The sequence below is a fragment of the Heptranchias perlo genome, chromosome 20 (assembly GCF_035084215.1).
Source record: "Heptranchias perlo isolate sHepPer1 chromosome 20, sHepPer1.hap1, whole genome shotgun sequence".
NCBI lineage: Eukaryota > Metazoa > Chordata > Chondrichthyes > Hexanchiformes > Hexanchidae > Heptranchias > Heptranchias perlo.
This window is the reverse complement of record NC_090344.1, coordinates 12,704,091-12,776,179: the sequence shown is the minus strand read 5'-3', so window position 1 is coordinate 12,776,179 and position 72,089 is coordinate 12,704,091. Positions and strand designations below refer to the sequence as shown.

General features: G+C 43.2%; 1 protein-coding gene and 1 long non-coding RNA gene across 2 annotated transcripts; both read right to left on the bottom strand.

Moving 5' to 3' along the window:
• Positions 1 to 12,485: 12,485 nt before the first annotated feature.
• Positions 12,486 to 48,548, bottom strand: LOC137335922 (deleted in malignant brain tumors 1 protein-like). The gene is given in 12 exon segments (XM_068001437.1): positions 12,486 to 13,076; positions 13,734 to 13,893; positions 14,204 to 14,317; positions 19,719 to 19,826; positions 26,542 to 26,658; positions 31,220 to 31,261; positions 31,399 to 31,716; positions 31,799 to 31,876; positions 31,960 to 32,358; positions 32,457 to 32,771; positions 33,931 to 34,245; positions 48,503 to 48,548. Coding segments are annotated over 12 exon segments (2,016 nt in total). The 3' UTR covers positions 12,486 to 13,072.
• A 2,464-nt stretch (positions 48,549 to 51,012) lies between these two features.
• LOC137335628 (uncharacterized) lies at positions 51,013 to 67,543 on the bottom strand. The gene is made up of 3 exons (XR_010966462.1): positions 67,161 to 67,543; positions 51,767 to 51,799; positions 51,013 to 51,069 (listed from the first exon to the last, which is right to left on the bottom strand). It is a non-coding gene; the product is annotated as an uncharacterized lncRNA (long non-coding RNA).
• Positions 67,544 to 72,089: the final 4,546 nt, after the last annotated feature.

The following is a 72,089-nucleotide window of genomic DNA, read 5'->3' as shown; positions in this document are numbered from 1 at the left end:
ATAATAGGATTCGATAGAGTAGAAACGGAGAGGATATTTCCTCTAGTGGGGATTCCCGAACAATGAGGCACAATCATAAAACCAGAGCAAGGGCATTCAGGAGTGAAATCAGGAAGCACTTTTTCTCTCGTGGAAATCTGGAACTCTCTTCCCAAAAGGCAGTGGAGGCTGGGTCAATTGATATTTTTAAAAATGATAGACAGATTTTTATGAGATAAGTATCTCAAAGATTATGAATCAAATGCGGCTAAATTGAGTTGAGTTCCAGATCAGCCGTGATCGAATGAAATGATGGAACAGGCTCGAAGGGCTGAATGGCCTCCTCCTGTTCATGTATTCCCTCTGCTGGTGAATACTGCACGGTGCAGCAGTTAGCCTGAAAGAATAAAGGACGCCCTCTGTTGGTGAATAACTGCGGTATTCAGCTTTTAAAATTAAAGTCCAAAAACATTGGCCCTGAAATTCTGATCAGATTCTCCTGATCTCCGGCCACACTCTGGAATCCCCAGGTATAGGTGTAGGGCAGTGAAACAACATTGTGGTGTGTCTGGGAACCGGTCGTAGGGAAGTGTAGAGTGGTGTTCCCCAGAGTTCGGTATTAGGACCACTGCTCTTTTATATATATATTAATGATCTGGACTTGGGTATAGAGGCTAATTTCAAAATTTGCTGATGAAATGAAACTCGGAAATGTAGTAAACAATGTAGAGGATAGTAACAGACCTCAGAAGGCCATAGACAGACTGGTGAAAGGGGCAGTCACATGGCAGATGAAATTTAGTGCAGAGAAGTGTGAAGTGATACATTTTGGTAGGAAGAACGAGGAGAGGCAATATCAACTAAATGGTACAATTTTAAAGGGGGATGCAGGAACAGAGAGACCTGGCGGTATACATACACACTTTTTTAAGGTGACAGGGCAAGTTGAGAGGGCTGTTAAAAAAGCATATAGGATCCTTAGCTTTATTAATAGAGGCATGGATAGAATATGCCAAACCTTAATAAAACACTGTTTCGGCCTCAGCTGGAGGGTTGTGTTCAATTCTGGGCATCAGAGTTTAGGAAGGATGTCAAGGCCTCAGAGAGGGTGTAGAAGAGATTTACTAGAATGTTACTAGGGATGAGGGACTTCAGTTATGTGGAGAGACTGGAGAAGCTGGCGTTGTTCTCCTTGGAACAGAAAAGGTTAAGGGGAGATTTGTTAGAGGTGTTCAAAATCATGATCATTTTTGAAAGAGTAAATAAGGAGAAACTTTTTCCAGTGGCAGAAGGGTCGGTAACCAGAAGGCACAGATTTAGGGTGATTAGCAAAAGAACCAGAGGCGACATGAGGAAACATTTTTAGGCAGCAATTTGTGATGACCTGGAATGCACAGCCTGAAAGGGTGGTGGAAGCAGATTCAATCGTAACTCTCAAAAGGGAACTCCAACTGGGGCCTAACCAGTGTTTTATAAATGTTTACCATAACTTCCTTGCTTTTATACTCGAATCCTCAATTAATAAACCCCAGGAGCCCATATGCTTTTTTTAATGGCTTTTTGAACTTGTCAGTGTCCCGGGATCCGGGTCGGGGAGGGGTTGGCGTGGCGTGGGAGTGAGAGGGGGCCTCCAATCACGTAGTCAGGAAGTAGGCTGCCTGTACCTTCCCATTGGCACTCTTGGTGGATTAACCCTAAATCAAAACACCAGGGTTGTTCGGATTCACGGCTTGAGACTAACGCAGATTAACAGGAACAGGGATTTAAACTTACATGTGGCCGAGGAGGCTCGATGGTCTGTAGCAATGTCGCCCATGAGGACAGAAAGTTGGTACATTTCTGCTTTGGGTACATGAAGTCCATGACTTTGAAGCGACCAGCAAGAGAGTTGGAGGATGAATGGGAACAGAGGAACATAAGGAACAGGAGGAGGCCATTCAGCCCCTCGAGCCTGCCCCGCCATTCAATTAGATCATGACTGATCTGTACCTAAACTCCACTTACACGCCTTTGCTCCATATCCCTTGATACCTTTGCCAAACAAAAATCGATCGAATTCAGTCTTGAAAGCTACAATTATCCCCCACCTCCACAGCCTTATCAATATCAACCAGGACTGGACACTGCCCCAGCACTGGGATATCAGGGATAAAAACAACTGCAGCCCTTGGTTAATATGTGTAATAATCTATATCACCCGGGACTAGACACTCCCCCAGCACTATGATATCAGGGAGAGAAACAACTGCAGCCCTTGGTTAATATGTGCAATGATCAATGTCACCCGGGACTGGACATTCCCCCAGCACTGGGATATCAGAGATAGAAACAACTGCAGCACTTGGTTGATATGTGCAATGATCAATGTCACCCGGGACTGGACATTCCCACAGCACTGGGATATCAGGGAGAGAAGCAACTGCAGCCCTTGGTTGATATGTGCAATGATCAATATCACCCGGGACTGGACATTCCCCCAGCACTAGGATATCAGAGAGAGAAACAACTGCAGCCCTTGGTTGATATGTGCAATGATCAATGTCACCCGGGACTGGACATTCCCACAGCACTGGGATATCAGAGATAGAAACAACTGCAGCCCTTGGTTAATATGTGTAATAATCAATATCACCCGGGACTGAACACTCCCCCAGCACTAGGATATCAGGGAGAGAAACAACTGCAGCCCTTGGTTAAAATGTGCAATGATCAATGTCACCCGGGACTGGACATTCCCCCAGCACTGGGATATCAGAGATAGAAACAACTGCAGCACTTGGTTGATATGTGTAATGATCAATGTCACCCGGGACTGGACATTCCCACAGCACTGGGATATCAGGGAGAGAAGCAACTGCAGCCCTTGGTTGATATGTGCAATGATCAGTGTCACCCGGGACTGGACATTCCCCCAGCACTAGGATATCAGAGAGAGAAACAACTGCAGCCCTTGGTTGATTTGTGCAATGATCAATGTCACCCGGGACTGGACATTCCCACAGCACTGGGATATCAGAGATAGAAACAACTGCAGCCCTTGGTTAATATGTGTAATAATCAATATCACCCGGGACTGGACACTCCCCCAGCACTAGGATATCAGGGAGAGAAACAACTGCAGCCCTTGGTTAATATGTGCAATGATCAATGTCACCCGGGACTGGACATTCCCCCAGCACTGGGATATCAGAGATAGAAACAACTGCAGCACTTGGTTGATATGTGCAATGATCAATGTCACCCGGGACTGGACATTCCCACAGCACTGGGATATCAGGGAGAGAAACAACTGCAGCCCTTGGTTGATATGTGCAATGATCAATATCACCCGGGACTGGACATTCCCCCAGCACTAGGATATCAGAGAGAGAAACAACTGCAGCCCTTGGTTGATATGTGCAATGATCAATGTCACCCGGGACTGGACATTCCCACAGCACTGGGATATCAGAGATAGAAACAACTGCAGCCCTTGGTTAATATGTGTAATAATCAATATCACCCGGCACTGGACACTCCCCCAACACTGGGATATCGGGGAGAGAAACAACTGCAGCACTTGGTTAATATGTATAATGATCAATATCACCCAGGACTGGACACTGATCCAGAAATCAGCCTAAACTTCTTCTGGATTCTTCTCCTTCACTTTAAGACCACGGCGAGAATCGCTGCTCCCGCTCTACCTGAATTTCCTGATTGATTTAGACACAGAAATATTCCACTTAGCCGGACCTATGGATATTTGTTGTTGTACATTTGGGAAAGTTTCCACAGATTACTGTCTTCTTGTACTGGGACTCATTCTTTGCGATAAGGGTTAAGTTTGTTTGCAGACACTAAGCTGTCATGTGTTTTCAGTGAATTAATGATATTACCCAGATATACTTCCCTCTGATACATTGACCTGCTGGATGTTATGCCGCCTATGTTCAAATCACAAGGGGAAAGTTCCAGCAGCATTATGTCAATATTTCATGTGAGCAGACAACAAAACTCGACCACAGAAATCCCCACAACGCCAGGTGCTTCCTGTCAGTTCAACAGAACAGCAAAACACACAGCGACTGGTCTGAGACACTGCAGACTGTGAGCGGCTTTTCACACACTGGGGTTCTGGAAAGTCATCCTCGATTCCAAGTGATCACCTTCTAGAAATCACTTCCCTTTTTGTTTACAGGGAACACACCGTACATTTCATCGATGGTGATAATGTGCAACTTCTGATTCCCAGTAAACGTGTCCGTCGGCTCTGCTTCTCTGTGAGAGTCTCACTGAGGGATCACAACACATTTCCTCTAATCTTTGGCAAGTTGCCATAAAAAGTTACAAGCTCATTTGTCGATTGTGACTGTTAAACTGCACAGTTCAGTCACGGTCTATCCCTGGACAGTGAATAAATACACGAAAATTGGGCGATAAACAATCGGATTTCTGTACAGTGGGTAAATGCAGTGTCACTACAGTCAGTGATAATAGTCAGAGCAGGATCGGCTCCAATACAAAACTGTTCAATAAACAATGGGAGTCGCTGTACATTGGGTAAATGCAGAAATACTTGACAATAAATAATAAGGATCCAGTTACAGTGGGTAAATGCAGAATCTGCACAGTCAGTGATAATAGTCAGAACAGGATTCAGCTCAAACACAGCACTGGGCGATAAACAAGAACAATATCTTGCATTTATACAGCGTCTTTAATATAGTAAAACGTCCCAATTCTCTTCACAGGAGCGTTATCAAACAAAATATTGACACTGTGGCACATAAGGCGATATTAGAACAGGGGATCAAAACCTTGGTCAAAGAGGTAGGTTTTAAGGAGGGTAGAGAGGCAGAGAGGTTTAGAGAGGGAATTCCAGAGCTTTGGGCCTGGGCAGCTGTAGGCACGGCCGCCAATGGTGGAGTGATGAAAATCGGGCATGTGCAAGGGACCAGGATTGGAGGAGCACAGAGGTCTCGGAGGGTTGTCGGGCTGTAGCACGTCACAGAGTTAGGGAGGGTCGAGGGCCATGGAGCAATTTTAATACAAAGGTGAAAATTTTAACACCGATAAGTTGCCGGACTGGGAGCCAATGCAAGTCAGTCAGCACAGGGATGATGAGTGATTGGGACTTGGTGCGAGTTAGGATACGGGCAGCAGAGTTTTGAATGAGCTCAAGTTTACGGAGGCGGGGCAGGAGAGCATTAGAATAGTCGAGTCTAGAAGTAACAAAGTCAAGGATGAAGGTTTCAGCAGCAGATGAGCTGAAGCAGGGGCGGAGACGCACGATGCTACAGAGGTGGAAGTCGGCGGTCTTGGTGATGGAGAGGATGGGGGGGGGGGGCGGGGGCGGCGGTCAGAAGCTCAGCTCAGGGTCAAATAGGGAGGAAGAGAGGTGCTCGAGGAGGATGCTGTGGTCAACTGTGTCAAAAGCTGCAGACAGGTCGAGAAGGATAAGGAGGGTTGGTTTACCACGGACAATGGGAGTCTCTGTACAGTGGGGAGATGCAGCAAAACTGGGCAGTAAACAATGGGGGTCACTGTATAATGGATAAATGCAGATTCACTATAGTCAGTGATAATATTCATTGCAGGGCCAGCTCCAATACAAAACTGTTCAATAAACAGTGGGGGTCCTGTACAGTGGGGAGATGCAGCAAAACTGGACGGTAAACAATGGGAGGCCCCTGTATAATGGATAAATGCAGCATCACTACAGTCAGTGATAATATTCAGAGCATTGTCAGCTCCAATACAAAACTGTTCAATAAAAAATGGGGGTCCTGTACAGTGGGGAGATGCAGCAAAACTGGACGGTAAACAATGGGAGGCCCCTGTATAATGAATAAATGCAACATCACTACAGTCAGTGATAATATTCAGAGCATTGTCAGCTCCAATACAAAACTGTTCAAGAAAACATGGGGGTCCTGTACAGTAGGTAAATGCAACGATAAACAAGGGGATTCCTGCACATTGGTGAAATGCAGCGAGACTTAACAATGGGGAAATGCAGCAAAACTGAGCAATAAACAACGCGGTCCCTGAACAGTGGGGAAACGCAGCAAGACTTGACAATAAAGATCCCCTTACAGTGGGTAAATGCAGCATCACTACAGTCAGTAATAATAGTCAAAGCAGGGTCATTTCCAATACAAAACTGTTGAATAAAGAATGGGCGTCCCTTTACAGTGGGTAAATGCAGCAAAACTCTTCAATATACAATGGGGTCCCTGTACAGTGGGTGTACGCAGCAAACGGACCGATAAACAATGGGGTCCCTTTACAGTGGGTCAGTGCAGCAAACTGACCGATAAACAATGGGGTCCCGTTACAGTGAGTCCATGCAGCAAACTGAGCGATAAACAATGGGAGTCCCTGTACAGTGGGTCAATGCAGCAAACTGAGCGATAAACAATGGGGTCTCTGTAGAGTGTGGAAATGCAGCAAACTGAGCGATACACAATGGGGTCACTGTACAGTGGGTCAAGGCAGCAAACTGAGCGATACACAATGGGGTCTCTGTACAGTGGGGAAATGCAGCAAACTGAGCAATAAACAATGGGGTACCTGTACAGTGGGTCAATGCAGCAAACTGAGCGATAAACAATGGGAGTCCCTGTACAGTGGGTCAATGCAGCAAACTGAGCGATAAACAATGGGAGTCCCTGTACAGTGGGTCAATGCAGCAAATTGAGCGATGAACAATGGGTTCCCTGTAGAGTGGGTAAATGCAGCGAGAATTAACAATAAATAATAAGGTTCCATGTGCAGTGAGTAAAGGCAGAAAGACTTGACAATGAACAATAAAGATCTCCTTAGAGTGGGTGAATGCAGAATCTCCTCAGTCAGTGATAACAGTCAGAGCAGGATCAGCTCTAATAGAAAACAGTTCAATTAGCAATGGGATCGCCGTACAGTGGGGAAATGCAGCATCTACACATGGAGGCAGAGGGCATGGCTGAGGTACTAAATGAATATTTTGCATCTGCCTTCACCAGGGAAGAAGATGCTGGCAAAGTCACAGTAAACGGGAGGTAGATGGGATACTGGATGGGGTGAGAATTGAAAAAGAGGCAGTACTGGAAAGGCTGGCTGTATTTAAAGTCGATCCGTCACCCGATCCGAATGGGATGCAACCTTGGTTGTTGGGGGAAGTAAGGATGGAAATTGCAGAGGTACTGGCCATAATCTTCCAATCCTCCTTAGAGACGGGGGTGGTGCCAGAGGACCGAAGAATTGCAAATGTTACACCCTTGTTCAAAAAAGGGTGTAAGGATTAACCTTATCTCATGAGGAGGGTAGTAATAGATTTCAAGAGGGCATAGACAGGCTGATGGAATGGACGGACATGTGGCAGATGAAATTTAATGCAGAGAAGAGCAAAATTATACATTTTGGTAGGAAGAACGAGGAGAGGCAAAATAAACTAAATGGCACCATTCTAAAGTCGGTGCAGGAACAGAGAGACCTGAGGGTACATGTGCACAAATCTTTGAAGGTGGCAGGGCAGGTTGAGAAAGCGGTTAAACAAGCATACGGGATCCTGTGCTTTACAAATAGAGGCATAGAGTACAAAAGCAAGAAAGTTATATTGCACGTTTATAAAGCACTTGTTCGGCCACAACTGGAGTATTGTGTCCAATTGTGGGCATCGCACTTTCTCGGAAGGTTGTGTAGGCCTTAGAGACTGTGCAGAAAATATTTCCCAGAATGGTTCGACGGATGAGGGACTTCAGTTGCATGGATAGACTGGAGAAGCTGGGGCTTTTCTCCTTAGAGCAGAGGAGATTAGATCGAGTTGTTCAAAATCATGAGGGGTTTAGATAAAGTAAAGAAAGAGACACTGTTCCCATTGGTAGAAGGATCTAAATCCAGAGACCACAGATTTAAGGTGATTGGCAAAAGAGCCAAAGGCGACATGAAATACATGTTTTACACAGCGTGTAGTTATAACCGGGAAGGTGCTGCCTGAAAGGATGATGACCATAAGAGCATAAGATCATAAAAGATACGAGCAGGAGTTTTCCATTCGGCCCCGCGAGCCTGCTCCGCCATTGAATGAGATCATGGGTGATCTGATTTTTACCTGAACTCCACTTTCCCGCCTTTTCCTCATATCCTTTGACACCCTTGCTGATCAAAAATTTGTCTAACTCAGCCTTGAATGTATTCAATGACTCAGCCTCCACAGCTTTTTGGGGTAAAGAATTCCAAAGATTCACGACCCTCTGGGAGAAGAAATTCCTCCTCATTTCCGTCTTAAACGGGCGACCCCTTATTTTGAGACTATGCCCCCTAGTTTTAGATTGCCCCATGAGGGGTAACATCCTCTCAGCATCGACCCTATCGAGAGCGCTCAGAATCTTATATGTTTCAATAAGATCTCCTCTCATTCTTCTAAACTCCAATGACTATCGACCCAACCTGTTCAATCTTTCCTCATAAGACAAGCCTTCCATACCCGGAATCAATCTAGTGAACCTTCTCCGAACTGCCTCAAATGCAAGTATGTCCTTCCGTAAATAAGGTCACCGGAACTGTGCACAGTACTCCAGATGTGGTCTCACCAGCACCCTGTACAGTTGTAGCATGACTTCCCTGCTTTAATATTCCATCCCCCTAGAAATAAAGGCCAATATTCTGTTTGCCTTCTGGATTACATGCTGCACCTGTATGTTGACTTTTTGTATTTCATGTACGAGGACACCCAGATCCCTCTGTAACTGAACATTTTGTAGTATTTCTCCATTCAAATAATATTTTGCTTTTTTATTTTTCCTCCCAAAGTGGATGACTTCATATTTTCCCACATTATATTCCATCTGCCAAATTTTTGCCCATTCGCTTAACTTGTCAATAACCCTTTGCACACACTTTGTGTCCTCATCGCTACTTGCTTTTCCACCTATCTTTGTATCATCAGCAAATTTGGCCACAAGACATTCTGTTCCTTCATCCAAGTCATTGATGTATATTGTAAATAGTCGAAGCCCCAACACTGAGCTCTGCGGCACTCCACTAGTTACAGATTGCCATTTTGAAAATGACCCTTTTATCCCGATTCTTTGTTTTCTGTTAGTTAGCCAATCCTCTATCCGTGCCTGTATATTACCCCCAACACCATGAGCTCTTATCTTGTGCAGTAATCTTTTATGTGGCACTTTATCGAATACCTTTTGGAAATCCAAATATACTGCATCCATTGGTTCAACTTTATCCACCCTGCCTGTTACTTCCTCAAAGAACTCTAATAAATTTGTCAGACACGATTTCCCCTTCACAAAACCACGTTGACTCTCCTTGAGTGTATTATGAGTCTCCAAGTGTCCTGTTACTACTTCCTTAATAATGGATTCTAGCATTTTTCCAATGACAGGTGTTAGGCTAACTGGTCTATAGTTACCTGCTTTCTGTCTCACTCCCTTCTTGAATAGGGGTGTTACGTTTGCGGTTTTCCAATCCGCTGGGACTTTTCCTGAAACTCGTGAATTCTCGAAGATTACAACCAATGCATCCACTATCTCTGTAGCCACTTCCTTTAAGACCCTCGGATGCAAGCCATCAGGTCCAGGGGACTTGTCAGCCTTTGGACCCATTAGGTTACCTAGTACTTTTTCTCTAGTGATAGTGATTGTTTTTAGTTCCTCTCTCCCCTTTGCCCCTTGATTTTCTACTATAATTGTTATATTATTAGTGTCTTCTACTGTGAAGACAGATACAAAATATCTCTGCCATTTCCATGTTTTCCATTATTGTTTCCCTGTCTCATCCTCTAAGGGACAAATGTTTACTTTAGCTACCCTCTTACTTTTCATATAATTGTAGAAGCTTTTACTGTCAGTTTTTATATTTCTTTCTAGTTTACTCTCATAATTGATTTTCTCCCTCTTTATTATTCTTATGGTCATCCTTTGCTGGTTTTTAAAGTTTTCCCAATCTTCGGGCATACCAGTAATCTTTGCCATGTTGTATGCTTTTTCATTTAACCTGATACCATCCTTGACTTCCTTAGTTAGCCATGGTTGGTTCACCCATTTTGTAGAGTCTTTCCTCCTCACAGGGATATATTTTTGTTGCGATTGATAACATATATTTTTTAATGTTTGCCACTGCTTATCCACCATCATACCATCTAATCTTTTACCGAGTCCACTTTAGCCAATTCCGTCCTAAGTCATTTATATTTGCCCTTATTTAAGTTTAATGCAGTAGTTTCAGACTCAAGATCCTCGCTCTCAAACTGGATGTGACGTTCTATCATGTTAAGATCACTGCTTCCAAGGGATCCTTTACTTTGAGATCATTAATTAATTCTGTTTCGTAACCCATTACCAGATCCAAAATGGTCTGTTCCCTGGTTGGTTCCCCGACGTATTGGTCTAAGAAACATCCCCTAATACACTTTATGAACTCCTCCTCAGGGCTATTTTTTGCCAATTTGATTTGTCCAATCTATGTGAAAGTTAAAACCGCCCATGATTATTGCATTATCATTTTAACGAGCCCCCCTTATATCCTGATTAATATTTTGCCCTACATTGTAGCTACTGTTTGGGGGCCTAAGTGCTACTCCCATCAGTGATTTCTTTCCCCTGCTATTACTTATCGCCACCCAAATTGATTCGACATCTTGATCTTCTGAGCCAGGATCATTTCTGACTATTGTACCAATTTCATCCTTTAATAACAGAGCTACCCCTGCACCTTTACCTTTTTTCCTATCCTTCCGAAATGTTAAATCACCCTGAATATTTAGCTCCCAACCTTGGTCACCTTGCAACCACGTCTCTGTAATGGCCAAGAGATCATACCCATTTATTTCTATCTTATTATGAATGCTGCATGCATTCAGATAAAAAAACCTTTAATTTTGTCTTTTTTCCATTCTTTCCTACCCCGGTCCCATTTGCTAGTGTACTCTTATGTTTGAATGCTCTGTCCCTTCCTGAAACACTCTGTTTATCCATTACCCCCATCACTTTCCTGTACTACTTCCTTGTCTTTTCTCTTTATCAATCTAAACTTCGCCCCACCTGAGCCCTCCCCTCCTCCATTTAGTTTAAAGCCTTCTCTACCGCCCGAGTTATTCGGTTTGCCAGGACACTGGTCCCAGCATGGATCAGGTGAAGCCTATCCCAAAGGAACAGCTCCATCTTTCCCCAGTACTGGAGTCAGTGCCCCATGAATCGAAACCCACTTCTCCCACGCCAATCTTCATTCATCTCTCTGATCTGATTTACCCTGTGCCAATTTGCTCGTGGCTCAGGTAATAATCCGGAGATTATCACCTTTGTGGTTCTGCTTTTTAATTTAGCCCCGAGCTGCTCAACTCCCTCAGCAGAACATTTTTCTTAGTCCTACCTATGTTGTTGGTACCTCCATGGACCACGACAACTGGATCCTCCCCCTCCCACTCCAAATTTCTCTCCAGCCTTGGGGAGATGTCCTTAAGCCTGGCACCTGGTCTCTCGCTCGGGACTCTCGCTCTTGGCTGCAGAGAAAAGTATCTATCCCTCTAACAATACTGCTGCCTACGACAACCACGTTCCTTTTTACTCCCCCGACTTGAATGGCCCCCTGAACCATGGAGCCGGAGCCATTTTGCTCATCCTCCCTGCAGTCCCTGCACTCGTCCACAAGGGCTGCAAGAACCTCCTAACGATTGGACAAGTGCAGAGGCTGAGGCTCCTGCAATGCTACCTCCTGGATCCCCGTACCTGCCTCACTCACAGTCACACCCTCCTGTCCCTGACCACGTGCCAATTCTACAGTATTTAGTCCAAGGGGAGTGACTGCCTCCTGGATCAAAGTGACCAGGTAACTTTCTCCCTCCCTGATGCCTCGCAATGTCTGCAGCTCGGACTCCAGCTCCTCAACTCGGAGCCGAAGTTCCTCGAGATGCAGACACTTACCGCAGATGTAGTCGCCCTGGACAAAACTGGCCAGTAGCTCCCACATATTGGTGGTGGAAGCAGATTCAATCATGGCTTTCAAAAAAGAATTGGATAAGTACTTGAAGGGAAAAAAATCAGGGCTACGGGGAAGAAGCGGGGGAATGGGACTAACAGGATTGCTCTTACAAAGAGCCGACATAGGCTCGAGGGGACGAATGGCCTCCTTCTGTGCTGTAACGATTCTATGATTCTATCTGCACAGTCAGTAATAATAGTCAGAGCAGGATCAGCTCTAATTCAAAACTGTTCAATAAACAATGGGGGTCCCTGTACTGTGGGTAAATGCAGCATCACTACAGTCAGTGATAAGAGTCAGAGTAGGGTCAGCAACAATAAAAAACTGGGTGATAAACAATGGGGGTTCATGTACAGTGGGGAATGCAGCATCACTACAGTCAGTGATAATAGAGGCGACATGAGGATTTTTTTTTACGCAGAGAGTTGTTATGCTCTGGAAAGCAGTGCCTGAAAGGATGGTAGAAACAATCAATGGTAACTTAATAGCGATAAAGGCACAAATTCCAACTAAAATATGTAATAAATGTATTTTTTTATTGTTGAACGCTGTTTACGCTGTACATCACCACATTACACTATGTGACTGCAGCAGTCTCTGTACATCGAGTATAAGATGGGAAAATTTCTGTTGTTTCAGCTTTTGTGTTGGTGGAGGGACCAGTTACAATAAATGGATATAAAACAGACAGACGATTCTTTGGACCCCCTGCGGTTTCTAAACCTCCTTTAATGATGAGATATGAAAATGTGAGGCGATCAGAAAATGAAGTTCCTCTAAACCTAGTGTTAGGAAACACAGGTCTTCTATTACAGAGTTGGTTCATGCATGTGAATCAGCGTATATACAGAATTAACACAGACTGGAAATTATCGGAAATACATTGTTCCGTTTTACATTTGTTAATTACACAGAACACAGACACTTTCAGACAGAGTATGGAGAAAAGCCACATCTTGTAATTTCAACACAAAGTAATATGGTGATCGATTCAGATACAGTGATGTTTATATATTAAAGAACAGCACATTCAGCATGTTCACACTTTAGGACATTTTCTCAGATTTAACACAGAAAATTCCCGCCAGTCTCTGATACGTCTCGGGACATCACATCCTGCATTTTATGTTGACATTTACCTGGAAGGAAAACAAAGACCGTGAGAGAGAGAGAGGGAGAGAGAGAGAGGGAGAGAGAGAGAGCGGTGAAAACAATTCCCCACAACATACCATAGATTCAAATATAGGAACTTTTAATTTAATAATAACGATAGAGCATGTTCTCTTTTGTAGTTTTAGAATCATAAACTGTAGGGAACACACTCCCCACAATCAGATAATATAATTAAATACAGCCAGTATTAAAGGGGCCTTTTATTTAAATAGTAAATACACAGCATGTTCTCCCTGATACTTTCAGTATCACAAACCGCAGAACACACTCTCCATTATAACACAATAGATATCACCCGGGACTGGACACTTCCCAGCACTGGGATATCAAGGATAGAAACAACTACAGCCCTTGGTTAATATGTGTAATAATCAATATCACCCGGGACTAACTATTCCCCCAGGACTGGGATATCAGGGAGAGAAACAACTGCAGCCCTTGGTTAATATGTGTAATAATCAATATCACCCGGGACTGAATATTCCCCCAGGACTGGGATATTAGAGATAGAAGCAACTGAAGCCCTTGGTTAATATGTGTAATAATCAATATCACCCGGGACTGGACACTCCACGAACATTGGGACACAAACAATTGAACAGATAATAAAACGCTGCTCTTACCGATTTGATGTAGAATTGTGAATATTTTGAGCCACAATCTCACTGCCCATCGGTGGCCAAATGTCCGGAGTTGTGCCCGAGTCATGGATTACATCGTCATTGTTACCGTGAGTGGAAGCAACAGGGAAACCGGGCTCAGTGCGGGTCTGAGAGCTGTATACTTTGGGGTGAGACAGATTATGGATTAATGATGGGATTGAAACCGGGCTCAGTGCGGGTCTGAGAGCTGTATACTGTGGGGTGAGACAGATTATGGATTAATGATGGGATTGAAACCGGGCTCAGTGCGGGTCCGAGAGCTGTATACTGTGGGGAGAGAGAGATTATGGGTTAATGTTACGATCGAAACAGGAATGTATATCTATATATTATGTGTGTGTCACCGACGATTGAAATGGAATTTAAAAAAACGCCAGTACATTCCTACACAGAGAGTTGGTGCATTCGGGAATATCAGAGACTGAACTCACCGAGAATGGAGAGATCACCGCCGAGATCATCAGGGTCACTTTCCAGCGGGAACTGACCTTCCTGAGAGTCAAAGTCGCCAGGCTCAACATCGTCATAATCGCCCGGAACCGAACCTGGGAGGAAATAATGATTCTCACTGAATCAAAATGCTAGAACTAGGAACTTCGAATTATATTATTATCAGGCAATCTCCCTGGGACTTGCAGGGCGGGAAAGTGGAGCGATTGTATTTTTCAGGTGAATTGGGGTTGGAGGGCGGGTAATTATTGCATTATGTTGTGCAGAGGTAGTTTAGTCTCCTTTTAAAACTCACACATCCTCTCCTGATATTTTGAATGTACATTATTAAGTCCTGTGTCCAAATTTAGAACAGAAGCTTCCCGTGTCCACCTGTCAGGCTGGAATTGCTTCTCCCGTCCAGTGAATGAACTACAGAGCCGTCACTGGTGGGAGTCACAAAAGAAATTTGACAGTCCTTACATTCAGATATAACTTTTAAAATCTGCGATTAGAATTAGATTCAATGCTCTTATAGCCAGAATGTTAATGGATTGAGAGTCATTATCTGTTTATAATATCGACTGTTATAAATCTGATCGAATATTGATATAATTGAGCCTGTTCATTCAACGTGTCTGGAAAAACACTCGCTCGAGAAACGTGCTGAGAAAACACCCTGTTATAATTTTCACAACTCAATTGAAGTTTCTATTATTATTATTTTAAACCTGCTGAATTGCTGAATTCATTTTTCACAGATCTTGAAGATGCAATTATTTTCGTGAATTATATTAAGTCCAGTTTGGAACCGCATTCCCAGAAAAATAAATATGACAGATCGTTTTTCTCCATCCCAGTAATATCAGAGTGACGGATCCACTTCCCCATTCCAGTAATATCAGAGTGACGGATCCACTTCCCCCACACTCCCAGTAAAATCAGAGTGACGGATCCACTTCCCCCACAGTCCCAGTAATATCAGAGTGACGAATCCACTTCCCCCACACTCCCAGTAATATCAGAGTGACGGATCCACTTCCTCCACACTCCCAGTAATATCAGAGTGACGGATCCACTTCTCCCACACTCCCAGTAATATCAGAGTGATGGATCCACTTCCCTCACATTCCCAGTAATATCAGAGTGACGGATCCACTTCCCCCACACTCCCAGTAATATCAGAGTGACGGATTCACTTCCCCCAACTCCCAGTAATATCATAGTGACGGATCCATTTCCCCTCACTCCCAACAAAATCAGAGTGACGGATCCACTTCCCCCACACTCCCAGTAATATCAGAGTGACGGATCCACTTCCCCCACACCCCCAGGAATATCACAGTGACCGATCCACTTCCCCACACTCCCAGTAATATCAGAGTGAAGGATCCACTTCCCCCATACTTCCAGGAATATCACAGTGACCGATCCACTTCCCCACACTCCCAGTAATATCAGAGTGAAGGATCCACTTCCCCCACACTCCCAGTAATATCAGAGTGACGGATCCACTTCCCTCACACTCCCAGTAATATCAGAGTGATGGATCCACTTCCCTCACATTCCCACTTATATCAGAGTGACGGATCCACTTCCCCCACACCCCCAGTAATATCAGAGTGACGGATCCACTTCTCCCACATTCCCAGTAATATCAGAGTGACGGATCCACTTCCCCCACACTCCCAGTAATATCAGAGTGACGGATCCACTTCCCCCACACTCCCAGTAATATCAGAGTGACGGATCCACTTCCCCCACACTCCCAGTAATATCAGAGTGACGGATCTACTTCTCCCACAGTCCCAGCCCTTTCGTTTCACTGAGCGCAGACTGACCTGTACTCGAGTTATTTTTTGCTGTGACCTTTGGTCATTGATTTCTGGACCGAGTTGGGATCAATTCGCATTAACATAACGTAACCTCAACACGCAGAGTGCACAGACGTTAATGAGACAAAAGCATCTGTGATTTAAACCATGGACATAGAAGGGTCCTCTGATATCCCACTGAATCACCCACCCAACCTGTAGACACATTTCACATCCTATCGAGCCGTGTGAGGAAACACATTGAATTGGATTTTTCATTCCATGATGCTACTGGTAACAAAAGGGATAAATTTGCTTGACATCCAAAGTATTTCTGCAATCTTTTGTAACTAAAAATCCTCTCCAGGACCCCGGGTCCTTGGCAGTGTCATTGTACTGTGATTAATCTCTGATATCTTCAATTGTTGGTTTTAGACAGTAGAGAGCGCGAAGACAACAAAGAGATCATGGGAAGTGAAAATGTACCCTCCCTGATCACTGGAGGAGATCCCTTCAGGATCTTCTGATCCCGGATCATTGTCACGCAAACTGCCACTCGTGTAATATTCAATATTATTGAGGGAGTCAATGGAAATGGAAACTGTGAAACACAAAACATTGGTGGTTATTGGAGAGATTAATTTGGAAATAGGAGCAGATAATATAAAACCTTCATCGTCACTGTGTCAAGTTCCTGGAATTTGGTTCAAGACGAAGGCCGATCACCACCTTCTCAGGATAACTAGAGATGGACAATAAATGGGCCCAGAACATTTATTGTCCATTTCTAGTTGGACAATAGTTGGGGGATACTTAAAAAAGAAATTAGGAGATCAAGGAGGGGCCATGAAATAACACTGGCGAGCAAAATAAAGTAAAATCCTAAGATGTTTTATCAGTATATTAAGGGTCAGAGGATGACTAGGGAAAAAATAGGGTCCATTAGGGACAAAAATGGCAATCTGTGTGTGGAGCCGGCACATGTAGGAGGGGTTCTGAATGAATTTGTTGCATCTGTTTCACTATGGAGAAGGACGATGTAGACATAGAAATACGGCAGGGGGACTGTGATAAACTCGAACATATTAACATCGAGCGGGAGGAGGTATTGGCGGTTTTAGCAGGCCTAAAAATGGATAAATCCCCAGGCCCGGACGAAATGTATCCCAGGCTACTGTGTGAGGCAAAGGAGGAGATTGTGGGGGCTCTAACACATATATTCAGAACCTCTCTGACCACAGGGGATGTGCCAGAGGACTGGAGAACCGCTAATGTAGTACCATTATTCAAGAAGGGGAGTAGGGAAAAACCGGGCAACTACAGGCCAATGAGCCTAACATCAGTGGTAGGAAAATTATTGGAAAAAATTCTGAAGGACAAAATTAGTCTCCACTTGGAGAAGCAAGGATTAATCAGGGATAGTCAACATGGCTTTGTCAAGGGAAGATCATGTCTGACTAATTTGATTGAATTTTTTGAGGGGGTGACTAGGCGTGTGGATGAGGGTAACGCAGTGGATGTGGTACACATGGATTTCAGTAAGGCCTTCGATAAAGTCCTCCACAGGAGACTGGTCAAGAAGGTACGAGCCCATGGAATCCAGGGTGCCTTGGCACTTTGGATACAAAACTGGCTTAGTGGCAGAAGGCAGAGGGTGATGGTCGAAGGTTGTTTTTGTGACTGGAAGCCTGTGGCCAGTGGGGTACCACAGGGATCGGTGCTGGGTCCCTTGCTGTTTGTGGTCTACATTAATGACTTGGATATGAATGTAAAAGGTCTGATCAGTAAGTTCGCTGATGATACAAAAATTGCTCGGGTGGTAAATAGCGAGGAGGATAGCCTCAGTCTGCAGGACGATATAGATGGGTTGGTCAGATGGGCGGAACAGTGGCAAATGGAATTTAACCCGGAAAAGTGCGAGGTGATGCACTTTGGAGGGACTAACAAGGCAAGGGAATACACAATGAATGGGAGGACCCTAGGCAAGACAGAGGGTCAGAGGGATCTTGGTGTGCAAGTTCACAGATCCCTGAAGGCGGCGGAACAGGTAGATAAGGTGGTAAAGGAGGCATATGGGATACTTGCCTTTATTAGCCGAGGCATAGAATATAAGAACAAGGAGGTTATGATGGAGCTGTATAAAACACTGGTTAGGCCACAGCTGGAGTACTGTGTGCAGTTCTGGTCGCCACACTACAGGAAGGATGTGATCGCTTTGGAGAGGGTGCACAGGAGATTCACCAAGATGTTACCAGGACTGGAGCGCTTCAGCTATGAAGAGAGACTGGGAAGATTGGGTTTGTTTTCCTTGGAGAAGAGGAGGCTGAGGGGGGACATGATTGAGGTGTACAAAATTATGAGGGGCACAGATAGGATGGATACTAAGGAGCTTTTTCCCTTCGTTGAGGGTTCTATAACAAGGGGACATAGATTCAAGGTAAAAGGCGGGAGGTTTAGAGGGGATTTGAGAAAGAACTTTTTCACCCAGAGGGTGGTTGGAGTCTGGAACTCACTGCCTGAAAGGGTTGTGGAGGCAGGAACCCTCACAACATTCATGAAGCATTTGGATGAGCACTTGAAATGCCATAGCATACAAGGCTACGGACCAAATGCTGGAATATGGGATTAGAGTAGACCGGGCTTGATGGCCGGCGCGGACACGATGGGCCGAAGGGCCTCTATCCGTGCTGTATAACTCTATGACTCTATGACTCTATAACACCTTCACCAGATGGACTGCAGTGATTCAAACAGATGGGCCACCATCGCTATCTGAGTATAACTAGGGATGGGCAATAAATAGGCCCAGAACACCTTCACCAAATGGACTGCAGTGATTCAAACAGATGGCCCACCAACACCTTCTCAGGATAACTAGAGCTGGTCAATAAATGGGCCCAGAATACCTTCACCACACGGACTGCAGTGATTCAAACAGTTGGCCCACCATCGCCATCCGAGGATAACTAGGGATGGGCAATAAATGGGCCCAGAACGCCTTCACTACATGGACTGCAGTGATTCAAACAGTTGGCCCACCATCGCCATCCGAGGATAACTAGAGATGGGCAATAAATGGGCCCAGAACACCTTCACTACATGGACTGCAGTGATTCAAACAGTTGGCCCACCATCGCCATCCGAGGATAACTGGAGATGGAAAATAAATGGGCCCAGAACACCTTCACTACATGGACTGCAGTGATTCAAACAGTTGGCCCACCATCGCCATCCGAGGATAACTGGAGATGGAAAATAAATGGGCCCAGAACACCTTGACCACACGGACTGCAGTGATTCAAACAGATGGTCCACCATTGCCATCTCCGGATACCTCGGGATGGACAATGAATGATGTCCCTACCAGTTATACCCACATTCTTATAATGAATAAGAAACAAACTGGGCAGCCCGTTAATACCGAATCTGTTGCACCGAACAGAGCAGACACAATAATACAAAGTACAGCCCCTTCGTAAAGAAGCTCTCAGATATCAGAACAATGGGAATCTTCCCAAAGACAATACTGGGATCACTGTACACACGGACACAGAGACACTCTCACTGTGAAAGGAATACGTCACAAGGGGACAGTGAACAGACTGTTGATCGTGTCCAGTCAGTACAGTTATCATTAAAATTGTTATTTAAGGAAAGCGGAGCCTATCCAGTAAAGATTCAATATCAAACGAAACGAGCAGACCTGATCCACGGAGTTGAGCGGAAACCTCGCCGGTTGGAATATTCTCAATCTCTTCATAAATTACTTGGTAGAAACCAGCAGGTGAACCCCTGCCGCGAATGACAGCACCTGTTGGAGGGAGGGCGGGGAGATTAACATTTTGTTTCACTCCACGCATATTTAACACTGATTAGTGTTCGAATAAATCCAAATCATAGAGAAGCTGGTAGTCAAAAAACAAAGTCAGGTAGTGTGGACAGGGAAGGAGTTTCTGTGTGTGAGTGTGCGTGTGAGTGTGTGTGAGTCCATGAATGTTTATATGTGTGTGTGAGTATGAACAAGTGTGCATGTGTATGAATGTGTGTGTATATATGTGTGTGTGAGTATTAACAAGTGTGCATGTGTATGAATGTGTGTGCATATATGTGTGTCTGTGGGTGTATGAATGAATGTGTGGGTATGTGTGCGCATAGACGAGTGGCAACTGTGCCTTCAGCTGCCTAGGACCGAAGCTCTGGAATTCCCTCCAGAAACCTCTCCGCCTCTCTCCCTCTCTCTCCTCCTTTAAGACGCTGCTTAAAACCTACCCCTTTGACCAAGCATTTGGTCCCCAATCTTAATATCTCCTTATGTCGCTCGGTATCACATTTTGGCTCATTACGATCCTGTGAATCGCCTTGGGACGTTTTACTGCGTTAAAGGTGATATTTAAATGCAAATTGATTTTATTATGCGAGTGGTGTATGAACGTGTGTGTGTGCATAGTGTGTGCGTGTATGTGTGTTTGTATATCTATGTGGCTGTGTCTGTAAATGTATACCTTTAAGTATATGTGTTTATTTGTATGTGTTTGTGTGGATGTATGTGTGTATGTATACGTTCGTGTGTGTCTGTGTTCGTGTGTCGATTTGTGCATATGTTTTTGTGTGTGTATGTCCGTGGAATGTGTGTGTCTATACGTGTGCGTGTGTCTGTGTTGACTCATGTTCACCTCCGGTAAACTGGGGCCAAATGTATTCAACTCGGAAAAGGCAAAATGAGGGGGTAGTTTGAGCAATAAGTTCCAACTGATCCCTCAGTTATGGGGCCGCACGGAGAATTCAGCTGAAAAGAAGCTGGACAAAGTTAACTGATCTCTGTGGACAGTATCAGAATGGAAGACCGACTGAGGAGGTCACGGTGTGGACAGTATCAGAATGGAGGGCCGATTGAGGAGGTCACGGTGCGGACAGTATCAGAATGGAAGACCGACTGAGGAGGTCACGGTGCGGACAGTATCAGAATGGAAGACCGACTGAGGAGGTCACGGTGCGGACAGTATCAAAATGGAGACTGAGGAGGTCACGGTGCGGACAGTATCAGAATGGAGGTCCGACTGGGGAGATCACGGTGTGGACAGTATCAGAATGGAGGACCGACTGAGGAGGTCACGGTGCGGACAGTATCAACATGGAGGACCGACTGAGGAGGTCATGGTGCGGACAGTATCAGAATGGAGGACCGACTGAGGAGGTCACGGTGCGGACAGTATCAACATGGAGGACCGACTGTGGAGATCACGGTGCGGACAGTATCAGAATGGAGGACCGACTGAGGAGGTCACGGTGCGGACAGTATCAACATGGAGGACCGACTGAGGAGGTCATGGTGCGGACAGTATCAAAATGGAGGACCGACTGAGGAGGTCACGGTGCGGACAGTATCAGAATGGAGGACCGACTGTGGTGGTCACGGTGCGGATAGTATCACTATAGTGGATCGACTGAGGAGTTCATGGTTCCTTGGCCTATCCCGTCAGTATGAGAAGTGACTTGCTGTGTAGGACTATGGTGGGTGGGTGAGATGTGAGTGGAATAGTTGTGCTGGGATGTAGAATAATCACTGGCGAAAGCAAAAAGTCTTATAAAAGTGTCACCTCTCAAAATGACGACAGAAGCTGGTGAAAGATTTCGAGATTGGATATCCGGACCCAGAAACTGAAGGGATGGAACGGATACCCAATCGATAAGGGAAGAATAACAGACAAATAAATAACTGAAAGCACAGCCCAAAACAGTTCAATTAAATGTCCTGTCCCATTGTTGCAGCAATGATTTGGAGGAGGGGACCGAGTGCAACATATCAAAATTTGCAGATGATACAAAGATGGGAGGGTAAGTAGAGAGTGAGGAGGACATAAAAAACCTGCAAGGGGATATAGACAGGCTGGGTGAGTGGGCGGAGATTTGGCAGATGCAATATAATATTGGAAAATGTGAGGTTATGCACTTTGGCAGGAAAAATCAGAGAGCAAGTTATTTTCTTAATGGCGAGAGACTGGAAAGTAGTGCAGTACAAAGGGATCTGGGGGTCCTAGTGCAAGAAAATCAAAAAGTTGGTATGCAGGTGCAGCAGGTGATCAAGAAAGCCAACGGAATGTTGGCTTTTATTGCTCGGGGGATAGAATATAAAAACAAGGAGGTATTGCTGCAGTTATATAAGGTATTGGTGAGACCGCACCTGGAATACTGCATACAGTTTTGGTCTCCATACTTAAGAAAAGACATACTTGCTCTCGAGGCAGTACAAAGAAGGTTCACTCGGTTAATCCCGGGGATGAGGGGGCGGACATATGAGGAGAGGTTGAGTAGATTGGGACTCTACTCATTGGAGTTCAGAAGAATGAGAGGCGATCTTATTGAAACATATAAGATTGTGAAGGGTCTTGATCGGGTGGATGCAGTAAGGATGTTCCCAAAGATGGGTGAAACTAGAACTAGGGGGCATAATCTTAGAATAAGGGGCTGCTCTTTCAAAACTGAGATGAGGAGAAACTTCTTCACTCAGAGGGTGGTAGGTCTGTGGAATTTGCTGCCCCAGGAAGCTGTGGAAGCTACATCATTAGATAAATTTAAAACAGAAATAGACAGTTTCCTAGAAGTAAAGGGAATTAGGGGTTATGGGGAGCGGGCAGGAAATTGGACATGAAGCTGAGTTCGGATCGGTCAATGCCCTGTGGGTGGCGGAGAGGGCCCAGGGGCTATGTGGCCGGGTCCTGCTCCGACTTCTTGTGTTCTTTAGATTTGTGGTTGGGATCAGATCAGCCATGATCTTATTGAATGGCGGAGCAGGCTCGAGGGGCCGATTGGCCTACTCCTGCTCCAATTTCTTATGTTCTTATGTTCTAAGTAAAATCTTCTGGAAGCTTATATACCAGCTGAGATCCTGGGACGGTGAATGTGGACACATTAAGGGAAGGTCGTGCCTGACTAACCTGATTGAATTTTTTGAGGAGGTAACAAGGAGGGTCGATGAGGTTAACGCGTTTGATGTAGTCCAATTGGATTTTAGCAAGGCTTTTGACAAGGTCCCACATGGCTGACTGGACTAAAAAGTAAAAGTCCATGGGATCCTGATTCAATTTTTTGAAGAGGTGACTAAAGTAGTGGACAGGGGAATGTCAATGGATGTTATTTATATGGACTTCCAGAAGGCATTTGATAAGGTTCCACATAAGAGACTGTTAGCTAAGATAGAAGCCCATGGAATCGAGGGAAAAGTACGGACTTGGTTAGGCAGTTGGCTGAGCGAAAGGCGACAGAGAGTAGGGATAATGGGAAGTACTCACATTGGCAGGATGTGACTCGTGGAGTCCCGCAGAGATCTGTCTTAGAGCCTCAATAATTCACAATATTCATTAACGACTTAGATAAAGGCATAGAAAGTCTCATATCTAAGTTTGCCGATGACACAAAGATTGGTGGCATTGTAAGCAGTGTAGATGAAAACATAAAATTACAAAGCGATATTGATAGATTAGGTGAATGGGCAAAACTGTGGCAAATGGAATTCAATGTTGACAAATGTGAGGTCATCCACTTTGGATCAAAAAAGGATAGAACAGGGTACTTTCGAAATGGTAAAAAGTTAAAAACAGTGGATGTCCAAAGGGAATTAGGGGTTCAGGTACACAGATCATTGAAGTGTCATGAACAGGTGCAGAAAATAATCAAGAAGGCTAATGGAATGCTGGCCTTTATATCTAGAGGACTAGAGTACAAGGGGGCAGAAGTTATGCTGCAGCTATACAAAAGCCTGGTTACACCGCACCTGGAGAAATGTGAGCAGTTCTGGGGCACCGCACCTTCGGAAGGACATATTGGCTTTGGAGGGAGTAGGTTTACTAGAATGATACCCGGACTTCAAGGGTTCATAGAATCATAGAAGTTACAACATGGAAACAGGCCCTTCGGCCCAACATGTCCATGTCGTCCAGTTTATACCACTAAGCTAGTCCGAATTGCCTGCACTTGGCCCATATCCCTCTATACCCATCTTACCCATGTAACTGTCCAAATGCTTTTTAAAAGACAAAATTGTACCCGCCTCTACTACTGCCTCTGGCAGCTCGTTCCAGACACTCACCACCCTTTGAGTGAAAAAATTGCCCCTCTGGACCCTTTTGTATCTCTCCCCTCTCACCTTAAATCTATGCCCCCTCGTTATAGACTCCCCTACCTTTGGGAAAAGATTTTGACTATCTACCTTATCTATGCCCCTCATTATTTTATAGACTTCTATAAGATCACCCTTTCACCTCCTACTGTCCAGGGAAAAAAGTCCCAGTCTATCTAACCTCTCCCTATAAGTCAAACCATCAAGTCCCGGTAGCATCCTAGTAAATCTTTTCTGCACTCTTTCTAGTTTAATAATATCCTTTCTATAATAGGGTGACCAGAACTGTACACAGTATTCCAAGTGTGGCCTTACTAATGTCCTGTACAACTTCAACAAGACATCCCAACTCCTGTATTAAATGTTTTGACCAATGAAACCAAGCATGCCGAATGCCTTCTTCACCACCCTATCCACCTATGACTCCACTTTCAAGGAGCTATGAACCTGTACTCCTAGATCTCTTTGTTCTATAACTCTCCAAAACGCCCTACCATTAACGGAGTAGGTCCTGGCCCGATTCGATCTACCAAAATGCATTACCTCACATTTATCTAAATTAAACTCCATCTGCCATTCATCGGCCCACTGGCCCAATTTATCAAGGTCGCGTTGCAATCCTCGATAACCTTCTTCACTGTCCGAGTTACGAGGAGAGATTACACAAATTGGGGTTGTATTCTCTGGAGTTTCGAAGGTTAAGGGGTTATCTGATCGAAGTTTATAAGATATTAAGGGGAACGGATAGGGTGGATGGAGAGAAACTATTTCCGCTGGTTGGGGATTTTAGGAGTAGGCGGCACTGTCTAAAAATTAGAGCCAGACCTTTCAGGAGCGAGATTAGAAAACATTTCTACACACAAAGGGTGGTAGAAGTTTGGAACTCTCTTCCGCAAACCGCAATTGATACCAGCTCAATTGTTAAATTTAAATGTGAGATAGATAGCTTTTTGGCAACCAAAGGTATTAAGGGATCTGGGCCAAAGGCAGGTATATGGATTTAGATCACAGATCAGCCATGATCTTATCAAATGGCAGAGCAGGCACGTGGGGCTGAATGGCCTACTCCTGTTCCCATGTTCATATGTTCCTTTGTTTCCTATGATCCAAGGGAAAGTGGCAACTGGATCCAAAATTGGCTCAGTGGCAGGAATCATAGGGTAATGGTCGACGTGTATTTTTGTGACAATTGTTTCCAATGGTGTTCCATACGATTCAGTACTAGGTCCATTGCTTTTTGTGGTATACATTATTGATTCAGACTTAAATGTAGGTGACAAGATTGAGAAGCTTGCAGATGATATAAAAATTGGCCGTGAGGTTGATAGTGAGCAGGAAAGCTGTAGACTGTCGGAAGATATCAATGGACTGGTCAGGTGGGCAGGAAAGTGGCAAATAGAATTAAATCTGGAGAAGTGTGAGGTAATGTCCTTGGGAAGGGCAAACAAGGCAAGGGAATACACAATAAATGGGAGGATACTGAGAGGTGTAGAGGAAGGGAGGGACCTTGCAGTGCATGTCCACAGATCCCTGAAGATAGCATGACAGGTGGACAAGGTGGTTAAGAAGGCATACGCGATACTTCCCTTTATTAGCCAAGGGATATAATGTAAGAGCAGGCAGGTTATGCTAGAACAGTATAAAACACTAGTTCGGCCACAGCTTGAGGACTGCGTACAATTCTGGTCACCACATTACAGGAAAGATGTGATTTCACGAGAAAGGGTACAGAGGAGATTTACGAGGATGTGGTCAGTCCTGGAGAATTTTAGATATGTGGAAAGATTGGATAGGCTGCGGTTGTTTGTTTTTTGGAACAGAGGAGGTTGAGGGGTGATTTACTTGAAGTGTATGAAATTATGAGGGGCCCAGATAGATTGGACAGAAAGGACCTATTTCCCTTAGCAGAGAGGTCAGTAACCAGGTGGCATAGATTTAACACAATTGGTAGAAGGATTAGTAGAAGAAAGATATTTTTCACCCAGAAGGTGGTGGGGGTCTGTAACTCACTGCCGGAAATGGTAGTAGAGGCAGAAACCCTCATCACATTTAAAAAGTACTTGGATATGCAATTGAAATGCCATAACCTACAAGGCTCCGGACCAAGTGCTGGAAAGTGAGATCAGGCTGGGTAGCTCTATTTCGACCGGCACAGATACAATGGGCCGAATGGCCTCATTCTTGCAGTAAATTTTCCATGTTTCAAATAATTCACCATTTAAATGTCATATTTTACTAATTCGGGGAGCACGATGATCGGAACAAATCGCCAAAAGCGGATTAAGATTTCTTTCTGACAATACCACGTAAGACTTTCTCTATGGAAAAGTACAATGTACTGGAGTCCCGCCAGGATATGAAACAATATCCGAGATCCAGTGTTCGTTCAGCGGGAGGATTTGAGCCTCACCTCTTCTTGTTGACTTTCTCTGTATTACCACCATCAGTGCGATCAACTCACAGATTAGAAGGACTCCGAGGGTTATGCAGACGACAAGAGGGATGGAGGTGCCTTTACCTCCCTGTCCTTAATCACAAGATTACAGAAAGATGTATTATATCCACAGTCCGCGTTGTATATTAAAATATTTACAATAAGTGTTTATTAATTGAATGCACTGCTCGTGCGCAATGAGTCGCGCCGAACATTCCCCAATAACTATGGTGCACATTGTACCAGAGGAAAGTATGAGCGGGTCAGAATTATAGAGACCGAGTCCCAGCCCCGCCTCTCATGTACCTGCTGAGTACAGGACAGTTCAAGTATAGTCAGAGACCGGGGATTAACGAGCTTTAAACCGATCTCTTTCAAATACTCGGTAAGGAAAAAATGTTCCAGTCAATTTGTAACTTAAATTAACTTCAGAAATGATCAAAAATAACAATAAATTGTTGTTATTAATAAGAATGAGAATAATATCACTAATACAGGAGCATGGAAACATTCGGAACAGGACTACATCATTCAGTCCCTCGAGCCTACTCAGCCATTCAATTAGATCATAGGTGATCGTACCTCACCTCCATTTACCCGTATTTGCTCCATATCCCTTGCTACCCTCAACCAACAGAAATCTATCTATCGCAGGACTGAAATCTCCAAGTAATCTTGAAACCAGCGCCTTTTGGTGGAGAGAGTTCCAGATATCTACTACAATTTGTGTGAAAAAGTGCTTCCTGATTTCGCTTCTGAATGACCTCGACATAATTTTAAGATTATGTCCCCTTGTTCTTGATTGCTGACAAAATAGTTTCGTCGTATCTCCCTTGTCAATTCCTTTTAACATTTTAAGCACCTCGATCATATCACCCCTCAATCTTCTATGCTGAAGGGAACACAAGCCTAGTCTATGCAACATGTCCTCATAATTGAACCCTGTAAGCTCCGGTATCAATCCAGTCAATCTGCGCTGCACCCCTTCCAAGGCCAATATATTCTTTTTCAGTTGCAGTGCCCAAAACTGAACGCAGCATCCCAGATCCGTTCCGATGAAGTTTCTGTACAACTGAAGCTTAACTTGTTCTGATTTGTATTTAAGACCCATTGAGAATTAGGTCAATAACTTTTTGTACCTGTCCACTGGCTTTTAATGATTTGTCTACCATTTAGAAAATGCTCCGATTTATCTTTCTTTGGTCCAAAATGGATGTTCTCACACTTGCCCACATGAAACTCAATTTTCCATTGTTTTGCATACTCTTCTTATCTATCGATAACCATTTGCAACTTCCTGCACCCATCTGCACAATTTACTGTCCCTCTTAATTGATTGTGATCTGCTAACTGAGGTATACAACTATCTATTCCTTCATCCAAGTCATAAATACACATGGTGCAAGTTTGAGGCCCCAGAACAGATTCGTGGGGAGCACCACTTGTCACATCCCACCAATCAGATTATGACCCTTTATCCCCTGTCTACTTCCTCCCTAACAATTTCCAACCCAAGTCCAAAGACCACCTGCAATTCCGTGCATTCTCATTTTATCTGATAGCCTCTTGTGTGAAACTTATCTAATGCCTTCTGGGAGTCCATCGAGAGGACATCCAATATGTCTATAATAGCCAGACGAGTGCCCGGTAATGAGCATCTCCAACAGAGGACTGTCCAACCACCACCCTTTGACATTCAACAGCATTACTATCGCCGAATTCCCCCCATCAACAACCTGGGGATCACCATTGACCAGAAACTTAACTGGACCAGCCACGTAAATACTGTGGCTACAAGAGCAGGTCAGAGGCTGCGTATTATGTGGCGAGTGATTCTCCTCCTGACTCCACAAAGCCTTTCCGCCATTTACAAAGCACAAGTCAGGAGTGTGATAGAATACTCTCCACTTGCTTGGGTGAGTGGAGCTCCAACAACACTCAAGAAGCTCGACACCACCTAAGACAAAGCAGCCCGCTTGATTGGCACCCCATCCACCATCTTAAACATTCACTCCCTCCACCACCAGCGCACAGTGGCTGCAGTGTATACTATCTATAAGATGCACTACAGCAACTCGCTAAGGATACTCCGACAACACCTCCAAACCCGGAACCTCTACCAACTAGAAGGACGAGGGCAACAGGTCCATGTGAGCACCACCACCTGCACGTTCCCCTCCAGGTCACACACACTCTGACTTGGAAATAATTCGCCGTTCCTTCATCGTCGCTGGGTCAAAATCTAGGAACTCCCTACCTAACAGCACTGTGGGAGAACCTTCATCACAGGACTGCAGCGGTACAAGAAGGCGTCTCAGCACCACCTTCTCAAGGGCAAATGGAAATGAGCAATAAATGCCGGCCTTGTCAGCGACGCACACATCCCATAAATGAATTAAAAAGGACACTCCATTATCCACCTTGTTCTTGACATCCTCAAAAAAATCAGCTAGGTTAGTCCGACAAGGCTTACTCTCAACAAAGCCAAGCGCAAACCCTCTGAACAGCTCATATTTGTTCACTCAGGACTACATGCATGCTAAACAGCGGAAGCAACATTCCACAGACAGAGCTAAGCAATTCCACAACCAACGAATCAGATCAAAGCTCTGCAGTCCTGGCCCATCCAGTCGTGAATAGTGGTGGAAAATTAAACAGCTAACGGGAGGAGGAGGCTCTGGAAACATCCCCACCCTCAAAGATGGCGGAGTCCAGCACGTGAGTGCAAAAGACAAGGCTGAAGCGTTTGCAACCATTTTCATCCAGAAGTGCCGAGTGGATGATCCATCTCGGCCTCCTCCCAATATCCCCACCATCACAGAAGTCAGTCTTCAACCAATTCGATTCACTCCACGTGACATTAAGATACGGCTGAGTGCACTGGATCCAGCAAAGGTCATGGGCCCCGAGAACATCCCGGCTGTAGTGCTGAAGACTTGTGCTCCAGAACTAGCTGCGCCTCTAGCCAAGCTGTGCCAGTACAGCTACAATACTGGCATCTATCCGACAACGTGGAAAATTGCACACGTATGTCATGTCCACAAAAAGCAGGACAAATCCAATCCGGTCACTTTACCGCCACAACAATCCACTCTCAATCATCAGCAAAGTGATGGAAGGTGTCGTCGACAGTGCTATCAAGCGGCACTCACTCACCAATAACCTGCTCAACGATGCTCAGTTTGGGTTCCGCCAGGACCACTCGGCTCCAGACCTCATTACAGCCTTGGTCCAAACATGGACAAAAGAGCTAAATTCCAGAGTTGAGGTGAGAGTGACTGCCGTTGACATCAAGGCAGCATTTGACCGAGTGTGGCACCAAGGAGCCCTCGTAAAATTAAAGTCAATGCGAATCAGGGGGAAAACTTTCCAGTGGCTGGAGTCATACCGAGCACAAAGGAGGATGGTAGTGGTTGTTGGAGGCCAATCATCTCAGCCCCAGGGCATTGCTGCAGGAGCTCCTCAGGGCAGTGTCCTAGGCCCAACCATCTTCAGCTGCTTCATCAATGACCTTCCCTCCATCATATGGTCAGAAATGGGGATGTTCGCTGACGATTGAACAGTGTTCAGTTCCATTCGCAACCCCTCGGATAATGAAGCAGCCCGTGCCCGCATGCATCAAGACCTGGACAACATCCAGGCTTGGGCTCATAAGTGGCAAGTAACATTCAAGCCAGACACGTGCCAGGTAATGACTATCTCCAACAAGAGTGTATCTAACCACCTCCTCTTGACATTCAACGGCATTACCATCGACGAATCCCACACCATCAACATCCTGGGGCTCACCATTGACCAGAAACGTAACTGGACCAGTCATATAAATACTGTGGCTACAAAAGCAGATCAGAGGTTGGGTATTCTGCGGCGAGTGACTCACCTCCTGACTCCCCAAAGCCTTTCCACCATCTACAAGGCACAAGTCAGGAGTGTGATGGAATACTCTCCACTTGCCTGGATGAGTGCAGCTCCAGCAACACTCAAGAAACTCGACACCATCCAAGATAAAGCAGCCCGCTTGATTGGCACCCCTTCACTACCTTCACCATCGGCGCACAGTGGCTGCAGTGTGTACCATCCACAGGATGCACTGCAGCAACTCGCCAAGGCTTCTTGGACATCACCACGCAAACCCGAGACCTCTCCCACCTAGAAGGACAAGAGCAGCAGTCACATGGGAACAACACCCCCTGCACGTTCTCTTCCAAGCCGCAAACCATCCCGACTTGGAAATATATCGCCGTTCCTTCATCGTCGCTGGGTCAAAATCCTGGAACTCCCTTCCTAACAGCACTGTGGGAAAACCTTCACCACATGGACAACAGCGGTTCAAGAAGGCGGCTCACCACCACCTTCTCAAGGGCAATTACGGATAGGCAATAAATGCTGGCCTCGCCAGCGAAGCCCACATTCCATGAACGAATAAAAAAGTCACTCTATCCTGAATGCACATTCTGGTAGCATCCCTGCAGCTGACGTCAAGCTGTACACTTGTTTTTTTTTTCTCTCCCACCCTTCTTAAACAATGGAGTAACTTTAGGAAATGTCCAATCTAATGGGACAATTCCTGAACAAAAATGATATTGATGACCATATTAGTACAGTAAAATAAAATATGAATGCGAATGCTAATACTGATACTCATGATAAATACCTGCAGATGTGGACGGAGAAGCAGTAGGGGACAAATTGAGCCCTGTGGAATACATATTGTACAAACATTACACGTACTTAAAATATTAGGAATTTTGCATTGAAGATAAAAGTTGGACTCAATTTACGAATTCAATGAGTCATTTCACAGAACGAGGAAAATCCCGCTGCGACCCTTACCGGAACAAATCACACTGGCATCTTCCTTGTGGTAACAGTCATGTTGACCTGGCGGTGAGGAACGACAGTCGGACAGAAAGGATTCACTTCCAGTGCACTTCACCTCATCCAGCCAAATAACACCGTCACCACGGGCAAATGAGGCCCCTCCTGGGGCCAGTAGAGCGGGGCCGCAGTGCAGCTGTCTGCAGACAACATTGGCATCAGCCATATCCCAGGAGTCATCACACACCGTGCCCCAACCGTTATTGGACAATATCTCCACTCTCCCGGAGCAGTTGGTGTTACCGCCAACCAGCCTCACAGGTTGTCCCAGGCCTAGCAAAGAGAATAATGTCTTATTTAATCAACACTATCCAGGAATACAAGTCAGATATTTGGTATGAAGAGTAGGAAGCACCTGGTAAATGTCCATCTTTAGAACCAGAGTCTCGAACGCAGACCTTTGAACTGTGGGATCTCTCCGGCACTTTGACTTCTGTTGAGAAGAGAAACATGCTGACTGTATTAGGCACCAATGTTTGAAATGACGCCCGCACATTGAGAGGTTCATTGTGTTACCTGAACAAACAACACCTGCATCCTCCCTGTGATGACAGTTGTGTTCACCCCACGGGTCAGACTGACACTGCCAAAGGAACGACTCGTGTGAATTACACTCTATCTCATCGAGCCAAATGGGCCCGGATCCCTCTCCGAATAACCGAGTGTCATACTCAACAGATGTGATGGGGCCGCACTGTAACTGTTTACAGATCACTTCTGCATCCTTTGGGTCCAGATTTTCCGAGCACACTGTTCCCCAGGTCCCATTGTAGAACACTTCCACTCTCCCCTCACAGCGATGCTGTCCATTCACCAGCCGCATCTCTTTGTGCTCTGTCAATTAAACATAAAATATCCAAGTGGTACGACTGATAACTCGTTGTGTGTTCACACCGCCCACCACATGTTGTACCGCTTGCGTTCACTGGTGGCCGGTAATTATTTCAGAAATCTCCCGAGTGAAGCTTCACGTATAACACTGCAGAAAATGAACAGATTGAAAGCGCCCTTACGTGAACACACCACCCTCACATCTTCTTTATGAGCACAGTCGTGTTGACCCCACGGTGCTGAGGGACAGTCCCAGAGAAACGATTCCTTACCCGAGCAGCTCAGTTCATCCAACCAAACTGGGCCTGAACCTTGTCCACAAGAAGCAGGAAGTGCCGCCTCCAACGCGTTTCCACAACCCAGCTGTCTGCAAACCACGTCAGCGTCGACCAAGTCCCAGGAATCATCACAAACTGAGCCCCAGGTCCCACTGTAATAAACCTCCACTCGCCCAGCACATGGGCTTCCACCGTCAGACAGTCTTATCTGCACGTGATCTGTTGGACAATACAGGAGGATTATACTTTCAATAGATATCAATCTCATCACTCTATTCAACAATTGCTTCTTCAGCTAAAGAAAAGTTTCCTGAAGCTTTGTTATGCCCCTTACATAGAAAAATGAAACAATACCCCGGAAAATCTGCCTATTCTTACATACCTCATAATGTAACTCACGGCAGTACAACGGTAGAACATCTGTCCAAACTTATATGCTGCATACTGCAACTTAGACTTGTACAACCCCAGAACATCTGTCCACAATAACATACTTCATAATGCAACTTACGCCAATAAGGCCCCAGCAAATCTGTCTACACTTATATGCTGCATAATCCAACTTACAATTGAACAACCCCAAAGCATCTGTTTACAATTATATACCTCATAATGCAACTTATACCAATAAGACCCCAGAACGTCTGTCTGCACTTACATACTGCACAATGGAACTTAACACCAGTACAACCACAGAGCATCTGACTGTACTTGCATGCTGGGTAATGGAAGTTAAACTGGTACAAACCCTCTACATATACAGGCTGATTAATGCAACTTACAGCATTAGGTCAAAACATCTGCCTACATTCACATCCTGAATAATGCAACTTACACAAGTACACTCCAGAACATCTGCCTACAATTACACACTGCAGAACTCAACATACCAGTACAACCCAAAACATCTGTCTACACCTATAAGCTGCATAATTGAATTTACAGCCGGACAACCTCAAAACATCTGTCTACACTTACATACTGCATAATCCAACTTACGCCAGTACAACCCTAAACATCTGTCCAAACTTACATATTGCATAATTCATCTTGAACCAGAACAACCCCAGACAATGTGACCCCCGAGCTGATCTTCCAATCACATCTGCTGTCCGTCACAAATACAACGTACTTCCACCTCTTTAACATCGCTCACCTCCGGCCCTGCCGCAGCCCATCTGCCGCTGAAACTCCCATCCATATCTTTGTTACCATCAGAATCATATTCCAATGCTCTCCGGGCCGGACTCCCAAATTCCACACTCCATAACCTTCAGCTCATCCAAAACTCTGCTGCCTGTATCCTGACCTGCACGACTTTTCTCAGCAGTTTAGAAATTCCCCTTTATGGTTCTGTCAAAGTTAACCATTTGTTCACCTGAACACAGGACCCCTACGCCGATGCTGTCAGTGAGAAGCGGATTTAAAGTGAATGAGCTGCAGCTCCGAAGCTGTGACTCGTATCCGTCACACTGGACATCATTCACCCACACGGGCCCTTCACCCTCTCCGTACTTTGACGAGTTATAAGCGGATATCGCATAGCCGCAGTCCAACTGTCTGCAGACCACGTTGGCATCATTTAAATTCCAGATATTATCCCACACTCGCCCCCAGCTGCCGTTGTAGTAAATCTCCACTCGCCCGTCACAGCGGCTTTCCCCATTGGTCAGTCTCGGCGGCCAACCTTCATCTACAAAAAGAAACACATTGAGAAAATCGGTTCAACTGAAATAAAAATATCCCACAATTTACTAACTCTCACCGGACAGTTATTATTAATGTTAATGATTAAAGTCTCTCTAATAATTAGCCACACGGACTGTGGGCGGATCCTCTCCCCATTCCCTTTTCTCAGTGAAACGAGTTTAAAGAGATGCCGGGAAGCTGCCAGTGGCTAATCCGGGGAAAGGGAGAAACACAAACTGGAGGGCGAGCTACCCAGGCCGGCTATTTATAAGTGCTGTGATCGAAGGCAGGAGCTCCCGACTGCTCACAGTTCATCTTATCCAATATGGAGAGAAACAGACAGATGTTTTAATTCATAGAGCGCTTCCCATGACGTCCCAAAGCGCTTCACAGCCAATGAAGTACTTTTGATTGTAATCACTGCTATAACGGCGGGACAGGCCCGAGGGGCTGAAGGGCCTCTTCCTGTCCACGTGTTCTTCTGTTCCAATGTATTGAACGCTGGAGACGATTTGCTCTGAAAAAAGCACTGAAATAACGGACCAGATGGTGGTGCTGGTTGAGGGATAAATGTTATCCAGGACACAAGGAAAAGTGTAAAGTCCGTGAAATAATCAGAGGTACAGTACACTGATGTAAATGATGAGATCTTTCACTCACCATTCATTATATTACATTCTGTGTAATGGTTATCAATTACATAGAATGTACAGCACAGAATCAGGCCATTCGGCCCCGCAGGTCTATGCCAATGTTTATGCTCTATACGAGCCTCCTCCCTCCCTACTTCATCTAACCCCATCAGCATATCCTTCTTTTCCATTCTCGCTCATGTGTTTATCCACCTTCCCCTAAAATACATCTATGCTAGTCGCCTCGACCACTCCTTGTTGTAGCGAATTCCACATTCCAACCACTCTCTGGGTGAAGAAGATTCTACTGAAATCCTTATTGGATTTATTAGTGATAATCTTATTTTGATGGCCCCTAGTTTTGGACTCCCAAATAAGTGGAAACATCTTCTCTGCATCGACCATATCGAATCTCTTCAAAGTGTTATAATTTTATAATTTTAGCCGGTAACCGTTATACAGGTTTGAATACTGGTGCAGCATTTCTATCCTATAGCAGTGGTCCCCCGGGCTGTTTGAGGGAGTTTGGAGATTCAATACCTCTTGGTGGCGGATTGGGGATAATGCTCTGGATTCACACGGACAGAGATAAACATCGTAACTCGAGACATTCATCTATTAAACATGTAATGGTTTAAAACCCTTCGTTGCATTACTAATTTACTTGTGAACAATCGATCGACAAACACAACTCAGATCCTCTTAGTGTCAAATGAAAAATCAGGTCAATAGACTGAGAGGACTCACCCGAGCAGAGAACACTGGCGTCATTCCCATGTGAGCATCTAATCTGATCCCAGGAGGAAACCGGACAATCCCACAATCGGGACTCGTTCCCTCGGCACCTGTAGTTTGTCTTCGACACTGGGCCGGTTCCCTCCCCAAAGTTGTGATTACTGCCCCGCACTGAAGGTGCTGACAGACCACACTGGCGTCTTCTAAACCAAAGTAAATATCACACACCGTCCCCCACTGGTCTCCGTGTAGCACTTCAACCCGGCCGGAACATCAGTTGCTCCCAGATACCAGTCTGAGCACTCTGTGATCTAAATAGTAATAATAAGTACAAAAGCAATTATGAATAATATTAAAATATTGGTAAAAACTAATTAGGTCATAATGGTCATAGTAACCATGAATGGTGGATTTACATTTTTTCTGGTTACAGCTTAACAAAAACAAAATGTTATTACAAGTACCGCCTTTGGAACTACCATTACTATTACTACTTCTCGGACTACTATCTCCACTACTACTGCTAGCACTAGTATTATATCAATACTGCTAAGATTATTAACCTTACTAATGCTGAAGCTAGTATTACCAGTCGCACACCTGCTAGCACGAGTGTTACTACTACTGCTATTCCTACTATTACTACTACTACTGCTATTACTGGTGCTGCTGCTACAACTACCACTATCATTACTACTACTATTACTACTCCGCCTACTACTGCTACTATTACTGCTGATACTACTACTATTACCACTTCCTGGAATATAGTTACAGGAGTGGACCATTCAGCCCCTTGAGCCTGTTCCTCTATTCAATTCGGTAATGGCTGATCTGTACCTCAATTCTATTTACCCGCATTTGATCCATATCCCTTGATACCCTGACCCAACAAAAATCTATTGATCTCAGTCTTGAAATGTAAACTGCCTTTTAGGAGAGGGAATGTAATGTGCTTCCTGATTTCACTCCTGAATGGCCTCGGTCTAACTTTAAGATTGTGCCCCTTGTTCTGGATTCCCACATCAGGGGAAATTCTTTCCCTGTATCGACTCATTAAATCATTTGACCATTTCAAAAACCTGAATTGGATAACTACTCAACACTCCAAACTCAAAGGAATACAAATCACAATTATGGAACCTATCCTCATTATTTAACCCTTTTAGCCCCAGTATCATGCTTATGAAAATGTTAGAGTCTATTATAAATGATTTGATAACAGGACACTTGGAAAATATCAACGGGATTGGACAAAGTCAACATGGATTTTTGAAAGGGAAATCTTGTTTGACTGGAGTTCGTTGAGCATGTAATTGATAGAATGGAGAAGGGAGAACCAGTGGATGTGGTTTATTTGGATTTTCAGAAGGCCTTTGATAAAGTCCCACATAAGAGGTGAGTGTGCAAAATTAAAGCATTGGGGATTGGGGGTAATATAGTGGCATGGATTGAAAATTGGTTCACAGACAGGAAACAAAGAGTAGGAATGAATGGGTTTTTTTCAGGGTGGCAGGCAGTGACTAGTGGGGTGCGCAGGGATCACTTTTAGGGCCCCAGCTATTCATAATATATAACAATGATTTGGATGAGGGAACCAATGTTATATTTCCAAGTTTGCTGATGACACAAAACTAGTTGGGATCGTGAGTTGTGAGGAGGATGCAAAGAGGCTTCAAAGCGATTTAGACAAATTGAGTGAGTGGGCAAATACATGACAGATGCAGTATAATGTGGATAAATGTGAAGTTATTCATTTCAGAAGAAAATAACAGAAAGGCAGAGTATTATTTAAATGGTTATAAATTGGGAAGTGTTGTTGTACAAAGGGACCTGGGTGTACTTGTACACCAGCCACTGAAAGCAAACATGCAGGTGCAGCAAGCAGTTAGGAAGGCAAATGGTATGTTGGCCTTCATTGCAAGAGGATTTGAGTACAGGAGCAGGGGTGTCTTACTGCAGTTATACTGGGCCTTGATGTGACCACACCTGGAGTATTGTGTGCAGTTTTGGTCTCCGAACCTAAGAAAGAATTTACTTTCCAAAGAGGGAGTGCAGCGAAGATTCATCAGACTGATTCCTGGGATGGCAGGACAGTCATATGATGAGAGATTGGGTCGACTTGGCCAGTATTCACTCGAGTTTAGAAGAATGAGAGGGAATCTTATGGAAACGAATAAAATTCTGACAGGGCTAGACAGACTGGATGCATCGAAGGTGTTTCCACTGGCTGCGTGCGGGGGTCCAGAACGAGGGGTCACAGTCTCAGGATAAGGGTAAGACAATCAGGACTGCGATGAGAAGAAATATCTTCACTCAGTGGGTGGTGAACCTGTGGAATTCTCCACACAGAAGGCTGTAGAGGCCAAGTCACTGAATATATTTAAGAAGGAGCTAGATAGATTTCTAGACACAAAAGGCATCAAGGGGTATGGGGAGAGAGCGAGAATATGGTATTGAGATGGAGGATCAGCCATGATCATATTGAATGGCGGAGCAGGCTCGAAGGGCCGAAAGGCCTACTCCTGCTCCTATTTTCTATTTTTCTATGTACGTTTCTATGTATCATGTTGGTGAATCTGCTCTGCACACTCTCCAATGAAAATCTATCCTTCCTGATATGTAGTGCCCATTGACTGATGGCAGTTCTCCAGATGGGTTCTGACCAAGACTCTGTACAATGAAGCACAACTTTTCATTCCAGCCTCCTTGATATAAAGATCGACATTTCATTGGCCTTTTTGATTACATTTTGTAACTATGCACTAGCTTTTAGTAATGTCTGTGCCTGGGCACCCAAACCCATTTGCTCCTCCACAATTCCTAGTCTCTCAGCATTAAGGAAATATTCTGAATTGTCTTTATTGGATCCGAAGTATATGCCCTCCCACTGGCTCACATTGGGCTCCACCTGCCACAGACTTCCCCATTCACTTGATCGGTTTTTGCACGGTTGTAACTTTCTTATTTCATCGTCACAACTTATTGTGCCTCCTCACTTCGCGTCATTTACAAACTAGTTCATACAACTCTCTGTTCCTTCATCCAAGTCAGTCCTAAATATGGTGAAAAGCTGAGGCCCCAGTACAGACCTGTGCTGAACGCCACTTGCCACATCCCGCCAATCAGAAATATTCCCTTTATCCGTACTCCCTGTGTCCTCCCGTACACTTTTATTTTTTTTAATTCGCTTTTCCAGAAGTTCAGTTATTTTTGCCGAAATGATTAATTCCAATTATATTTATGTTACTGAACAATTACTATGGGGTTGGGTGGTCAGCATTTAGTGCATCATCGGTTTTATAATCACCAATTATTTTGATGTGTTAGCGTCTCCTCTGCCCTCTTCATGTTAAAGTTCTCTACTCAGTTCACAGTGTTCTGTTTTGTGGTTCTGCTCTGCTCCATCCTATGTTCATGTTAATCTCTGTGAGCACCAATTTACCTTGTTTTGAAATTACTTTAGATTCCTCTTTCCAGAATTGTTGGAGGTGAAATTGGTCTCGGGCGGTCGGGCAAATCAGGGGATGCGAATCGGCGTCCCATTTATAACGCAAACTGAGCAATTCGAATTGGGCAAAATGTGCGATGCGAATCGGGCAAAACGGGCGATGGGAATCGATGGCTCATTATACAACCTAATCCATTTTCTCTTTGGTTGACCTGAATGGTAAAGAAAACCGGGTGGATTTCAAGACGGGTGGAGTGCAAAATGGGACGAGTGCAAAACGGGCCGCCGATTCGCCATCGTCCGTGTTGGGCTAATGCCCGAGACCAATTACACCCATTCTTTCTCTCTATTTCACTTCTGAAGAATTGGTTGTTGTATTTAGCATCATGATTGTTCAGGGTTATATTTCTTCTGATCCTCGGTATGTGTTTACTCTGTTTGATCATTTACCTAAAGATGTTACAATTGCCCTTTAACCAAGTGTTGTTGACCAACTCCACTCCCTCCGAAAAATTTTGATAAAACTTTCCCTGGGTCCCTTCAAGTGAAACATTTTAAACACGATTTCTGGTCGATGTCCAGGTAATATTGACTCCCTTTGTGTGCCCGCTGGCGGGGTCTCTGAGAATTACTGAGTCAAGCTGTGTGTGAACTCTCCAGGTTTCCCTGAAGCATTGGGCCCTACGTTTACCAAATCCTACTCCCTAACACTGGGGTATTGCTAGTTTGTATTCGGTTTGCTGAAACCCAGTTAAAATAACATTCTTATTTTCACATACACTTCCCTATCCTAATTTCACTGACTTGGGGGGGTATTGACTTTTTGCGATGGTTTAAAATGGGCGATAGGAAATCGGCAGCTCGTTTTACATCTCTCATGAATTTATTTTCATTGAAGGCAATTGACAAACATCTGGAGAGATGTAAACCGGGGTCATATTCGCTATCGCCCATCTCACACTATCGCATGAATGTCAAAAGTACCCCAACGTCTGCCCCGCTCTTACCTCGGGGCTTGCATTGGATCCTGATCCAGAGGACCCATTTCAAGTTAAACCACAGTCGTTGACTGTGTATCTTTCCAGCTCTGAAGGGACCCACTTCCCCTACATTCGGCAATTTGACCGATTAATGTCTACACGTTAAATGGCCCAAACACTACGGATCTGAAATAATGGAATTAATTTAACACAACTGATTCAGTTTGTTTCTGTCCGACAAAATATGTTCTGCAGTTAATGAAACATGTGCTCAAATTTAAAACGAGGAAGTCACAATGGAGCGAATTTTAACTTTGGGACATGGTGTAAATTAGACGACATGGAACTCGCCGACAAATATTCGCCTTAAGGATTTTCCCTTTTATTGAAGGCAATGCAAAAGAGAAAATCGGCCGAGGAATATAATGGACGGTCCATTCAATTCCGCTCATTTCTTGGGAGGAGAGGTTGTGTACCACTGATTACAATTATTCATGCTGCCTCTTTCCTTGGATATGACTCCGGGTTTAAACTCGATACAATAAGAAAACGCTGCAAGTTTTCCAGTGTTCTATTAACCTATTATGAAAAGATGATTAAATAAAGTTAAAATTTAATCATTTGAGGGGCTTAATGCTCGTCTACGGGGTAACACATTGAATGTTACACAGTAGAAAAACAATCAAAGATTAGAGGTTGGTACTGCTCCATTACTGGAATCAGAGAAGGAGATTAACTGCAATAAAATAATCAAACATTACTGGGTTTTTACAATTCCATTTACTGAAATTAAAATGGGTATTAAATGCAATAAAGTAATCAAACATTGCTCGGTTTCTACTGCTCCTTTTACTGGAAGTGAGATGGGTATTAAATATAATTTTAAAAATCCAATATTGCTGCTGTTCTACTGCTCCCTTGACTTGAAGTAAGATGGGTATGAAATATAATAAAATAAGCAAACCTTGCAGGCTTTCTATTGCTCCTTTTAGTGGAAGAGAGATGGGTTTTGAATACAGTAAAATTACCAAACATTGCTGGGTTTCTACTGTGCCTTTTTTGGAAGTGAGATGAGTATTAACTATAATAAATTATTAAAAGAACGCTGGGTTTCTTTTGAACCATTTACTGGAAGCGAAATGAGTATTAAATATTATAAAATAATCAAATATTGCTGGTTTTCTACATCTTTTACTGGAAGATGGATGGGTATAAATTATAATAAAATAACAAAATATATCTGGGATTCCACTGCTCCTTTTCCTATAATTGAGATGGGTATTAAATATAATAATATAATCAAACATTGCTGCATTTCTACTGCTCTTTTTTGCTGGAGGTGAGCTAGGTATTGAATATAACAAATTAATCAAACATTGATGGGATTGAACAGCTCCTTTTACTGGAAGTGAGATGGGTACTAAATATAATAAAATAATCAAACATTGGTGCGTTTCTACTGTTCATTTTCCTGGAAGTTAGACGGGGATAAAATATAAAAAAATAAAACGATGCTGCTGGATTTCAACCGGTCTTTTTACTGGAAGTGAGATCTGGATTAAATAATCAAACACTGCTGTGCTTCTACTGCTCCTTTTACTGAAAGTGTGATGGGGATTAAATAATCAAACATTGCTGTGCTTCTACTGCTCCTTTTACTGAAAGTGAGATGGGGATTAAATAATCAAACATTGTTGTGCTTCTACTGCTCCTTTTACTGAAAGTGAGATGGGGATTAAATAATTAAACATTGCTGTGCTTCTACTGCTCCTTTTACTGAAAGTGTGATGGGTATTGAATATAATAAAATAAACAAATATTGCTGGGTTTCTTTATCTTTTATTGGAATTGAGATGGGATTAAATGAAACAAAATATTAAAATAACGCTTGGTTTCCACTGCTCCTTGTATTCAGAATCATAGAAAGGTTGCAGCAAGGAAGGAGGACATTAGGCCCATTAAGTCCGCGTCGGCTCTATGCAAGAACAATCCAGCTCGTCCTACTCCAATGCCCTTTCCGCGTAAGCCCTGCTTTTTTTTTTCCTTTCAAGTGATTATCCAGTTGTCTTTTGAAGGCCATAATTGAATCTGTCTCCACCACCCCCTCGGGCAATGCATTCCAGATCCTAACCACTCGCTGTGCAAAAAGATTTTCCTCATGTCACCTTTGGTTCTTTTGCCAATCAACTTAAATCTATGTCCTCTGGTCATTGACTCTTCCACCAATGGGAACAGTTTCTCTCTATCCACTCTGTCCAGACCCTTCATGATTTTGAATACCTCTATCAAATCTCCTTGCAGCTGTCTCTGTTCCAAGGAGAACAACCCCAGCTTCTCCAGTCCATCCACACAGCTAAAGTCCCTCAACCCTGGAATCATTCTGGTAAATCTCTTCTGCACTCTTTCTAAGCCTGCACATCTTTCCTGAAGTGTGGTGCCCAGAACGATACACAATAATCCAGTCGTGGCAGAACCAGTGTTTTATAAAGGTTCATGACTTCCATTATTTTGTATGCTATGCCTCAATTTATAAAGCCCAGGATCCTGTATGATTTTTGAACTGATTTCTCAACCTGTCTGCCACCTTCAACGATTTGTGCACATAAACCCCCAGATCTCTCTGTTCATGTACCCCTTTCAGAGTTTTGCCCTCTAGTTTGTATTGGTTCTCCACGTTGTTCCAACCGAAATGTATCACTTCGCATTTTTCTGCGTTAAATTTCATCTGCTACGTGTCCGCCTATGCCACCAGCCTGTCTACATTCCTCTTGAAGCCTATCACTATCCTCCTCACTGTTTACTATCCTTCCAAGTTTTGTGTCTTCTGCAAATTTTGAAATTGTGCCCTGTACACCCAAGTCCAAGTCAATAATATATATCAAGAAAATCAGTGGCCCCAGCATTGACTCGTGGGAAACACCGCTGTACACCTCCCTCCAGTCGAAAAAACAACAGTTCACCACTACCCTCTGTTTCTGCTCCCTTAGTCAATTATGCACCCATGTTGCCATTACCCCCTTTATTCTATGGGCCGCAATCTTAATGATAAGCCTACAGTGCGGCACTTTATCAAACACCTTTTGAAAGTCCATATACACAACATCAACTGCATTGCCTTCATCTACCCTTTCTGTTACCTCATCAAAAAACTCTATCAGGTTAGCTAAACACGAATTGCCTTTAACAAATCCGTACTGGTTTTCCCTAATCAATCCACCCTCATCCAAGTGATTGTTAATTCTCTACCGGATTATCGTTGGGAAAATTTTCCCCACCACTGAGGTTAAACTGACTGGCCTATAGTTGCTGGGTTTATCCTTACATCATTTTTTGAACAAGGGTGTAACATTTGCAGTTCTCCAGTCCGGCACCACCCCTGTATCTACGGATGTTTGGAAGATTATGGCCAGTACCTCTGCACTTACTTCCCTCAACAGCCTAGGATGCATCCCATTCGGACCGGGTGACTTATCTACTTGAATTACAGCAAGTCTTTCTAGTACATCTTCTTTATCAATTTTTGGCCCATCCAGTATCTCAACGATATCTTCCTTTACTGAGACTCTGACAGCATCTTCTTCCTTGGTAAAGACAGATGCAAAGTACTTATTTAGTACCTCCTCCATCCCCTCTGCCTCCATGAGTAGATGTCCTTTATGGCCTCCAGTCGGCCCAACCCCTCGTCTTACGACCCGTTTACTTTTTACATGCCTGTAAAGAATTTTGGATTCCCTTTTATGTTGACCACCAGTGAACAAGAAGTACAATGAAAGCCCAGTCAACAGGAGGTACAATATAAGATCAGTTAACAGGAGGTACACTGAAAGCCCAGTCAACAGGAGGTACAATGAAAGCCCAGTCAACAGGAGTTACAATGAAAGCCCAGTCAACAGGAAGTACAGTGAAAGCCCAGTAAACAGGATATACAAAGAAAGCCCATTAAAAAGGAAATACAATGAAAATGCAGTGAAATGGTCGCACAATGAAAGCCCAGTCAACAGGAGGTACATTGTAAGGTTAGTAAGCAGGAGGTACAATGAAAGCCCAGTCAACAAGAGGTACAATGAAAGCCCAGTAAACAGGAGGTACATTGAAAGCACAGTAAACAGGAGGTATAATGAAAGCCGAGTCAACAGGAGGTACAATGAAAGCCCAGTAAACAGGAGGCAACATGAAAGCCCAGTAAACAGGAGGTGAAGTGAAAGCCCAGTCAACAGGAGGTACAATGAAAGCCCAGTAAACAAGTGGCAACATTAAAGCCTAGTAAACAGGTGGTGCAATGAAAACCCAGTCAGCAGGAGGTACAATGAAAACCCAGTAAACAGGAGTTATAAAAAAAGCCGAGTAAACAGCAAATACAATGAAAGCCCAGTAAACAAGAGGCAAAATTAAAGCCGAGTAAACAGGAGGGACAACGAAAGCCCAGTCAGCAGGAGGGACAATGAAAACCCAGTAAACAGGAGGTACTGTGAAAGCGCAGTCAACAGGTGTTACAATGAAAGCCCAGTAAATCGGATATACAAATAAAGCCCATTAAACAGGAAATACAATGAAAGCACAGTGAACAGAAAAAACAATGAAAACCCAGTCATCAGGAGGTACAATGAAAGCACAGTCAACCGGAGATACAATGAAAGCTCACTAAACAGGTGGTACAATGAAAGCTCTGTAAACAGGGGATACAATGAAAGCCCAGTAAGCAGGAGGTACAGTAGACGCCCAGTAAACAGGAGGCACAATGAAAGCCCAGTCAACAGGAGGTACAGTGAAAGACCAGTCAACAATAGGTACAATGAAAGTGCAGTGAAATGGCGGTACAATGAAAGCCCAGAAAACAGGGGGTACCCGTGATATGATCCTTCTGCACTATGTGGGAAGTCATGGACACTACCAGTGTCCCTGGCGACCATGTGTGCAGGAAGAGTGTCCAGCTGCAGCTACTGACCAACCGCATTTCGGAGCTGGAGCTGCGGGTGGATTCACTGTGGAGCATACGCGATGCTGAGACTATCGTGGATAGCACGTTCAGTGAGGTGGTCACACCGCAGGTAAAGATTACGCAGGCAGAAAGGAAATGGGTGACCGCCAGGCAAAGTAAAAGGACTCGGCAGGTAGAGCAGGAGTCCGCTGGGGCCATCTCCCTCTCAAACAGATATTCTGCTTTGGATACTGTTGGGGGAGATGGCTTATCATGGGAAAGCAGCAAGAGCCAAGTTCGGGGCACCACGGATGGCTCTGCTGCACAGGAGGGGAGGAAGAAGAGTGGCAGGGCTATAGTGATAGGGGATTCAATTGTAAGGGGAACAGATAGGCGTTTCTGCGGCCGCAAACGTGACTCCAGGATGGTATGTTGCCTCCCTGGTGCTAGGGTCCAGGATGTCACAGAGCGACTGCAGGGCATTCTGGAGGGATAGGGTGAACAGCCAGTAGTCGTGGTCCATATTGGTACCAACGACATAGGTAAAAAAAACGGATGAGGTCCTGCAAGGTGAATTTAAGGAGTTAGGAGATAAATTAAAAAGCAGGACTTCAAAGGTAGTGATCGAGGGATTGCTACCAGTGCCACGTGCTACTGAATATATGAACAGGAGAATACACAGGATGAATGCGTGGCTGCAGGGATGGTGTGGGAAGGAGGGATTTAGATTCCTGGGACATTGGGACCAGTTCTGGGGAAGGTGCGACCTGTACAAGCGGGACGGGTTACACCCGAGCAGGACCGGGAGCAATGTCCTCGCGGGGGTGTTTGCTCGTGCTTTTGGGGAAGGTTTAAACTAGAGTGGCAGGGGCGTTGGTACTTGAGCGACGAGTCAGAAGGGAATAAAGTTGAGAGCAGCGAGAGAGGGGAAGACCCAGGGGAAATTTAGAATACAAATAGTACAAACAGTTGTTCAAGAACAAGTGAAAGGGAAAAGCGTAGAGCAGCGGAAAGAAAGTGTACTTTAGGCACGACAGATAAAATAAAAACTAGAAGGCGTAAGGCGATTAACCCAGCATCAAAGCTGAAGGTCAGGCTAGGGTGTGTGGCCCAACAAAGAACTCTATATACAAATACACGGAGTATAAGGAATAAATTAAATGAACGACAAGTTCTAATTCAAATTGGAGGGTATGACATGATAGCTATTACTGAGACATGGCTGCAGGATGGTCAGGATTGGAAACTAAATATACCGGGTTATAAGGTCTACAGGAGAGATAGGGAAAATGGAAGAGGGGGAGGAGTAGCCTTAATGTTTAGAGATGAAATCACTTCAATGATAAAGGAGGATATAACGAGAGGTAATCAGCCAACAAATACCTTATGGGTTGAATTTAGAAATAGGAAAGGATCTAAGACTATAGTGGAAGTTGTATATAGGAGCCCTGGCAGCAGCTCTGAAGTGATGGATTGTATAAATGCAGAGATTAGACAAGCGTGCAAGAAAGGCATTGTGGTCTTAATGGGGGACTTTAACCTTCACATAGATTTGGAAAAGCAGACTAGTAACTGTCAGAAAGGTAGTGAATTTCTTGAGTGTGTCCGGGATAGATTTCTACAGCATTATGTCCTGGAGGCAACAAGGGAGCAAGCCACACCAGATTTAGTAATGACTAATGAACCAGATTTAGTTAACGGCTTAACTGTGCGTGAACATCTAACCAATAGTGATCATAACATGATCGAGTTCAATGTAGTGTTTGAAAGGGAAAAAAGTGAATCAGCTGCTAAGATTCTAAACTTTGGCAAGGCCGACTTCAATGGGATGAGACAGACTCTGTCCACAGTAAACTGGGCAAATCTGTTAATGGGTAAAACGACTGATGATCAGTAAGCCCAGTAAACAGGATGCACAATGAAAGTCCAGTAAACAGGAGGTGCCATGAAAGCCCAGGAAACGGGAGTTATAATGAAAGCCCAGTCAACAGGAGGTACAATGAAATCCCAGTAAACAGGAGAAACAATGAAAGGTCAGTAAACAGGAGGTACAGTGAAAGCCCAGTAAACAGGAGGTACAATTGAAGCCCAGAGAACAGGAGGTACAATTAAAGTCCAGTCAACAGGAAGTACAATGAAAGCCCAGTTAACAGGAGGGACAATGAAAGCCCAGTAAACAGGAGGTGCCATCAAAGCCCAGTAAACAGGAGGTGCCATGAAAGCCCAGTCAACATGAGCTACCATGAAAGCCCAGTCAAAAGGAGGTATAATTAAAGGTCAGTAAACAGGAGGTACAATGAAAGCGCAGTAAACAGGAAATACAAAGTAAGCCCAGTAAACAGGAAATACAATGAAAGCCCATTAAACAGGAGGTAAAAAGAAAGCCCAGTAAACAGGTGGTATAATATAAGCCCAGTAAACAGGAGGTACAGTGCGAGACCACTCCGAAGCAGGGGAAGCGAGTGCCTCATCCTTGTCTGCTCTATGAAAATGCACGACTCTCATTTCACGGATCAAGCCATTTTTATAGCACATTGGAGGAAATGGAACATTCTGTCTCTCAGGCCCATTGCACTGACCTATCTGAAATGTCCTGTCAAAGTTATAGGATTGATAAATAACAACTGACTTCTGATTGGATGTGTCAGCCAATGTGAGTGGTGAATTATGGCGGGCATTCATGCAAAATTCTGTCTTTTCACCCAAAAGGTGAAGAAATTTAATACCAACACTGTTTAGAACTCTACTTTTATCGAACTGTGAATGTTTGCAATCTGTCACTACCTACCTAGAGGTACCCATACTATTTGTAACCAGTTTGGTTGCACAATATTCGATGTTGAGAGGTGGGAGACAACAGCTTCAGTCCCTATTTCTTCTTCTTTATTAAATTAACAGATTTGAGACTTGGGACATCTGACAGCTGTTTATTAATTAATGGCAGAACACTGAGTAGTACATGCAAGTAATGTGTCTATGTACCCACACTTAGGTGATCCATCGGGGTGGTCCGAACTGACTGCTCATCAGGCAGTTTGCAGTCTTGAGCACAACTTACTCTAACGTACAGTCATATTTATACATCTGGATGGTTAATTTCTAAGTAACGTCACTTGCTTTGCACCTATTGACTGTAAGACTTTTATCATGTGATCGTTGTGTGTCATATCCAACGGCATTAGTAAATGGCAACGTTGCGCCACATACACTTCATCCTGGCTGGAATGTAGGTGACTCCAGCTGGAATGTGAATGGCTCCATCTCTTATCACTGGGGATAAGATAATCTTGCACGGCTGTTACCGTACACCCTTTTCTCAGCATATTTGCAATATAAAACCAGACATGCTGTCTTCAAATTAAGTCACATTTCTTCACAAAGATCCTTTTCATGAATTCTGTCATTCTTCTTAAATTGCCTTAGACTGACACATCTTAAATGCTTAGCTTTGGCCCAAACTAAACTATGTTAGACTCCATCACACAGAATAAATTCACAATACACAGATACCAGTACTAACTTCTGTATTGTTACGGTATTGTTACCCACGTCCCACTCGATGTTCTGAGCCTTCTGGCGAATCATGCCCATGCCCCCTGTGATTTCTACACTTCCTCCTTCACTATATCCCTTTACACTAACTATCCGTGATGGTCTTTAAATTTGCCAAGCTGTTAACATATTATATTGAACATTATCCTACACCAAGTTATCGGAGTTTGTACCTGAACAGATTACTCCAACATCTCGCTTGTGTCCACAGCCAGGCGGACCAATAACAGACACTGACCCTTCTCCAAAGTGAGCATCAAGCGGCGCTGCTATCCCGGAGCCACAGCCCAGCTCTTCACAAACAGCTTCGGCATTCCATAAGTCCCAGAACCGACCACCACAAACTGTCCGCCAGGTTCCACTCCAGTTAATCTCCAATCTCCCCGCACAGGAACTGCCTCCATTCACAAGTCTTGGCTTGGAACTTCCTGGGGATTATACAGTGAGTATTTTGAGGCTTTATATTAAAATGTGTTGAGAGTTTGAGGGGAAGTGTTCATGTTATCAATTTCTATCTTATAGCCGTGTATCATGTGATCTTTTTTAAACAGAGAGTGCCGTCTATTTTGAAATTGTTATCAGGACATTGCAAAATTTAATTCAGGGGCCACAGCATAATCGGCACTGAGACGGCCAAAAGTTTAGGGAATCAATACTAAAATATTTCTGTCACAAACGAGAAGATCTGCATCATTATTGTGGGCAGGTTAGGCGTTTAACTCACTCACACTGAGGGATCTTTCAGAATATCGATTAGTGAGAGGATTCAAACTGAATTGTGAGCTATGAGGCAATCAGATTCGGAAAAATTCAAGAGAAAGATGGATAAAGACCTAGAGAAAAATGGACAGAGAGTTATGAGATATCCAGATCCATCATGGTGGTCTTTCCAGTCCTGTGTGTCCCCGTGTACTTAATTGTAGGGAGAGTTGTTCTAAAATAGTCTGTCGAGAACATTAATAGTTTATTCACAGACAATTCGAGAACTAGGGGGCATAATCTTAGAATAAGGGGCTGCTCTTTCAAAACTGAGATGAGGAGAAACTTCTAAACTCAGTGGGTAGTAGGTTTGTGGAATTTGCTGCCCCAGGAAGCTATGGAAGCTACATCATTAAATGCATTTAAAACAGAAATAGACAGTTTCCTAGAAGTAAAGGGAACCAGGGTTTACGGGAGCGGGCAGGAAATTGGACATGAAGCTGAGTTCGGATCGGTCAAGGCTCTGTGGGTGGCGGAGCGGGCCCGGGGCTGAGTGGCCGGGTCCTGCGCCCACTTCTTGTGTTCTTTAGATTTGAGGTTAGGATCAGATCAGCCATGGTCTTATTGAATGGCGGAGCAGACTCGAGGGGCCGATTGGCTCTACTCCTGCTCCTATTTTTTATGTTCTTATGTTCTAAATCACAAAATACTGTACCGGCATTTTTCAGGGACGGTTATTTTGCGCTCAGCAAGATCCCACAACTTGCAAGGGGGAAAAATTGCCAATTCATCTGCCTTGATGGGAGCAGGCCCAAAACGAGGGGCCACGATTCCAGGAGAACTCCCCATTCATGTTCAAGTAGATCCGCGGGAGTGTGTCTATTTATTAGAACAGTTTTCCTGGCTTTTTTACCTCTTTGTCTGAGATTCTGTCTTTTTTATTGGCTTTTTTAATATTCATTAAAATATCAAAAAAATAGGAAATGCAGGACGCTGAGGGACCTTACTGTGCAGTTTCCATCAGTGCTGCCCACAGTAACTGCGGACCCATTGCACAGCCTCCCCCCGAGGCTGAGAAACCTCCCTCCCAGTCTCAGCTTCAGAGTCAGAGTCAGAGTAAAATCACACATCTCACATCAGGCGATGAGTGCAGGGGCACAGCCGGGCTCACGGCACATGCCCGGTAGCGACTGGTGGGTTCAGAATGGAGAGTTGGATTGAGATTGGGACATTTCCAGCGGTTCGGCTCATTCACCGCGGCTCTGGGTCAAATCTCAATGGGAACTTGCTCTGTCTGCTTTGTAAATGTCCCGAGTATCAGGTATTTACTGCTCCCAGTGGGGGGTGTTTATTAAATATAATAATAGTGATATTATAACACAAACAATGATCCTAATATTAACAATACAAGATTAATAATAATCTGAGAATACCAGAATTATCATCTCACTTTCCGGGTACGGACAATCCCGGATTATTTTAGTCTCGCTTTTCCCGGAAACCGTCAGACCCGGCGGGAGATGAGAGACAGAAGGAAGATTTTTACCTGAGCAGATGACGCCGGCATCATAGGAGTGTGACCAGGGATAGTGATCCCATTGACGGGAAACACAGTCCCGCAGAGCGGCCTCGGTCCCGCGGCACTGAACATCATTCGTCACAACGGGTCCGGACCCTTCCCCAAAGTGAGCCCCGCCCGGTGCGGACAGCGCGGCCCCGCAGCCCAGCTCCCGACACACGACAGCGGCGTCCCGCAGGTCCCAGAAATAATGATGCACAGTTCCCCACTGTCCTTTGTAGTGAATCTCCACTCTCCCAGCGCACGGACTGCCCCCATTCACCAGTCGCAGCTTCACAGTCTCTGTAAAATATCAGAAATAACATCAAGCGGTTAGATTGTATTAAACCCCCAGTCTCCCAGCGCAAGGACTGTCCCCATTCACCAGTCCCACAGTCTGTAAAATATCAGAAATAACATCAAGCGGTTACAGTGGATTAAACCCCCAGTCTCCCAGCGCACGGACTGTCCCAATTCACCAGTCCCACAGTGTGTATAATATCAGAAATAACATCAAGCGGTTACAGTGTATTAAACCCCCAGTCACCGGGAGATTACCAGCTCCATCGCGGCTCCCACGGGTGCGAATGGGCGATCGGCTCAGAATGTATTTCAGTCTGAAGTGGTCAACAGCGCAGCTTCAATGATCAGCTGTCACTGATGCTCAGAACTGATTGGCCAAGTATAATAAGAGCCCAGCTCCAGTAAGGATTGAAAGATATTTTGCCCCCGGAGCCAATCGAGAAAGAGGCGGCGCTGGATGGTCATGTGATCGTCATGGGATCGGTTGCATCGAAACGACAGCGCAGAAACAGGCCATTCGGCCCAACGGGTCTATGCCGGTGTTCAAGTTCCACAAGAGCCTCCTCCCTCCCTACTTTATCTCACCCTATCAGCATATCCTTCTATTCCTTCCTCCCTCATCTGCTTATCAAGCTTCCCCTTAAAATGCATCTATTCTATTTGCCTCAACAGAGAATCTGAAATAAAGGGCGATTACCTGGCCGGTCAGCCTGAATGTTCCCGGGTCTGCCTGAAATGAGACATTGAGAATTAGAGTTCGCTCGGGCAAGAAATGAATGAAAATATCGGAAACAAAAGTTAAAATACAACAAACTGTGAGTAAATATTCCCATCACTTTGTGTAAGAAATGATACCGGGGTCTGTGATTTCATCTGTTCTTCATTCCTTATAAAACGGCAAATTGAGTCTCTACAACATTCTAACATTTGTAACGTGCTTACAATGTATCCAGAAAATTAATATACACACACGCACATACACTCACAGACACACATACACAAAGGCACACACACACACACACACACACACACACACCTATAACCACACAGATATACTCACACGGACAAATACACGAAGACACACACACACAGACTCTTACACGAAAACCCAGACACATACACACCCACATAAATACATAAATATATATATACCCCCAGCACTGACAGCTGGGTGCACTATTTCTGACCCATCTTCAAACTGAACAAGACCCATTAACCCGACTCCTTTCTTTGGTGTCTGACACCCAATGGTCTCTCCATTCTGCTCTGTCTCCTCCTGTACCATACGCCTATTTTAAATTCCTTGTTGAAATCCACATACAATGTATGTGCTCCACTTTCATTGTCTAGATAACATGTACAATTAGTGATATCTTCTAAAGCCTCCGTTAAATTAATTAAATATATCTGCCTTTAATAACCCACTTGTGGACACTTCGATTATTTCAGGTACCTCTTAATGTTCACCGATTTCAACTCGAATTATCGTAGCGGGAGGGGATAGGGTCAGAAATATTGCGCGTTATTTTACACTGTACAATAATTTCTCTGGTCGATGTGTAACACATGGAGAATAATTCCGCTCACCATTATGTGTTCCGAGGACTTACATTATTCTCCGGATGAGGCAACGTGGGATCTGCCCATTTATTACCCGTGTGTACTTGCCCTGAGAAGGCGGTGGTGATGGGCCCGCTCCTTGTGGTGACGGTGCTCTGACAATTTATTACCGGTGTGTAGATGCCCTGAGAAGGTGATGGTGATGGGCCCGCTCCTTGTGGGGACGGTGCTCTGACCATTTATTACCGGTGTGTAGATGCCCTGAGAAGGTGATGGTGATAGGCACGCTCCTTGTGGTGTCATGGGATCACAGAAATATAGGAACAGGAGTACGCCATTTAGCCCCTCAAGCTTGTTCCGCCATTCAATGAGACCATGGCTGATCTGTGACCTAACTCCACATACTCGCCTTAGCCCCATATCCCTTAATACCTTTGGTTAAGAAACATCTATCAATTTCAGATTTAAAGTTCACAATTGAGCTAGCATCAATTGCCGATTTTTCAAGAGAGTTATCATAGAATCATAGAAGTTTACAACATGGAAACAGGCCCTTCGGCCCAATATGTCCATGTCGCCCAGTTTATACAACTAAGCTAGTCCCAATTGCCTGCACTTGGCCCATATCCCTCTATACCCATCTTACCCATGTAACTGTCCAAAAGCTTTTTAAAAGACCAAATTGTACCCGCCTCTACTAATGCCTCTGGTAGCTCGTTCCAGACACTCACCACCCTTTGAGTGAAAAAATTGCACCTCTGGACCCTTATGTATCTCTCCCCTCTCACCTTAAATCTATGCCCCCTCGTTACAGACTCCCCTACTTTTGGGAAAAGATTTTGACTATCTACCTTATCTATGCCCCTCATTATTTTATTGACTTCTATAAGATCACCCCTAAACCTCCTACTCTCCAGGGAAAAAAAGTCTCAGTTTATCCAACCTCTCCCTATAAGTCAAACCATCAAGTCCCGGTAGCATCCTAGTAAATCATTTCTGCACTCTTTCTAGTTTAATAATATCCTTTCTCCTCCTTTGTGTCTGTAAGTGTTTCCTAACTTGACTGCTGAAAGCATTGGCTCTATTTTTTAGGCTATGTGCCCTCGGCCTAGAATCCCCAACCAGCGGAAATAGTTTCTCTCTATCGACCTTATCAGTTTACCTTAATATCTTGAAAAATTTGATCAAATCACCCCTTAATCTTCTGAATTCTAGAAAATACAACCCTAGTTTGTGTAATTTCTCCTAGTAATTTAACCATTATAGTCCAGGTAGCATTCCAGTAAATCTACACTGCACTCTCTCCAAGGCCAATATATCCTTCCAAAGGTGCAGTGCCCAAAGCTTTATACAGCTGGAGCATAACTTCTACCCTTGTATTCTAGTCCTCCAGATATAAAGGCCAGCATTCTATTATCCTTTTATGACAATGCTCTGACTATTTATTACCCATGTGTAGGTGTCCTGAGAAGGTGGCAGTGATGGGCCGCACTTTGGCACGTTGGAGTGCTCACAGAGATGGCGCTCTCACGTGATGTTAAGTAGCGAATTCCAGGATTTTGATCCAATGTTCATGAAGGAAGGAACGGAAAAATACTTTGAAATAAAGAGTATTCAATTGTACTAAAGGAAGTGGCCCTGGAAATAATGAATGCATTGGTGGTCATCTTCCAAAATTCTATAGACTCTGTAACAGTTCCTACAGATTGGAGGGTGGCAAATGTAACCCCACTATTTAAAAAAAGAAGGGAGAGAAAAAATAGGGAATTACAGACCAGTTAGCCTAACATCAGTAGTGGGGAAAATGCTAGAGTCGATTATAAAGGATATGATAACAGAACACTTGGAAGGCATTAACGCGATTGGACAAAGTCAGCATGGGTTTATGAAAGGGAAATCATGTTTAACAAATCTACTGGAGTTTTTTGAGGAGGAAACTAGTAGAACAGATAGGGGAGAACCAGTGGATGTGGTGCATTTGGATTTTCAGAAGGCTTTTGATAAGGTCCCAAATAAGACGTTAGTGTGCAAAATTAAAGCACATGGGATTGAGGGGGGGGCGAATATACTGGCATGGATTGAGAATTGGTTGACAGACAGGAAACAGAGAGTAGGAATAAACGGGTCTTTTTCCGGATGGCAGGCAGTGACTAGTGGGGTACCGCAGGGATCAGTGCTTTGGCCCCAGCTATTCAGAATATGTATCAATGATTTCTATGAGGGAACGGAATGTAACATTTCCAAGTTTGCAGACGACACAAAGCTGGGGTGGAATGTGGGCTGTGAGGAGGATGCAAAGGGGCTCCAATGTGATTCAGACAAGTTGGGTGAGTGGGCAAGAACATGGCTGTTGCAGTACGACGTGGATAAATGTGAGGTTATCCACTTTGTTTGTAAAAACAGAAAGGCAGATTATTATCTGAATGGTGATAGATTGGGAAAAGGGGAGGTGCAACGAGACCTGGGTGTCCTTGTACACCAGTCGCTGAAAGCGAGCATTCAGGTGCAACAAGCAGTGAGGAAGGCGAATGGTATGTTGGCGTTCATTGCAAGAGGATTTGAGTACAGGAACAGGAATGTGTTACTGCAGTTGTACAGGGCCTTGGTGAGACCACATCTGGAGTATTGTGTGCAGTTTTGGTCTCCTTATCTGAGGAAGGATGTCATTGCCATGGAGGGAGTGCAACGAAGGTTTACCAGACTGATTCCTGGGATGGCAGGACTGACGTATGAGTAAAGATTGGGTCGATTAGGCCTCTTTTCTTTAGAGTTTAGAAGAATGAGAGGTGATCTCATCGAAACATATAAAGTTCTAACAGGACTAGACAGACTAGATGCAGGGACGATATTCCCGATGGCTGGGGAGTCCAGAACCAGGGGTAACAGTCTCAGGATACGGGGAATGCCATTTAGAACCGAGATGAGGAGAAATTTCTTCACTCAGAGGGTGGTGAACCTGTGGAATTCTCTACCACAGAAGGCGGTGGAGGCCAAGTCATTAGATATATTCAAGAAGGAGATAGATATATTTCTTAATGCTAAAGGGATTAAGGGATATGGGGAAAAAGTGGGAACAGGGTCCTGAGTTGGACGATCAGCCATAATCATTTTGAATGGCGGAGCAGGCTGAAGGGCCGAATGGCCTAATCTTGCTCCTATTGTCTATGTTTCTATGTGTGATGAATTTCGATGCCTTTTAGTTTGATCCATATTCTTCCACGTGGATCTTTTCAAGTTCTAATTGGGGGTTCTATGACTCATTGAATTCATATCTTCGTCAAACAAAACAACATTTTAAAAAAGAGTTGATCAGGTTGTATCTCGCCTCTTAACTCTGTGCGGGCTGTTCGTTATTAAATTCCTGCTTTATGGGTTCTCTTGTAACCTGCCCTCTCCGATTTGTCCCATCATTTTACCAGGTAATGATGTTCAGTTCATGGTCCTATCGTTGACTGGTTAAGCTTTGCTGTTCTTTGAAATGTAGGCAGTATATTGACCTCCTCCCAATCCCCCTGATGATATTGTGTTGCACAGATTTTCTGGTCACTTTCTATTGTCTCGGTTATGTATTATAGTCTCAAGATAAGTGGTAAGCCATTTAGGACCGAGATGAGGAAAAAATTCTTAAGAACATAAGAACATAAGAAATAGGAGCAGGAGTAGGCCAATCGACCCCTCGAGCCTGCTCCGCCATTCAATAAGATCATGGCTGATCTGATCCTAACCTCAAATCTAAATTCATGTCCAATTTCCTGCCCGCTCCCCGTAACCCCTAATTCCCTTTACTTCTGGGAAACTATCTATTTCTGTTTTAAATTTATTTAATGATGTAGCTCAGGGGGTTGTGAATCGTTGGAATTCTCTACTCCAGTGGGCTGTGAATGCTCAGTCATTGAGTACATTCAAGACTGAGATCGATGGATATTTGGGCACTACAGGGATCAAGGGATATGGGGATAGGACAGGAAAGTGGGGTTGAGGTCGAAGATCAGCCATGATCTTACTGAATGGTGGAGCCGGCTCGAGGGGCCATACGGCCCAGTCCTGCTCCTATTTCTTATGTTCTTATGACAGTGTGACATCGATTCCTGTCCTCAGCTTGCTTGCCGAGAATTATTGAATGATAGCCAGTTTCCCAAACATAATCTCACTGGTGTCTTTCTGCCCCGTTTCTGTAATGTAGACTGTGCACGACCTGATTCCACCCCAGTAGTGCCTCACAGTCCTTACCAACTCCCCCTGATAATAGTCAGTGTCACACAAATTACCCTTTTCTTGTTACGCATTGACAGACGAGAGGGAATAATCTTTCACTATCCCCACCCCTGCCTCAGCTGAACCACTGCTCAAACCCTCATCAATGCCGTTGTTACCTCCAGACTGGACTATTCCAATGTTCTCCGAGCCAGCTTCCCATCTTCCACGCTCCATAAACTTGAGCTCATCCAAACTTCTGCTGCCCTGATCCTAACTCGCACCAAGACCGTTCTCCCATCACCACTGTGCTCGCCGATCTACATTCGCTCCTGATCCGGGAATGCCTCGATTTTAAAATTCTCATCATTGTTTTCAAATCCCTTCTTGGCTTTGCCCCTCCCTATCTCTGTAACCTCCTCCATCCCTAAAATCCTCTGAGATCTCGGTGCTCCTCCAATTCTTGCCTCTTGCGCATCCCCGATTTTAATCGCTCCACCATTGGCGGCCGTGCCTTCACTTTCCCAGACATTAAGCACTAGAATTCCCTCCCTAAACCTCCCCACCTCTCTAACTCTCTGTCCTCCTTTAAGGCACTCCTTAAAACCTACCTCTTTCACCAAGCGTTTGGTCACCTGTCTTACTAAATCCTTATGCGGCTTGGTGTGAAATTTTGTTTGTAACGCTCCTGTGAAGCACCTTGGGACGTTTTACTAGGTTAAAGGCGCTATATAAATGCAAATAGTTGCTGGTGCTCTTTACTCTCTTAAAAAAGTTCAGCGCCTCAATACTTCTCATGTTAAAGTGATTCAAGAGGAATTCCCACCACCACCTTCACAGGGCAGCTCGGGATCGACAGCAAATGAACCCAGAACACCATCACGACAGGAATTGGAGTCCAAGAAGAACGCCCGTCACCACCTTCGCAGGACAGATGGACAATAAACCGGGCAGTGATGCTCACACCCCAAGAATCAATAAAAGCAATCTACAGCAAAAGCATGCATTTATATAGCGCCTTTAACATCGTAAAATGACACAAGGCGCTTCACAAGAGTGTAATCAAACAAAATCTGACCCCGAGCGACATAAGGAGATATTAGGACAGGTGACCAAAAGCTTGTTCAATGAGGTAGGTTTTCAGGAGCGCCTTAAAGGAGGAGAGAGAGGTGGGGAGGTTGAGGGAGGGAATTCTAGAGCTTGAGGTCCAGGTAACTGAAGGCACAGCCGCCAATGGTGGAGTGATTAAAATCAGGGGATGCGCAAGAGGCAAGAATTGGAGGACAACCAAGTCCGTCCATTGGTCGATGGGCCGAATGGCCTCCTACTGTGCGGTACCTACTGAGATCCTATGATCTAAGATACATCGGATAAATGTTCAGTCTTTTCCTTTTCTCAGGCGGTACTATTTCCCATTCATCTACACAACTCTCGTAACCTGCTGATTCCTCCAATATCTCCTGTATCCTTCCTCACAGTTTCCAATCCGCTCTCATTTTCTTTTTAAATAAATGTTGAATCTAATTCTCTGTAAACCCATGTCCAAATCATTGATCATTCTCCACTCTCTGTAAACTTCAGCTGATCCAAAACTCTGCTGCTGATATCTTATCTCTCACCAAGTCCCGCTCACCCTTCACTCCTGCCCTCACTGACCTACACTGACTCGCGGTTCCCCAACGCTTCAAATTTCAATGGTCACACAAAACCCCACTAATGTTCTCCTGATGTTTAGAGCAATGAGCTTGGCGCGAAATTGTCCAGTTAATTGTAATCGTTATACTTCAGTTAGTTTGCACTTGTATCACAACAAACAGTAAAATACAATTATTAATATAATTAAAAAGAAACTGTAAGGACATGAATTAAAAGGGCAGAAGTTGGGGATATTCTGGTTCGGGAATTTAACTTCCTGAATGAGATACAAAGCTGAATGTCCTTGACTGCTGAAGTGTTCCCCAACTGGGAAGTGTCCTTGACACTTCAGCAGTCAAGGGCATTCAGCCACCGATCTTCGGATAAGCGTTCTCCAAGGCGGCCTTCGAGACACACGACAACGCAAAATCGTCGAGCAGAAATTGATAGCCAAGTTCCGCACCCATGAGGACGGCCTCAACCGGGATCTTGGGTTCATATCACGCTGCACGTAACCCCACCAGCAGAAAAAAAAAAGTTATCTGTTTTTAATGCAACTGGTGATTCTCTCTCTTTCTCTTCCTTTAGGATGTTTCTCTCTCCCTCTATGTCTTTGGTTCTAGCCGTTTGTATATTCAGTAGTCTTGTATCTAATGTCTCTCTGTCTGAACACTATTCAATTCCTTTGATTGCCTTGATAACAGGCAGTTGGAAAGATTATCTGTAATCATCAGGCATTGTTCTCTGACTATACATGCGGTAACTTTCAAGGAATCCCACACTCACCTGACGAAGGAGAAAGCCTCCGAAAGCTTGTGATTTTCAAATAAAACTGTTGGACTATAACCTGGTGTTGTAAGATTCCTTACATTTGTCCACCCCAGTCCATCACCGGCATCTCCACATCGAAGTTAAAACATTAATTGTACCTGCTTCCAGTAATGGAACGTGATGTTAACACGTCGCGATCCACCAATTATTAGCAGTATTATTATTACTAAAACATTTCACTTTACTTCAAATGTAAGATTACCGCCGAGAGATATCCGCTTTTAGTGAAGTAACTGTTAAGGCGTTGGGTTAAGATGCCTCAGTCTGAGTAGAACAGGTTAAAAATTCCATTAAAACACCGGACAGAGGGAGGTCACACCGAATAATCCAGACTCTTTGGTCAACAGCGCAAACAGTAATTTCCAAGACAATAACTCGAAACCGGATGTAATCCCTGAATAAACGATACCACGCTTAGAAAATAACCAAACATGCAGCGAATATTTAAAAGACCGGGGAAAAATTGCTCTGGTCGCTTTCTGTCGAAGATGAATATACCAATGAGTTTAGAATTTGTTACACAAAGGAACCAGAGTACAGAACATGTGGAAGGAGATTGAGAAACAGGTCCCGATATCTCATTAAACACTACATGATACTGTATAAAAAGTATGAGGCATGTGGAAGGAGCTTGAGAAACATTAATTGCTTCATCATAAGTATATGAAATAGAAAATCAATTTTAATAGGTCATAAATATTAATATTATCATTAACTGAAGAAAAATACTCACATAGCAAAGCTCCTAGAGATTCAGGAAGTTTCAGTGATTTAGAGAGTGTACTTAATAATATTAATATAAATAATTATTAATTGAAACAATATTGGTTCAACGTCTAATTAATATTTAATCAAACAATATATATAGTCCTTATCCAACAGTGTAATGTTGAACAAAACGTTTAAAATATGTTTATTTCAATTCTCTGTATTACACGCGGGTCAGACAGCGCTTCGACTGAGAAATATCGGGACAGAAATGTCTGTGTGGGATCAGTCGGCAGTGGGTGCAGCTTTGACTGGTATTCTACACTCAGTGAGTTAACTTACACCCCAGACTCCGATACTCTCTATTCTAACAGTAACCGCGCTCCACTTCTGAAAGGCTCAGTTTAAATAGCCCGATTAGAATTACAAGTCCAGTCTGCTCTGTCTGTAGAAGAGCCGCAGGAGGCAAAATGAAACAAACTGCCTTCGGATTTGTGATCGATTTCGGTTTTAAATCTAAGTTTGACACAAATGTTCTCCGGTAATTTAAACTAGGTGTTCATCAGATCTAAAATATTCTCAACATGTTCTCTGACACCGACAGAAATGGAGGGCTGTTTTCCATTTGAAGCAGAAGGAACATAAAAATCAAACAAATATGTGCATTGAACAAAAATTCTACAAATCAATTGATACGTCTTAATTTACACAGCACACGATCGCATTCAAAGACAAATTTGAATAAAATATGCGCGCTTTTTATAAATTGGTTTATAAATTGATTTTCAATGACAAATATTGAATAAAATAATTTACATAAGTTGTTTTTTATGAGCACAAGATTTGTGAAAATGATTCAGGGAGTAAAATAAATGTCATGTTTTTCTCTGTTTTATGCTTTGCAATCAACGCCCTTTAAATCAGTTTTATAAAATGAAGTTAGATTTAACCTAATACTTAAAGTAAACGCACAATCTATCTGGTAACAGTGTGAGAACGTTTCCCTGTCTGCAAACCAGCATTGCCTATTGGTTGAGATGAATAAACATAGAGATCACGAAATATTACTTACAGGAAGACACTGTACATCCAAATGCCTCAAACAAAAAGCTTAATTTCATATAAAAGCTTTATAAATTTGAAGATACTCGCTAACCAAACAAGAATACACATACAGCAAATACTTGGAGATTATGACCTATCAATAATATTATTTTTCGGAGTGTATATTATAATAATTATACTAATAATTAATACTAATTGAATCAGTATTGGTACCATCTCTAGTTCACATTTAATTATACAATATTTATAAACCTTGTCCAACTCCAATGTTGAAAAAACTATTTAAAATATGTTTATTTCAATTTTCTGTATCACACCCGGGTCAGACAGCGCTTCTACCGAGAAATATCGGGGACAGAAATGTCTGTGTGGGATCAGTCGGCAGTCGGTGCAGCTTTGACTGGTGTTCTACACTCAGTGAGTTAACTTACACCCCAGACTCCGATACTCTCTATTCTAACAGTGACCGCGCTCTACTTCTAACAGGCTCAGTTTAAATAGTCCAATTAGAATTTCAACTCTCGTCTGCTCTGTCTGTAAAAGGGCCTTACGAGACAAAATGAAACAAACTGCCGCAGTATTGTGATGGGTTTCAGTTTTCAATCTAAGTTTGACACAAATGTCCTCCGGTCATTTAAACTCGGTGTTAATCACATCTAAAATATCCTCAACATGATCACTGTAACCGACAGAAATGAAGGATTGTTGTCTATTTGAAACAGATGGAACATAAAATCAGACAACCAACAACGTGCATTGAACAAAAAATGTACAATTTCATTTACACTATTTAATTTACACATCACACGATCACATTCAAAGACAATTTGGAACAAAATAAGCACGCGTTTTATAAATTGGCTTTCACGAGCCTTAGATTTATGAAAATAATTCAGGGAGTAAAGTACATTTCACGTTTTTCTCTGTTTTATGCTTTGCAATCAAAGCTCTTTAAATCACCAACAGAAACAGTATTTTAGTATTCAATTAGATTTATAAAATAAAATGAGATTTACCCTAATACTTAAAGTAAACGCACAATCTCTCTGATAACAGTGCGAGAACGTTTCCCTCTCTGTAAACTAGTATTTCTTACTGATAGAGATTAATAAATATAACCGAACACACACTGGAAACAGCGAGAAACTGAACTAAGTCATCGACTGACAAACTTAACAAAAATATCGAGCATGTGGCAGGTGATTGAGAAACAAGTCCTGATGTCTCATGAAACTCTGCAGGACACTGTATAAAAAGGATGGGGCATGTGGAAGGAGATCAGGAAACATTAATTACAAGACACTGTCCATCCAAATTCACAAACAGCAAGAAATATTTGATCTAAAAAGGTTCTAATTTTGAAGATAATCGCTAACTAAACAAAAATACTCACACAGCAAATGCCCCGGAGGTTTAGCAACTTTCAGTTATGTTATTTGCTGGAGCGTGTACTTTCTAATAATTATACTAATAATTAATATTAATTGAAACAGAATTGGTTCTATCTCTAGTTAATATTTAATTGTACTATCTCTATGGACCTTGTCCAACACTCTAATGTTGAACAAACTATATAAAATAATTTTAGTTCAATTCTCTGTATCACACGGGGGTCAGACAGCGCTTCTACTGAGAAATACCGGGGACAGAAATGTCTGTGTGGGATCAGTCGGCAGTCGATGCAGCTTTGACTGGTGTTCGACACTCAGTAAGTTAACTTACACCCCAGACTCCGATACTCTTTATTCTAACAGTGACCGCTAACATGCTCAGTTTAAATAGTCGGATTAGAATTTCAACTCCAGTCTGTTCCGTCTGTGCAAGAGTTGCAGGGGTCAAAATGAAACAAACTGCCGCGTTATTTTTATTCAATTTCGGTTTTAAATCTAAGTTTGATATAAATGCCCTCAGGCAATTTAATCTCGTTTTTAATCAGATCTAAAATAATCTCAATATGTTCACTGACACCGACAGAAATGGAGGATTGTTGTCTATTTGCAGCAGATGGAACACAAAATCAGACAACCAACAATGTGCAGTGAACAAAACTTGTACAAATTAATTTATATTTTTAATTTACACATCACATGATCACATTCAGAGAAAAATTAGAATAAAATATACACGCTTTTTAGAAATTGGTAGATAATTTGATTTTCAATGGCAAATATTGAATTAAATATTTTCTCTAAATTGGTTTTTATGAGCACAAGATTTGTGAAAAGGATTAAGGGAGTGAAATAAATGTCATGTTTTTTCTCTATTTTATGCTTTGCAATCAACGGCCTTCAAATCACCTACAAAAATAGTATTTTAGCATCCAATAAGTTTTGTAAAATGAAATTAGATTTACCTTAATACTTAAAGTAAACGCATAATCTATCTGATAACAGTGCAACAACGTTTCCCTGTCTGTAAACCAGCATTTCTTATTGATAGAGATGAATAATTATACAGATCAAGAAACATTACTTACAAGAAGACACCGTACATCCAAATGCATCAAATAAAAAGCTTAACTTCACATAATAGGTTTATAATTTTGAAGATAATCACTGGCTAAACAAGAATAGTCACACATCATTTACTTGGAGGCTTAGGACCTGTCAATAAGAGTATTCTTCGGAGTGTACATTACAAAAATTGTAGTAATAATTAATACTAATTGAAACCATATTGGTTCCATCTCTAGTTAATATTGAATTATAAAATATTTATAGTCCTTGTCCAACATTCTAATGCTGAACAAATGAGTCAAAATATGTTTCTTTCAATGTTCTGTATCACACGGGGGTCAGACAGCGCTTCTACTGAGAAATATCGGGGTCAGAAATGTCAGTGTGGGATCAGTCGGCAGTAGGTGCAGCTTTGACTGGTGTTCGACACTCAGTGAGTTAACTTACTCCCCAGACTCCGATACTTTCTATTCTAACAGTGACCCCGCTCTACTTCGAACATAATTGAAACCATATTGGTTCCATCTCTAGTTAATATTGAATTATAAAATATTTATAGTCCTTGTCCAACATTCTAATGCTGAACAAATGAGTCAAAATATGTTTATTTCAATGTTCTGTATCACACGGGGGTCAGACAGCACTTCTACTGAGAAATATCGGGGTCAGAAATGTCTGTGTGGGATCAGTCGGCAGTAGGTGCAGCTTTGACTGGTGTTCGACACTCAGTGAGTTAACTTACTCCCCAGACTCCGATACTTTCTATTCTAACAGTGACCCCGCTCTACTTCGAACAGGCTCAGTTTAAATAGTCCGACTAGAATTTCAACTCCAGTCTGCTCCGTCTGTAAGGGAGCCGCAGTGGACAAATTAAAACAAACTGCAACCGTTTTTGTGATCGATTTCGGTTTTTAAATCTCGGTTTGACACAATTGTCCTCCGGCAATTTAAACTAGGTGTTAATCAGATCTAAAATATGCTAAACATGTTCACTGACACCACTGGAAATGGAGGATTGATGTATATTTGAAGCTGATGGAACATAAAATCAGACAAACTAAAATCTGTATTGAACACAAATTATACAAGTTAAATTATACTTTTTAATTTACGCATCACACGATCGCATTCAAAGACAAACTGGAATGAAATATGCACTCGTTTTATAAATTGGTTTTCATGAGCATGAGATTTGTGAAAATGATTCTGGGAACAAATTACATTTCATGTCTTTCTCTGTTTTATGCGTTGCAATCAACCCTATTTAAAACACCTACAGAAAGATTATTTTTGTATTCAATCAGTTTTATAACATGAAATGAGATTTAAATACTTAAAGTTAACGCACCAACTATCTGATAACAGTGCGAGAACGTTTCCCTGTCTGTAAAGCAACATTTCTTATTGGTGGAGATTAATGAATATAACAGAACACGCACTGGAAACAGCGAGAAACTGAACTAAATCATCGACGACAAACTTAACAAAAGTATCGAGCATGTGGCAGGTGATTGAGAAACAAGTCCCGATGTCTCATTAAGCTCTACAGGACACTGTATAAAAAGGATGGGGCATGTGGAAGGAGATCAAGAAACATGAATTACAAGACACTCTGCATCCAAGTTTTCAAAAAGAAAGAATTATTTGACATAAAAAGGTTCTAATTTTGAAGATAATCGCTAACTAAACAAAAATACTCACACAGCAAATGCGCTGGAGATTCAGAAACTTTGTTATTATTTTCTGGAGCGTGTACATTATAATAATTACACTAATAATTAATATTAATTGAAACAGTATTGGTTCCATTTCTAGTTAATAGTTAATGATACAATATTTATAGACCTTGTCCAACAATCTAATGTTGAACAAACTGTTTAACGTAATTTTAGTTTAATTCTCTGTATCACACGGGGGTCAGACAGCGCTTCGACTGAGAAATATCAGGGACAGAAATGTCTGTGTGGATCAGTCGGCAGTAGGTGCAGCTTTGACTGGTGTTCGACACTCAGTGAGTTAACTTACACCCCAGACTGTGATACTCTCTATTCCAACAGTAACCCCGCTCTACTTCTAACAGGCTCAGTTTAAATAGTCCGATTAGAATTTCAACTCCAGACTGCTCTGTCTCGAAAGAGCCGCAGGGGACAAAATGAAACAAACTGCCGCGGTATTTTTTTATTCAATTTCGGTTTTAAATCTAAGTTTGACGCAAATGCCCTCCGGTAATTTAAACTAGTTGTTAATCAGATCTAAAACATGCTAAACACTATCACAGACACCGACAGAAATGAAGGATTGTTTTCTATATGAAGCAGATGGAGCGTAAAATTAGACAAACAACCAAAAATGTGCATTGAACAAAAATGTACAATTTAAATTCTACTTTACAATGTTCACATTACACGATCGCATTCAATGACAAATATTGAATAAAATATGCACCTTTTCTATAAATTATTTTTTATGAGCACAAGATTTGTGAAAATGATTCAAGGAGTAAAATAAATGTCATTTTTTTCTCTGTTCTATGCTTTGTAATCAACGCTCTTTAAATCGCCGCCATAAATAATATTTTAGTATTAAATCAGTTTTATGAAATGAAATTAGATTTACCCTGATACTTAAAGTAAACGCATAACCTGTCTCATAACAGTGCGAGAAAATTTCACTGTCTGTAAAACAGCATTTCTTATTGATAGAGATTAATAAATATAATCAAACACAGACTGGATCGAGTGAGAAACCGAACGCAGTTACAGACCGATAAACTCAGCAAAATAACGTGCAGTTGGAAGGAGACTGAGAAATCAGTCCCGATATCTCATTGCACTCTACAGGACACTGTGTATAAAGTATGGAGCATGTGGAAGGAGATTATAAAACATTAATTACGACATGACACTCTACATAGCACTGTATGAAATGGAAAGCTTAATTTAATATAAAAGTAAGAATTTTGAAGATATCAATAACTAAACAAAAATTCAGATACTGCAAATTCACCGGAGATTTAGGATCTTCAGTAACATCATTTTTGGAGACAGTACTTAATAATAATTATATTAACGATTAATACTAACTTAAACAATATTGGTTCCACCTCCACTTAATATTTAATAACACAATATTTATAGTCGTTGTCCAGCAATCCAATGCTGAACAAACTAGTCACAATATTTTAGATCAATTCTCTGTATCTCACGCGGGTCAGACAGCGCTTCTTCAAGAAATATTAGGGACAGAAATGTCTGTGTGGGATCAGTCGGCAGTAGGTGCAGCTTTGACTGGTGTTCTACACTCAGTGAGTTAACTTACACCCCAGACTCCGATACTCTCTATTCTAACAGTGACCGCGCTCTACTTCTAACAGGCTCAGTTTAAATAGTCCGATTAGAATTTCAACTGCAGTCTGCTCTGTCTGTGCAAGAGCCGCAGGTAGCAGGCAATTGATAAACAAGCCCCGATTTGTCATTAAACTCTACACGACACTATTACAATTCAAGAAAACAACATTTCCTTTCCTCATCACCTCAATGTGTTCTGTAGTAAAGATCAATTATTATATTAATGAGGAAGATATTTTAATAATAATCACCGTATCAATAGATAACGGAATACTTTCCATAATCAATAACTCACAGTTCAGAACCTCTAATAGAAATAGGGTCAGGAAGGGCCTCAGCATCGTTCCGGGAGCCGCTTACACCGATGGGACCTGAACATTAACCGAACTGTTAACAGATACCGAGCGGTAACTCCAGCACCACCTGACTGATCTGGGAGTTAATTCGTTCACAACAATTTGTACAGAAACCAATGTTTCCTTCCAATTAACCAATAGATTTTAGTCAGGTGTGAAGCGTGAATTGCAGTCCGGTAAAATTCCCCAATGAGAAGTAAGCTGCCTATTTTTTAATACAATCAGCCCAGGTTCCACCCACCGCCTTCTCCTGAGAGACCAATGGCCTGTGTGAGTATGAAAAGGAAACCAGTCACAGATCGGGCATTGTGATAATGCAAAATAACGGAATAACCGGGTGGGGGGTGGTGGAAACTGATGGAAAACCGAGGAAGGAGTTTTCTTGGACTCAAATCAAATTCATTGATCATCATTTCACCGATCATCATTTCACCGATCATCATTTCATTTATCACCATTTCACTGATTATCATTTCACCGATCATCATTTCACTGATTATCATTTCACTGATTATCATTTCACCGATCATCATTTCACCGATCATCATTTCATTTATCACCTTTTCACCGCTCATCATTTCATCAATCATCTTTTCACCAAAATTCATTTCGCCGATCATCATTTCACCGATCATCATTTCACCGATCATCATTTCATTGATCAGCATTTCACCGAACATCATTTCACTGATCATCATTTTATTGATCACCATTTCACTGATCATCATTTGTTGATCATCATTTCACTGATCATCATTCGTTGATCATCATTTCACTGATCATCATTTCGCTGATCATCTTTTCACCAATCATCATTTCACCGATCATCATTTCACCGATGATCATTTTCCCGATCATCATTTCATTGATCATCATTTCACCGATCATCATTTCATTGATCATCATTTCATTGATCATCATTTCACCGGTCATCATTTCACTGATCATCATTTCTCCGATCATCATTTCATTGATCATCATTTCACCCGTCAACTTTTCACCGAACATAATTTCACTGATCATCTTTTCACTGATCATCATTTCACTGATCATCATTTCGCTGATCATCTTTTCACCAATCATCATTTCACCGATCATCATTTCACCGATGATCATTTTCCCGATCATCATTTCATTGATCATCATTTCACCGATCATCATTTCATTGATCATCATTTCATTGATCATCATTTCACCGATCATCATTTCATTGATCATCATTTCACCGTTTATCATTTCACTGATCATCATTTCACTGATCATCTTTTCACTGATCATCATTTCACCGATTATCATTTCATTGATCATCATTTCACCGATTATCATTTCACCGATCATCATTTCACCGATTATCATTTCACCGATCATCATTTCACCGATCATCATTTCGTTGCTCATCATTTCACCGATCATCATTTCACCGATCATCATTTCATTGCTCATCATTTCACCGGTCATCATTTCACTGATCATCATTTTACGGATCATCATTTCACTGACCTTTTCAAATTGCCTTTCCCGGTACAGAGAGGAGAATGTGACATCCATGAACACCCCGAGCTGGGAGATTCCCGAGTCCGGCAGGTCACCATCCCAATGATGATCGGCATCAGCCGGTCCACAGCAGGACCAATAACCCCATTGGGATAGGCCCCGAGCAGCTACAGGTCACTTCACAAATTACAGTAGCAGTTGATTTAAATTCTAATATATTGAGATCATTCTATGCAACACAGTAATATGAAATCACTCCGAACAAATAACCTGGTTGTTATTCATGCGATGGATTTCCCACCCTCCATCACACCAACTGAAGCTGGAGCTTGTCTCAGTGTTCGGACTCAGAATGGTGCTGTTACTCACTGGCTGCCCTGGGAACTGCAGTTTTACATATCTCAAACTGAGCAGAGATTCAGTCTCTGCCCGTGAACTGCGGCTATACATATCTCACATTGAGCACAGTTTCAGTCTCTGCCCCGGGAACTGCGGCTATACATATCTGGCACAAAGAGAGGACACCGGTGGGGGGTGGTGGCGGTTTCTCGCTGCTTATGTCTGCAGGTGATGCATCCACTGGCAGTCCTCCCAGGTCTCAGAGTTTCAGCTTCAGCCATTAGTAGGTGAAACTGCCATCATCGCGGTGGATGTGGAGACACAGGAACGCTGGCGGTGTGCCAGGCCCCTTGATGTTCCACATTTTTAACTCCAGTGCCATACACCAGGCTCTCGCATCACCAACTGCGGAATGGGAAATACACGGCCGCATGTCAGGGAGGTTGAACGGGTATATCCTCACCTTGGGATCGATTCTCCCTCCCGGTCACTCAGACACCATCTGCTGTTACCCGTGGTCCTCCCCTCTTGAAACGGTTTCCATTTTGTTCCCTAAATCCTCCCCATAAATTGGCAGTAGGTCTGGCACATGTAGATAAGGGAGACTTCCGACAACTTGCCCAGGAGTTCAGAACCATGAAGGAGAATGGAACAGAGCGATTTCTTCGACTGCATTTCCAAGAGTTCAGAACCACAGGGTGAAAGCGTTTCCTTGGCATCAGACAGAAATCTCACCTGAAATCTATTGGACAGATACGCGAGAGTCAATGGGGCTCCTGGGATCAGTCTTAAATTCCACCTGAAATATAATGGGCAAACCCTATACATTATAGCGTTAATTGATTCCCTGGGATCAAACATAAATCTCACCTGAAATGTAAAGGTAAAGCATTATAGAATCAGAAGGATCCTGGACTCAGACAGAAATCTCACCTGGAATGTAATGGACACACACTGTAAAGTAAGAGGCAACACTGAGATCAGCAGAAATCTCCCCTAAAATGTGATGGACAGAAAGTATAGCGTTAGAGGGGACCCAGGGATCAGACAAAAATCTCACCTGAAATTTAACGTGCAGGCACTGTAACATAAGGACATAGGACATTTGAACAGGAGTACACCGTTCTGCCCCTCGAGTCTGTTCCGTCATTCAATGAGATCATGGCTGATCTGTTTCCTCACTCCATTTACCTGCCTTGACTTTATAAAACACTGGATCGGCCTCAGCTGGAGAATTGTGCTCAATTCTGGGCAGCATGCTTTACGATGTCATGGCCTTAGAGAGGGTGCAGAAGAGATTTACTAGAATTGTACCGGGGATGAGGGACTTCAGTTTTGTGGAGAGACTGGGGAATCTGGGGTTGTTCTCCTTCAAACAGAGAAGGTTAAGAGGAGATTGATTATAGGTGTTCAAAATCATTAACGGTTTTAAAAGAGTAAATAAGGCAAAATTATTTCCAGTGGAAGAAGGGCCGGTAACCAGAGGACACGGATTTAAGGCGATCGGCAAAATAGCCAGAGGCGACATGAGGAAACATGTTTTTACACAGCGAGGTGTTCGAATCGGGAATGCACTGCCTGAAAGGAAGGTGGAAGCAGATTCAATAGTAACTTTGAAAAAGGAATTGGATAAATACTTGAACGGAAAACTTTACAGGGCTATAGGGAATGAGCAGGAAAATGGGACTAATTGGATAGCATTTTCACAAGCACAATGGATCATAGGAACATAGGAACAGGAGTAGGTCATTCAGCCCCTCTTGCCTCCTCCGTCATTTGATAAGATCATGGCGGATCTGTGATCCAATTCCATATACCTGCCTTTGGTCCATATCCCTTAATACCTTTGGTTGCCAAAAAGCTATCTATCTCAGATTTAAATTTACCAATTGAGCTAGTATCAATTGCCGTTTGCGGAAGAGAGTTCCAAACTTCTACCACCCTTTGTGTGTAGAAATGTTTTCTAATCTCACTCCTGAAAGGTCTGGCTCTAATTTTTAGACTGTGACCCCTACTCCTCGAATCTCCAACCAGCGGAAATAGTTTCTCTCTATCCACCCTATCCGTTCCCCTTAATATCTTGTAAACTTCGATCAGATCACCCCTTAACCTTCGAAACTCCAAAGAATACAACCCCAATTTGTGTAATCTCTCCTCGTAACTTAACCCTTGACGTCCAGGTATCATTCCAGTAAACTTACGCTGCACTCCCTCCAAGGCCAATATGTCCTTCCGAAGGTGCGGTGCCCAGAACTGCTCAAAGTACTCCAGGTGCGGTCTAACCAGGGTTTTGTATAGCTGCAGCATAACTTCTGCCCCCTTGTACTCTAGTCCTCTTGATATAAAGGCCAGCATTCCATTAGCCTTATTGATTAATTTCTGCACCTGTTAATGACACGTCATGATGGGCCGAATGGCTTCCTCCTGTGCCCTACCTACAATGATACTATAACTCCATACCCCTTAATACCCTTTGTAAGCGAAAATCTATCGATCTCAGATTTAAAATTAAGAATTGAGAGGCTTTTACTGCTTTTTTTGGGAGACTTCCACATTTCTACCAATTCTTGCGTGAAGAAGTGTTTCCAAACTTCTCTCCTGGATGGTCTGGGTCTGACTTTAAGGTTTGGTCCCCTTCTCCTCGATTCCCCATCAGTGGAAAAAAATCTCTCCATCTGCCCTTTAAATTCGTTTCAAAATCCTAAAACCCACAATCAAATCACCCCCTAACCTATATTCAAGGCAATACAAGCCGAGTTTATGTAATCTCTCCTCATAATCTAAACCTTGGAGCCATGGTATCATTCTGGTGAAACTGCACTGCACTCCTTCCAAGGCCAATATATCCTTTCTAATGTTCTAGCCCTTTAGAACATAAGAACATAAAAAAATAGGAGCAGGAGTTGGCCTTATGGCCTCTCGAGCCTGCTCTGCCATTCAATAGGATCATGGCTGAGCTTCAACCTCAAATCTACTTTCCTGCCCGATTCTCATATCCCTTGATTCCCCTCGAGCTCAAAAATCTATCTACCTCA